The 67,943-nt window shown below is 39.0% G+C and overlaps 4 protein-coding genes and 1 pseudogene across 4 annotated transcripts; 3 read left to right on the forward strand and 2 right to left on the reverse strand.

Annotated features, from left to right (window-relative positions):
* Positions 1-1,912: 1,912 nt before the first annotated feature.
* LOC139714583 (argininosuccinate lyase-like) lies at positions 1,913-16,222 on the forward strand (the record flags this gene model as incomplete). Its single annotated transcript, XM_071626274.1, has 8 exons — positions 1,913-1,990; positions 2,588-2,640; positions 2,819-2,996; positions 9,671-9,755; positions 10,159-10,261; positions 10,956-11,077; positions 11,689-11,795; positions 13,106-16,222. Coding segments are annotated over 8 exons (865 nt in total), but the record flags the coding sequence as incomplete, so codon positions are not given.
* A 2,147-nt stretch (positions 16,223-18,369) lies between these two features.
* On the reverse strand, positions 18,370-23,200 carry LOC139714586 (small nuclear ribonucleoprotein Sm D3-like). Its single transcript, XM_071626276.1, has 2 exons — positions 22,818-23,200; positions 18,370-19,044 (listed from the first exon to the last, which is right to left on the reverse strand). The coding sequence occupies exons 1-2, from the start codon at positions 23,125-23,127 to the stop codon at positions 18,956-18,958; spliced, it is 399 nt and encodes a 132-aa protein (XP_071482377.1). The 5' UTR covers positions 23,128-23,200; the 3' UTR covers positions 18,370-18,955.
* Positions 23,201-27,733: 4,533 nt separating this feature from the next.
* On the forward strand, positions 27,734-42,575 carry LOC139714582 (probable D-lactate dehydrogenase, mitochondrial). The gene is made up of 13 exons (XM_071626273.1): positions 27,734-27,790; positions 31,997-32,107; positions 33,364-33,473; positions 33,843-33,984; positions 34,949-35,090; positions 35,841-36,000; positions 36,813-36,918; positions 37,942-38,035; positions 39,161-39,289; positions 40,171-40,298; positions 41,037-41,127; positions 41,560-41,671; positions 42,357-42,575. Exons 2-13 carry the CDS (start codon positions 32,006-32,008, stop codon positions 42,520-42,522), a joined length of 1,482 nt encoding a protein of 493 aa, XP_071482374.1. The 5' UTR covers positions 27,734-27,790; positions 31,997-32,005; the 3' UTR covers positions 42,523-42,575.
* A 6,149-nt stretch (positions 42,576-48,724) lies between these two features.
* LOC139714584 (N-acetylglucosaminyl-phosphatidylinositol de-N-acetylase-like) lies at positions 48,725-54,872 on the forward strand. The gene is made up of 7 exons (XM_071626275.1): positions 48,725-49,061; positions 50,732-50,831; positions 51,225-51,315; positions 52,060-52,127; positions 53,165-53,196; positions 53,628-53,770; positions 54,750-54,872. Exons 1-7 carry the CDS (start codon positions 48,725-48,727, stop codon positions 54,870-54,872), a joined length of 894 nt encoding a protein of 297 aa, XP_071482376.1.
* Positions 54,873-62,305: 7,433 nt separating this feature from the next.
* Positions 62,306-64,759, reverse strand: LOC139714585 (uncharacterized; annotated as a pseudogene).
* Between the last annotated feature and the right edge of the window lie 3,184 nt (positions 64,760-67,943).

Consider the following 67,943-nt stretch of genomic DNA (forward strand, 5'->3'; position numbering starts at 1 on the left):
CCATTGAAATTCAATGGTAACTACCGTCAAAATTAGGTGTCACAGCCAATCAGCATCAAGGATGATAAAATTTACCGCTAATTTGAAGACTTACCGCTAGAAAGGAGCGGTAAGTCCAGCGGTAAGGGTTTTCCGCAACAGGGCCCTGCCCTATTCCATGTGTATTCAGGCCACTTAATTTGTAATTGGACCAGATAGCCAGGAAGAGCAAACATGCCGTTGCAATAAAATTGTGAGAGGTCCATGTCTCAGTAAGTCCGACAACATATTTTTTTTGTTTATGTTATTTAAGAGTAAATTCAACTGATCAAAATTTTTTAATATTTAAGTGAAAAATCATCATTCGCATTTTAATGGTCAATTTCCACTTCCAAATGTGCACGTATGCCTAAGAAATGTGTGGAATGATGCTGTAAAAACAAGATATGCGAAATGATAACCAAAAGGGTTCGCCAGCATCACAGTCTCAGAACTTATCCGTTCGGGGTCAGGCTAAACTCGAACTCGGGGACAACTCGGCCTCGCTTTGACGGCGGGACGAGTTGTCCCTCTAGATTGTACTGTGTTGTACTATGGGAGCAGCCTGTTGCGCTTTGCGTTCTGCTTGGTCACAGTATGGTCCGAGTTGAAAACAGGAAAATGCGCGCTAACCCAGTACAAAACAAATGGACAGCGCGCTGTCCTCAAGCGTATATACGCACATCACCTGAGACGCGCTGTCTTTGAAATTGTTTTGTTTATCAAGCGTCTTTGACTGTCTCTTCAGTATGGCGATCACGAACAGCGTGTATAATATAGGGCCAAGTTTTCCCAAGACCGAGTTAGTCTGGATCCTTCTGGAATAATAGTCGGTACCGGTATACCAACTTTTATTTTTGATCTCGAAATACTCCAAAACAATTCCTCATCCCGCCAAATCGCGTCAGTTAAATTTTTTGGTAGACTCTTTCCCTATATCGCAAGCAAATATGAAATGGTGCCAGACGGGTTCCCAAACCCTTCAAAACAATAGCTGTAATGACACTACAATATCGCAGAATTTCAATAAGTGAAGGCGGCCATCTTGCAAAATGGCTGCCATTTTCGTCACAGGTCGAATCTGGAATGTTATGTGGACAGTAAAATTACTGCGGTGTGATTTATAATACAAAGGGAAACAATCCCTCCCCTAGAATTGATTAAACCAACAATATCATGGAATTTCAAAGTAGCAATGGCGGCCATTTTGGAAAATGGCCGCCATTTTTGTCCAAGGTCGAATCTGCGATGGCCCTATATCTAGAAATCACCACTGAGTCATAATCTACCAGCAGACCAAATTTCATGCTTGTTTCACGAAACCTACAATTCGACGAAATTGTGCACCTATCTGCTCTACTATTACCAGGTGCTCATTTATTATATGCCTGGGACATTGTGGGCTAAATGTTTTGTTGAAAGGTGAATATGCTGGCCATAATTTGAACCCCAGACAGTCTGTTTTACACATTGTATACAGATTGTCATACGACTTCAAATAGAGGACAGTAAGAAGAGGGTTTGAGAGGGTAGTTAATACTGAGATCATCTAACAAGTGACTACTTTAAGCATCCTGTTGGTTTGCGAAGCAAGTTCATAAGGATGGTTGATTAATATAGATGTAGAGTTCTCTAGACATATCCAAAAGTTGTATTTACCTGTGACAGCCTGTCGTCGAAATTGTCACATTTAAGTACAACTTTTGGATGTGTCTAGAGAACTCTTCATCTATATCCTGTTGGGCTTCTTTCACCTACTGCATAAGCAAATTCAGTGTGCGGGGAAGGCCTGAAATACGATTAAATTGTTAGAAATGAGATGCTTATTTCCTAATCTTGCTTGATTTTACTGAGTTCCTAACAATTTTATGTTTGTCTGTGTGTTATATGGCAGCCATGCATGGGCCCTTCAGAGGGATGTACAGCGACTAAGAGAGCTTAAAGCCAGAGTCAACATCATGCCGCTGGGAGGGTGAGTTCTTGTCATCTGCACTATTTTCATTTTTAGGATTTTATTTTGATGGTAATATCTCTGTTTATGAGACTTCCATTTTCCAACAAAATTCCATGTCCAGCAGATGATGTGCATGCAAAGTTTAGTATATGAAATCATGTGAAATAATCTCAGTGCCCTAAATATTGTGTGCCATGTGCAATGGTTTGTTCGTGTTGATGGAAACAAATACTTTAAGCTGATGATGCAAATGGTCTTGAATTGACTCTTGTAATGTTTGTTGTTGATATTTGTGTACAAGTATTAACAAACGAGCTGATTTATTTCAAGTGAAAGTTCAAATGCTATCTTAATCTTTGACCAATTTTGAAATTAATGCAAAAACAAGCCCCATTGCTGATTTAGTTGTTTTTTTTTTTCTTCATCGTACTCCACCATGGATTTACAACTTGCATCTTGTTTGTACTCAGCAAAGCTTAGGAATCCTAGAATTTGAATGTAACAGATATTGCCAAATCACAGCATTACCCAGATGCATGTAGCCAGAAAAGGTAACATAATGTCGCTATTATTCAAATTTGTATTTTTTCTTTCTTTTTTTCCTCTCTCTTCCAGAGGAGCCCTGGCCGGGAACCCTTTCAATATAGACAGAGAATCTTTGGCAAAAGGTAATATGGAATGAAATGTTGGCATCGTTGAACAATGAACTAATTCATGTAAGCCAGATTTCATTCACACATTCATTTGAATGCATATGATCGCTCCTGTTGAAAGTCACATACATCTTAATATCTTGGCATGGTGTTTAAAGATCTCTCCTGTTTCATGACCTGTGGTATCTCTCAGAGCTGGAATTCTCGCGCCCCGCCCCCAACAGCCTGGACGGAACGGCTGGCCGTGACTTTGTGGCCGAGTTCCTCTTCTGGGCGTCCATGACCATGGTCCATCTGAGCAAGGTGGCCGAAGACCTCATCCTCTACTGCTCCAAGGAGTTTGGCTTTGTCCAGCTGGCTGATGCATATAGGTTAGTTCATCTTGTTGGCAAATGGGCAGATCTTCATGTCACATTCACTTTGTTTCCTTAGAAATGAGATAATGATGGTTGATATTTATCTAGCTCCTTTTCTACCGGATACAAAGAACATAAGATGAGCTTACGACGTCAACGTTGTATTCCCGATGATGCCATGTTCCTATTTCTTTGTAGCAACAACAAAGAAAAAAGAATATATATATATATATATATATATATATATATATATATATATACTTTGATATGTTCGATAACTTGGTTGACTCTCGCTTTCATATTGTTGCCTCTTCTTGGTACACCACTTTAGGGCTCGCTGCTTGCTCCGCCCCCCCCCCCCCCCATGTTGTTGCTATTTCACTCTTTTCCTTAATTAGGTGATCCGAGTATCCTCTCGGATCACCTTCTGTTTTTGTACGGATTCTTTCTTCTTCTTCTTCTTTTTCTTCTTATTTCTCCCCAAAAGTTGTGCATCGATTAGCTCAGAAAGTCCTGGTCCTATCATTTTCAAACTTATACCATATATGTATCGTTTCCCAAAGACGGCAATCGAACTAAAATCAAAGTGATCAGTCGACCGTGACGTCACTATGACGTCATTATATGAAAACACATTCTCAATCATATCTCATTAATGGAATGGAATTTTTCTATGAAATTTACGTCACATATATTTCAAGTCAAGCGCATTCTACTCATATTCTCAAAATTCATATTTATCCTTAAAGCGTGCGCGTACGCGCGCGTTGAAATATTTGTATGCTCAAATCGAGCTCAAATTTTTTTTGCACACGTTTCAGACCATTTAGAGCATTTTTTGAAAAATTGAAAAAAAATTTACGGACGCGTACGCGCGCGCGCATATACGCACGCACAGCTCATATGCAATAAAAATTTCCCGTTTTTTCACACTTATCGCCTGCCTGAAATGTCAGGGAATATGTCTACCAAGTTTCAAGTCAATCCGACACAATATGACGTCATACGGGCCCGTCAAAGTTGAAATTCCGCGCGCACGTCAATGGCGATATACAGTGCAACAATGCCAAAAAACCGCCAATTTTAAATCCGATTTTACTCGTTAGGATGGACGGTGACACCCCATTTTCTTTACATATTCTGAAAGCTGATGAGTTGTACATGTCATTTCATGGGTTGGCGATGCTGGAAAAGTGATTAAAAGATATCACATTTCTTAATAAAATAAAAAGAGTAAATTTTCAAAATGACGTCATCAAATTACAAGTTCACTCGAGCGTATCTCACTTATCCTTTGCCCATTTTCACCCAGATTTCAGTATGTTGTAGCTTATTGAATGATCTTTCATTAATAATATTACAACATTTTAATTGGATGACGGCATTACCTCGTAAAAATGAATTGAAAGTAATATTGTCAAATTTGACCAGTTTACGTGTTATCTCTATGGGAGAGCAGTTTTTCTGGCAGTGAAAATTGACATGACTCTCTTTTTCGAGCACTAGCTCACTTATGCTTCGGTGAATTTCTCCCAGATTTTAGTATGTTGTAGCTGAGACTTTGGGCTATCGTAAGTGTGCCCTCTATTTTTTCATACGACGTCGGCATCACGTCGAAAAACTTGGTTGAAAATGGCACGAGGCTTCGATGCAGCGTCATTTTGCTTAATACACAGGGCCTATGGAGAATGAAATAGGTCATTGCGTAGCGCATCCGACTCGTAATCCTAAGGTCCCTGGTTCGAGGCTCACCCCTGCCAATATTTAGGTGATCCGAGTATCCTCTCGGATCACCTTCTGTTTTTGTACGGATTCTTTCTTCTTCTTTAGGTGATCCGAGTATCCTCTCGGATCACCTTCTGTATCTGTACGGATTCTTTGTTCTTCTTTTTCTTCTTCTTCTTTATTTCTCCTCAAAAGTTGTGCAGAGGTTAGCTCAGAAAGTGCATTGCCTCTCAATGTCAGACTTATACCATATATGTATCATGTCGCAAAGACGACAGCGCAAGTAAAATCATAGTGATCAGTCGACCGTGACGTCACTATGACGTCATTATATGAAAACACATTTTCATGCATATCTCATTAATGGAATGGAATATTTCAATGAAATTTACGTCACATATATTTCAAGTCAAGTGGATTCTACTCATATTCTCAAAATTCATTTTTATCTCAAAACGCGCGCGTACGCGCGCGTTGAAATATTTGTATGCTCAAATCCAGCTCAAACTTTTTTTGCACACGTTTCAGACCATTTGGAGCATTTTTTGAAAAATTGAAAAAATTGGACGGACGCGTACGCGCGCGCACATATACGCACGCACAGCTAATATGAAATAGAAATTTTCAATTTTTTCACACGGATCGGATGTCCGAAATTTCAAGGAATATTTCTACCAAGTTTCAAGTCGATCCGACTCAATATGACGTCATACGGGCCCGTCAAATTCAAAATTCCGTGCGTGCGTCAATGGGGATACACAGTGCAACTATGCCAAAAAACCGCCAATTTTAAATCGGATTTTACTCGTCAGGATGGACGGTGACCCCCCAGTTTCTTTACATATTCTGAAAGGTGATGAGTTGTACATGTCATTTCATGGGGTGGCTATGCTGATAAAATGATTAAAAAATATCAAATTTCTTAATAAAGTAAAAAAAGTAAATTTTCAAAATGACGTCATCAAATTTCAAGTTTACTCGAGCGTATCTCACTAATCCTTTGCCAATTTTCACCCAAATTTCAATATGTTGTAGCTTATGAAATGCTCTTTCATAAATGTAATAAAACAATTTTGATTTGATGACGACATCACCTCGAAAAAATGGATTGAAGGTAACCTTGTCAAATTTGACCAGTTTACGTGTAATCTCTATGGGAGTGCAATTTTTATGGAAATGAAAATTGACATGACTATCTTTATCGAGCACTAGCTCACTTATGCTTCGGTGAATTTGTCTAAGATTTTAATATGTTGTAGCTGAGATGTAGGGCTATCGTAAGTGTGCCCTTCGTTCTTTCATACGTTGTCGGGATCACGTGGAAAAACTTGGTTGAAATTAAAGTTTATCTTCGATGTATTGAAATATTTCTTTCTTTTTGCAACTTTCTTTGCAATAACTCAAGAAAAAAAGCCCCTATCACCTTCATATTTTGCACATGTTTAGTTCATGTCACGAAAATTATTTCATAAAATTACAACTACTTGATCAGACGCCATCTTGGGTATGTAAATTAGGGTCAAAGGTCATAGATGTTTCATCCTGTGTCTTGGTGAATACATGTCCTATCTTTCCCATATTTTGCACACGTAAAGACCATGTTACAGGAATCATTTCATAAAATAACCACTTTTTGCTCAGATGCCATCTTGTCTGTGCAAAGTGGGGTCAAAGGTCATATGTACTTCTTTTTCTATCTTTGCTATGACGTGTTATCTCTATGGGAGGGAATTTTTTAGATGTGAAAATTGACATGACTCTCTTTATCGAGATCTATCTTACTTATGCTTCGGTGAATTTCTCTCAGATTTTAATATGTTGTAGCTGAGACTTTGCAGTATCAGGACTCGAATCATTGATTAAAAAAAAGATCGGATCACCTTAATTTGTCAGTGATGACAAATTACAATCTCTAGTCTTCTTTTTCTTCTTATTTCTCCCCAAAAGTTGTGCATCGATTAGCTCAGAAAGTCCTCTTCCTATCAATTTCAAACTTATACCATATATGTATCGTCTCCCAAAGACGGCAATCGAACTAAAATCAAAGTGATCAGTCGACCGTGACGTCACTATGACGTCATTATATGAAAACACATTCTCAATCATATCTCATTAATGGAATGGAATTTTTCAATGAAATTTACGTCACATATATTTCAAGTCAAGCGCATTCTACTCATATTCTCAAAATTCATCTATATCTTAAAACGTGCGCGTACGCGCGCGTTGAAATATTTGTATGCTCAAATCGAGCTCAAATTTTTTTTGCACACGTTTCAGACCATTTAGAGCATTTTTTGAAAAATTGAAAAAATTTTACGGACGCGTACGCGCGCGCGCATATACGCACGCACAGCTCATATGCAATAGAAATTTCCCGTTTTTTCACACTTATCGCCTGCCTGAAATGTCAGGGAATATGTCTACCAAGTTTCAAGTCAATCCGACTCAATATGACGTCATACGGGCCCGTCAAAGTTGAAATTCCGCGCGCGCGTCAATGGCGATATACAGTGCAACAATGGCAAAAAACTGCCAATTTTAAATCCGATTTTACTCGTCAAGATGGACGATGACCCCCCATTTTCTTTACATATTCTGAAAGCTGATGAGTCTTACATATTATTTCATGGGTTGGCGATGCTGAAAAAATGATTAAAAGATATCAAATTTCTTGATAAAATAAAAAGAGTAAATTTTCAAAATGACGTCATCAAATTACAAGTTCACTCGAGCGTATCTCACTTATCCTTTGCCAATTTTTACCCAGATTTCAGTATGTTGTAGCTTACTAAATGTTCTTTCATTAATATAATTACAACATTTTGATTAGATGACGGCATCACCTCATAATATTGGATTAAATGTAATCTTGTCAAATATGACCAGTTTACGTGTTATCTTAATGGGAGTGCAGTTTTTCTGGATGTGGAAATTGACATGACTATCTTTTTCGAGCACTAGCTCACCTATGCTTCGGTGAATTTCTCTAAGATTTTAATATGTTGTAGCTGAGACTTTGGGCTATCGTACGTGTGCCCTTCATTTTTTCATACGTTGTCGGTATCACGTCCAAAAACTTGGTTGAAATCAAAGCCTATCTTCGATGTATTTTCATATTTCTTTCTTTGCAATAACTCAAGAAAAACATACTCTATCACTACCATATTTTGCACATGTTTAGTTCATGTCACGTACATTATTTTATCAAATAACAACTACTTCATCAGATGCCATCTTCGGTATGTAAATTAGGGTCAAAGGTCATAAATGTTTCATCCTGTATCTTGGTGAATACATGTTCTATCTTCCCCATATTTTGCACACGTAAAGATTGTGTTACAAGGATCATTTCACAAAATAACCACTTTTTGCTCAGATGCCATCTTGTCTGTGCAGATCGGGGTCAAAGGTCATATGCACTTCTTTCTCTATCTTCGTTATGACGTGTTATCTCTATGGGAGGGAATTTTTCTAGATGTGAAAATTGACATGATTGTCTTTATCGAGCACTAGCTCACCTACCCTTCGGTGAATTTCTCCCAGATTTTAATATGTTGTAGCTGAGACTTTGCGCTATCGTACGTGTTCCCTTTGTTTTTCATATGGTGTCGGGATCACGTCCAAAAACGTGGTTGAAATTAAAGATTATCTTCGATGTATTTTCATATTTCTTTCTTTGTCCAATTTTCTTTGTAATAACTCAAGAAAAATAGCCCCTATCAACCCCATATTTTGCACATGTTTAGTTGATGTTACGTACATTATTTCATAAAATAACAACTACTTGATCAGACACCATCTTGGGTATGTAAACTAGGGTCAAAGGTCATAAATGTTTCATCCTGTATCTTGGTGAATACATGTCTTATCTTTCCCATATTTTGCACACGCAAAGACCATGTTACAAGAATCATTTCACAAAATAACCACTTTTTTGCTCAGATGCCATCTTGGGGGTGCAAAGTGGGGTCAAAGGTCAAATATACTTCATTCTGCATCTTTGATAGTGTATACGAAATTCGGTACCCAAGATGGCAGGTCTGACTCCCTTTTCAAAATGAGAATCCAAACATCACACGACCAATGTCCCTAATCTCAGGTGAAAACTCGAATCATTGATTTAAAAAAAATCGGATCACCTAATTTGTCAGTCTTGACAAATTCCGAGTCTAGTTCATCCCTGTGTTGTTCCTTATCTTGTTTGATGTTGCCTCCCTATTCATCCTTATCCTTCACAGGTTGCCCTCATGGTCCTCAGGATCATCACTGACCCTCCTCTGCCTTTTGTCTGTCCACCCTCCTTTAATCCCCCTCCCTTAACCTGTTGGGCTCCTTGCCCGTGACCTCCAATCCTCCCCTTTTGTTTTCTTTGTTCTGTGTCCCAATAGCCCTCCCCTGACTGTTCATGCTGTGTGTAGTCCTTATGTGATTGCTTTCCCTGCCTGTTTGTCATTTTGCCTCTGACGAAGATTCTGCTAGGATCAAAAGCTCAGGCCCCTTTTGACTCCATTCCAATCTGTTTGGAAAGTTTATGGCTTTACTGTGTGACTCTAGCTCCATTGAAATTCTGAAATATTCTGAAATCATCACTTCAAGAATTATTTTCGAAGCTTTTCAAGCTAGATTCGTATTGTAACTGTATATCATAAGAGCTAATTTTATTAAGCTGAAAGACGGTGATGTGTTATGATTTGCTCATCCATGTACAAAGGAGTGTGTATTGGGAGGAAAGAATAGAGAATGGTCTTTGGGCTTCTGTGAATGGCAAACGTATTTTAGTGATCAGAAATTTCTCAACATATCTCTGGAAGCCATCAGAAAACATGTGCATTCATAGGAATGAGAAACATGACATGCAGCCCCTTATTGGCCAAGAGTCAACTCGTCAAGAGGAACAAGCGTAACAATAGCCCTACCCAAGTTCATTGTACTTTTTGTGTCATCTATGCAAATGAGGGCAGCACTGGTAGCAGTCTGATGCCACAAAAGAAGAATGCAGACAGTCTGGAGCTGATTAGAGGGAAGACTGGAACCATCTTTGGACGGGTGAGTACAGCCTTGTTGGCTTTCATGTCATTTATTTCAAAGATATTGCACAATAGTGTGAAAAAGAATTACTAAAGACTGCAAAGACATAATGAGTGCCATATTTTTTTCAGTACTAACAGTCATGTGCAATATGCCAATTGTTTGGACAGTACATTTAAATGTACTCACAATTTTCTGTGATGCTATCAATGGTTTTCAGGAGTGCCTTATGTTGACATGAATAAAGTGGTATGGTCATTGAGAGTGACATCGGTGTACATTGAGGAATGCATATTCACTTCATCTTCTTCTTCTTTTTTAAAGAAAAGCATCTTTGACAGTTTAAGCATATTGAAGATGTCTCTGGAGCTTTTGGCAAGAGTCATAGTGAATCACCTATGTAATCTTATTTCTTTATCAGTGCTGTGGATTTCTGATGACGATGAAGGGTCTACCAAGTACTTACAACAAAGACCTCCAGGAGGATAAAGAGGGGATGTTTCAAACCTATGATACCATCACAGGTGAGGATCAGTGGTACCATCACAGGTTGGTTTAAGTATCTATGGATAGAATCAGAGGTGGGTTTGAGTGCCTATGCCACCATTACTCGTGGGTTGAGTGCCTATGATACCATCACAGGTAAGTTAATGAGGACCAGTGATACAATCACAGGTTGGCTTGAGTACCTATGGATAGCATCAGAGGTGAGTTTAAGAACGTATGATACCGTTACTCGTGGGTTTGAGTGCTTATGACACCATCACTGGTGGGTTTGAGTGTTTATAATGCAATCACAGGTTGGTTTGAATACCACATGCCATTCTATCATTGGTATCACTGATATCACAGTCAGGTTTATACCTAACTATCATGCAGTGCACAATCAGAGGGCATGTTTCAGTATTATACATAATATTACAGGTGACTGTGATTACCTTTGATAGCATCATATGTAGGTAATGATAAATACAATGAAATCACAGTTGGGTTATAGCATCCCTGATGCTATAATGTTGCTTTTTCTACTAATGACACCATCTGAGGTGCAGAATATATATGATTGTGTCACAAGTTGGTTAGAAAACCATTGATAGCATCACAGAAAATTGTGAGTACTTTAAATGTACTGTTATGACTGGGCCTAAATGCTAGACATATTACAACAGATTGCTTGAAGTATCCATAATACCATGGCATCCATGTCACCCCATCCAGGTGTACTACAGGTAGCCACTGGTGTGATCTCCACCTTGACCGTGAACCCAGAGGTGATGACCGCTGCACTCAGTCCAGACATGCTGGCCACTGACTTGGCATACTATCTTGTCAGGAAAGGGGTAAGGCCACTGAAATGTTTAACTGTTGAGGTATGATTGAAGTGTGGAAATAGATTGTCTTAGCATTGTTGAAAATCCTGTAGACCAAATTTGCATAGTGCAGTGACACAACAAATTATAATTTGTTACTTTTTTCATCGTGAGCAAATAATATTCAAATAAGCTGGGATGTTGTGGAAAAATAATCTGACTTTATTTATTCATGAGAGACAGCACAGTAGGACATTATTTTCTTTTGTCTTTTTTTTTTCATTCCAACTGGAAAATATATGCATTTCTCTCCTTCAGTATTCTCCAGAATTTTAGTATGTCCTCATTTGATGATTAGAGGGGTCTACGTCCATAACCTCCGGGACTATTATCCCAGACCCTTATCCTGACCCTAACCCTAATCCTAATCCTGAACCTAATCCTAACCTCAAACAAAACTCTAACCCTAAACCTAAACCTAACCTTAGTCCTAAACTGTGCTGCAACTTTATCACTAGTCAGTATTTAGGGGGATTGTCCTCTGAGGGTAATTGCCCTGATACGGATTAGATGAAGTATAGGCGTTTGAAAGCAAGAAATGGAGTAGTGACAACATGCAGTTGTGCTTCTAAATCTTTCAGGTTCCTTTCCGGCAAGCCCATGGTCTATCTGGTGAGTGCGTTGCCCTGGCTGAGAAGAAGCAGTGTCCACTGACTGACCTCACCCTGGATGATCTCAAGACAGTCAGGTGGGTAACCCTTGCCATGTGACTAGCCACCCACCAGTCTCTACCCAATATTCCTTCATACGGGAAGGAAGGGGGAACGGAAATGAAAAAAAAAATGAGAAGAGAGGAATGAGAACATAGATAGAGTGGAGAAAAGTGAACATTTAACTTGACAGTGGTCATTCTTTTACCAGCTCTCATAAGCAGACACACTTTGATTGAAAAATTGGGAAGGACACGAGTTGTGATCATCACCATAATCATTCAATTCATGAAATTCTTCCGTTGAGGTGTTTTCATTGCAACTGATTTACAATATGTAGGGCAATTTGTCAATCAGTTGCAATCATAATCGTTGTTGTCATTTTTAAATCCGTTTTCCACACTGTGTTGCTGTGATATATGCTACGACCCTAGTAAAAACAGATATATCAAAACCCTCTGCAGATTTCTCATCCTAGATAATTAATTTCTCAGTGCACTCTGTTGTCTCTAATTTTTTTTTTAAACCCTTCTTGGACTTTCAACTTAGTTCATCAGTTTTCAAGTTGCAGAAATTTGTGTTAGCTGTTCCTTCTTCATGAGGAGACGAGCAGTTATAATAACATGGGAATTTTCAGTGTAGTATGTAGAGTGAAAGGGCTTTGTTAACCTGTTAAGGACAAATCTCCAGAACTGTGGAGTATACTTGGGCAAGTGTCTATGGGAAATGTGTGTTGTAGCAAAATCAGCCTGTCCTCAATAGGTTAGTGTCATATTGTTACTGCTGAAGATTTTTACTGAAATCACGTGCTCAGCTTTCTTTTAGCAAAAGGTTAACATTCTTGTAACTTGCACATCACTTTTCCAGAGCTTAGCTTTTTCACTTTGAAATCACAATTTTCATTCATTTTTTAATGACTGATTTTTTAGGTTGAGAAAGATCTGTGCTACAGTATCTCTGGATAGTATGTAAAGTGATAAAGATGTTTTAGGTATTGTAATACTAAATACATTTTGGTGACCCCTCGCATTTTATCCCCAAGTTGAAATATCCTTCGGGTTTATGTCGGGTTTCGGTGTGTGTGTATGTGTGCTCACATTGACTGAGAGACTGTGCACATGCCTTTATGATTAGTATAAAAATAAGTTTACATTTGTCAAATAGACAAGTACCAGTATACAGCATGTAGTACATGCTGTAGACTGGTACTTGTCTATGTGATAAATGCTGTAAGTTTCGGGGAAGAGCATGAGTGCCAAATGTCAAACTTTACCTGTTATTTTGTTTTGTTTTATTTTGGATTGTAATCATCTAAATGTTTTCATTTGTTCCTCTCTGTTTTCCAAAGCCCCTCATTTGAGTCAGACGTTGCTAGTGTGTGGAACTATGAGAGCAGTGTGGAGCAGTACCAGAGCTCTGGGGGGACTAGCCGACAGAGTGTGCTGAACCAAGTCTCACAGCTGCGCCAGTGGATTGAATCTGTGTAAAACACACGCGATGATACAGTTCCAAGGACATAGAAATTACTCTGGTTTCATTTTATGAACGTTTGTTGGCATCTCATTTCCTGCTGTCAAGATGGATGAAATCACGAGGAATCTAGACATGTGTTTTTCTGTGTACATGGATAAATTTAACCCAAATATGTTAAACTCTTTCATTCAGCTGGCATCATGTCTGAAATAAACAAAACCTGTGATGAAATGATTCTGTCTTAGCCGAGAGATGGAGGGAATACTATACATTTCAAAGAATGTTTCAATCCATAAATACCTTAATAGAGATTATTGCAAGGGATAGAAGATGAAATCTACAGGGTGCATGGTGTAGATGAAATCTACAGGTTGCATGGTGTAGATGCAATATGTCTCATTATACATGTAGCATATGTTTGTATGTTAATATGGGTTTCAGCCCAGATTACAAACTTTAGTGCCCAGGTGCACTAGGAAACTTCAGTACATGGAAGTGATCATTTGCATTTTAGCCACATTTGCCCAGCTTCAGAATTGAATGCCAGAGATGGTATAAAATTGTATCTTGGAAATATGTTTCACATGCAATCAAAGTGTGCATGTAATGCAATTTGGTTTTGTTGTGCATGTGTATGGCCCTAGTATAATATTCTGCAGTTGCATCCCTGGAAGACAGAGAACCAACAGTGTTGACATCTACATTTTGATGGGAGTGTTAATTTGTCAGCATGGAAATTATTAACAGTGCAACTAAGTGTGGTGCAATATTTGAAATAGTTGTATGTGTGTGTATGTGTTCTTTTACCCATTCCACACCAGGTGATAGACACTTATACAGATAATTACTATCCAGTATGAGGTACTGACTGTTGTCAAGTCAGAATTGGTAAGCATCCTGTCTGGTTGATATGTTTTGCTGTTGTTTGGTCATCAGTATATTTCTCTGACAATCAAGGCTTAGCATCAGATGAGTGCCAGTTTCAATAAGCTGGAAATAGTATAATCGTGTCAGGTGTGTTCCACACTTAATGACTTGGGAGATATCAAGTGTGCTCCGCTGGTCTTGTGAAGGAGCACCTATATATTAGCCTTGAACACCAGGAGCTTTGTACAGTAACAAGCAGCCCTGTAGGATTGCCATGATTGATTGGTGTAAAATTTTGGTGTTTTTATTAACATTCAGTTATTACAGGCAGTGATCAGATCAGAGTGGAATGAAGCATGGTGCAGTTTGTGAGATTTCATTGTGACTTTAGAAGATAGGTGTAAGTTGAAGTACAGTCAGAACACAGAGGCATTGTGTTTTACTTGTTACCTCCACCAAGGGAGGAGGTTATGTTTTCATTACCGTTGGTTTGTGTGTTCGTTCGTTAGTTAGTTTGTCCGTGTGCAAAATAACTCAAAAAGTAGTGAACAGATTTGGATGAAACTTGCAGGAAAGGTTTAGAATGATACAAGTAACAAATAATTAAATTTTGGTAGTGATCCTTGAATTTTGGGGGAATTTATGAAAGATTTTTGACATTTTGGCAGGTAGGGTCAATGAACTTTGGAGTTCAGGCTGCGCGTATTTGAGGTTTGCATGCGTGCACTAAAGTGCGTGCTCTAGTTTCTGCAAGGGCGAGGCGCGCCTTGCAGCTGAGGGTTTATGACGTAACAAAGGCTTCTATATTGGGAAATCAGGCGACTTTCAGCACACAATGCTAGAAGTATGTATGGGTGGAAATCACTGATATCTCTATGAAGAACAAAATCAGTGGTGGAAATGAGCTGCATGCTTGGCGGAGGTCTGCGCTCTCAGTGCTTTTCTAGTTATATTATGTCTACTTTGATGAGTTTACCCATTGTATACCTTAAAACAGATTGGGAAGGAGAAAAAAAAAGAGCACATGATTAATATTGACTATTAGCATTTCGTTATTATCATGATGTACAATGTACCTCTCGCATGATACCAGACCGTGTGAAATAATCAATATTTTGAAGATCACGCAATATTCCAAGTGAAATTTCAATGTACCTAACAAAAATTTAGTTTCATTTTCAAAGACTGCATGATAATAATTGTGATTTGCATGTTTGACATTTTACTGACCTACTTCAAGAATAGCCCTTCAATGTTATTCACATTATTGCAACATATGTTGTTTTCTTCTAAGAATTACCTTAAGGGCACTTTAGAATGAATTAATAATCTACAAAATACCCATAGATTGATTTATCAGCATGTGTTAATCCATCATGGATTAAGTGCCAATACATCAACCTACAGGTATTTTGTAACCCCACATCTCACATAGCAGCTTCAATTCATATGATTGTTGCCTGGTTGAGAATGTTTTGCTTTAATACTGGCTCTGGGTTTTGGCAGTGTGATCTTGACCTTAACTTCAAACATGCTTTGATTCATATATGTTTGCTTGGGTAACATCATGAAACCTGTGATTGACTATCAGATTTAATCTCAATTTCTTTTGGAAATACAATGTACAATGTATTTTCAAGCAAATGCATGTATGATGTACTAAAGGCTCCTGGTCAAATTGAGATTTAGTTACAGATGTACTACATCTGCCATAAAACTCTGTCTCCATGTGATGCTTTATTAACAGCAGCTGGAGCATGTACATTACAAGCAAGTACACTGAAATAATTACAGTTGAACCCTGTTATATGAGGTACAATAATATGTACCTGATATAACTACGTGTAGGTATTTTTGCAGGTCCCATTCCTTTAATATTCTTTTATATTTATTCCTCATAAACAAGACACCTGATACAAAGTACGTGTATAACAAGGTGACCCCAAGCAGCTTCGTATAAGTTCCCCTTTTGCATAATGACTGAAATAGAAGCATGTTTCGTCAAGAGGGTCAAAGGACTCGAAATCTGTATAGACAGATGTGGAGACTGAGCACATTTGATGTACTTGTATTTGCTGTGAATGCTGCTAATCTAGTAAATGTTACTGTATTCGGTGCATAAATACACTACCATTCATGAAAGAAACGATATTCATAGAACATGTTATTTGTGCCTCGTAATCTGCTGGTTTCTTCCACAGAAACTGAAACCTTCCATCATTTTTTTTTTTTTTTTCAGTACATAATCCTTAATGTTTGTACATATCTGCAGTCCTTTATATCCAAATGACACACATCAATGTAGCTACATGTAGAAAAGCATGGTCCACACACACACACACACACACACATTTTAAACCCAATTATGCAGACATTCTCTTCTCCCATCAAAGTAAAATGTTCAAGACACCTGTCAAACCTCCACAGTGAATCACTTTGCCAAAACTCTAACAGAAAGAACAAAGGTGAAAATTTGATAGATGTACAGTGTACAGTATTTCAAAATCTGAAGACGAATAATAAAAAAAAAAAAAGCATATGATAAAATGTGTGTGTGTGTGTGTGTATTTCAGTGCAGGCACTGATGACCATTCTTTTGTACTAACACATGTATATACACTGTCTTCACTGATCATGAGATGTTTGCATAACATGCAAAATACATTCACACATACACTGTTACATGTATGTGTGAATTATACACAAACATTTTCATATTGTTTATTTTGTTTGTGTGTTTTTTTTTTTCAAAATGCTTATAATTTCTTTGGTACACCATAATTAAAAAAAAAAAATCAATCTTAGAATAGTTAAACTACAAAAAAAAATAAAATAAAATATAGACAATGCAAATGTACATATTTAACTGGACAACCTTTGTGAAAAATGTCTTCTTTTTTTATTATCTTACATGCATCATAACATTTACATAAAAAGTACAAATGTGTTGAAAATGACCTCAAAGTAATAAGAACAAGATGAAATAAGTGCATCTCTTAACCAGCATTCTTGTGTTTCCCACAAGCACATGTAATATTTAAAGTCTTGAGAAAAAGCCATTCACATTAAACACATTTCAAAGGACCACCATTTTTAATTTGATTGGCACCATTATTCTTGGTTTGCTGCATTTTACAGTGAGTCAGATTTGTTGCTTGTGTTATAATCTGGTTACACATTTGTAGATAATTAAAAAAAAAGCGAGAAAATATGATACACCCCCTGTTCAAAATAAAGGATGAAAACGAGGGCAAATGAGTTCTCTACTTCTTTTCACCATATTAACTGTAAATGCAAACCTTAAATGTTAAGAAAAATTACATACATTTTCAGAATCCATAAAGGAAGGTGTAATGAAGATGGGGGAAAAAATGCAAGTACAAAGCAGAAGTCCTTGAACTAAAGAGGGAAATTGTTGACAAGGGTTATTATTCACGCTGGGGACGGTCAGTATGTGATGCATACAATACACAAGACTTGGAATGATACAAAATTTAGTTGAAAAAATAACACATGAGCAGTAAGAAACAACATTTTCTTTCATGGTGGCAATTCTTTCAGACCCGTGATTTCACTCTTGAAATTAAAACTGTACACTCTTACTTGACTAAGAAGTACTAAAAAATAACTAAAGAAAAAGATTCATCACAGCCTAAAGTGACAGTGCACATACATTGAATGGCACATGTAATTTTTTCTTCATGCCTCGTGTAATGGGTACCAGTACACACAGTGGAGCAATTCAATACTGTTCTTTACTGATCATGAGTTATCCAATCCTATGTACAATTAAATACATGGCACACCTCTCCACCACTAAACTTGGGAAAGCTTATCTCTTACAGTTTGTAAATTATGCTAACGTGCATTCTGAACCAAGGGCTAATAATCCTCATATTTCTGCAGAACACTGAAAACAGCCAAGTCATGATTGCATGTGGAACAAAACAGAAGAATAATGCATGAACACTGATTTACTAGGCACTGCAGGGTAAAACCAGCAAACATCCCCAACACATATGACAAAAGACAAACATTTTCATTGTGTAACAAAATCACAACTATTCTGATTACATTATAACCTAATGTAGTTACAAGTGAACAAGTTTTCTAGGCAAGTTTGATATATCCAAACAACTGCCTTTCTGTTTATGTGAACATATTTTGGGAAAAAATATTGTAATGGGATGGAGGTTAAGGAGGATATCACATCTTAAAAATGGGAACATACTTTTTCATCACTTTCCCATAGCTTTCAACTTCAAGCACATCAACAACAAAATGTAAATTTATGAAATTCTGGTCTGAATATGACCATGATATCTGAAATACAGTTTACTTTCTTGGAATCTGTTTAGAAAATAAGAGGGGATAATGGAGCAAAAGCCGTTTTAACGCAGGACATTGCAATGTAAATACTTAATTCACAGTGGTAATAGTGCTAAATGGGATTTTCAGAGTATGAGAATACTGCAGTTACTGCCTTGAATCAACTACAGGATTTTCCCTTTTAATTGACCAATGTTCAACAAAAATTCAAGTTTAGAAAAAGAAAAGAAAGAATAAAGAAAACAGAATATACTTTTCTTTCCATTCCTTCAAGCATCACTTCTCTACAATACACTGGAAAAGCCAAGTGTAATCCCACTGAATGCAAGGTGTCACAATATGCCTGAGTGAGCCAAAAAGTTCTGTAGTATCTACATGAAATCACACAGGACAGATAAACTTGTGCCGTTCCCAGTATATGGGGAATTATGAGATGCAGTCACCACTTGGCGGCAGCTGAGAGGACCCATCCTGAACTTGGGGATGTAAGCCCATGAAGTAAACCACAAAGACTTCAAGCTGTACCAGATCATCTTCTCCTCTGGAAGACATTGCCCCTTCCTCGTCCTTCTCCTCGGCCACCACCACGCCCCCGTCCGCCCCTGCCTCCTGCTGCCACTGTAAACACAACGGGGAACACAATGGTTAGCAATGACGAATCAGAGGAAAGAGAACTGGGCACTGTGTGATTTATCATTCCTGAAACTCACAGCAACATTTACAAACTTATTGTAGACGTCGACACTCGTAAACTAGTTCATATTACTCTCTAAAAAAAAAAAAAACCATATATATAGAATCTAATATAAAAGAGATATAAAATCATAAAATGAAGAATGAGAATGAGGGAATGAACTTGAAAAATAAAGACGACCTCGCCTCGTAAAGCAAGCCAACCATAAATTCAACCCCAATGCCGTCCAAAATACAACTGCAGGCTACTACAGTACATGTACAAACCTTTATTTTTGTGCATGTTTGAATTTTGGCAAAGGAGGTGGTTGAACCTTGGTGCGGGTTTTTTACTTCAATGTCTGAGCAGCTCTCGGTCTCATTATAATTCACACGCACTTATAGTACATGTAAAGTTTACGTACACTTTACGGTTACAGTCGTACGCCATCAAAAGCACCCTTGCTTTGAATACCAAGCACTGCAACTGCAATCACAAACTTCAAAGTTCAACCAACAACCAATTTTGCATATCATGACATTGTAAATATATTTAAATAAAAAATATATATAAATATATATTTGTATCCTGTCGTCGTCACTGACCACACTGATCTGATCATTCAACCCAAATTGCATGCACACGCAACTTGTACTTATGAGCTGTCTGACAGTCTGTGTTTCTTCTGCTGCTTGCACTTACATGTATCAACTTATTCACTGCTGTGCCTGAGCCTAGCTACCTAGTCTAGGCTAGACGTTCTACAGTTGTACTGTAGACTCTATGGTTTAGTGCCACTTAATGTTATATTAGCAGTACTTGTTAGTTTCTAAGCACTTTTCTGCAACTGCTGAGGAGTGCAGGTGCCTTCCCGCGATCCCACAAAAGTCAAAAGCAAAGACAAAGCCAAAGTCAAACTCAAAGATAGACCTATTTTTCTTGGCAGTGTATACAACCACACGCGTGTGTCTTTACCATCCAGCCACACTATCGTGGTTGTAGCCATGGCCAGAGTCGCTGGATACAGCCACACTCGTGTGTAATGTACAGTGTACATATCCACACACACAGAGAAGCTGATCGCTGATCGTTGTGCCTGTCAAGCACATGAATTGAACACCACACAACCAGCTTGCTCGCAAAGCGATGAAAGTAACCTCATTTTCGTTCATACCGTCTAATACTGTTTTCTTACAAATATATTTTTTTTGCTCCGTTCTTATTGTGTTTGCTTGATACGGTGGGTTTAGAATTAATAGCAAGTTACAACTGCCGCTAAATTGGGGGACTTCGGATTGACATCGCTCGACTGCTGGTGGTACTAGGCCCTACATCGTGACTTCGGGTGCTAGCGGTTGCTCAGCGCAGCTGCAGCAGCAGCCTAGCCAGCGCAGTCGTGCCGCCGCCCGCCCCACCTGCCCCAGCAGGGACCCGGGGCGCCGGCTGCCTGTGTACGCTAGGTGCATGATTTGCAAGTTACTGTACCCGAACGAACGAAGGCGAAGTCTCAATAACGACGCGACGCAATGCATGATCAATCGTAAATCAAAGACAGAGCAAAATCAATTGTAACTTTGCTATTACAGCATTGATTTTAAATTCATCTTATCAAATGAAGAAAATGAGAATAAAGTTTAAAATGAAAAAGTAAATTTGTCTAACTTAACTAATAACTCATTAACTGTTAGTTAACTGTTAGATGGTGACATAATATGAAATGAAATTAAGGAGGTACGTAAGATAGTAGGTTCATCGCTTTGCGGTGGTACAAGTGCAGTGTACATCGCGTGTTGATGTGGCCAACACACAGCGTGTTCCCCGCTATGCAACAAAGCTTCTCTGTGTGAGTGGATACCAGTATGTACATTACACACGAGTGTGGCTGTATCCAGCGACTCGGGCCGTGTATTTTTTTTAGACGGCACAGATTGGGGAAACTAAAAATCTATCGGGGACCCTATCCCTAAACCTAACCCTAATCCTAATCCTAACCCTAACCATCAAACCCTAACCCTAATGCACTTGTCAATGTAATGACTCACCCCACTACCCCCGGACATGGGTGCGTCATTTCCTCGTTTGGTCCGTCAAATTTGTGACCCAGGTGTGCGTCATTTTACCAGCTATGTCCGTCAAATTTTTGACCGAGAGGTGCGTCAAAATCCCATTATTGTCGTCAAATTTTTGACCGAGGGGTGCGTCATGGTACGTCACTTGGCTATGGAAAATAACACGCGTTATTCTGAACCGAGGGGTGCGTCATGGTATGCACTTGGCTATGGAAAACTGCACGCATTTTTGCACGCTACCAGTACCGGATACACGTACGTACCGCGAGTGAATTTACAGTGAGCGCGATCCCGCGGCAAGTGAAAATCAAAGTCGGGAAGCGTTTTGGAGTAGGCCTAAGAGGGAAAAATGCTTGCCCGAATCTGGCAAGCAAATGACTTAAAAGCCACCCTTTCTCCTCACATTTTCTTTCCAACAAACTCATGAAATCACGCATACTCAATCTCAAGCCAGACGGACTGTTTAGCGATATAACGATTTCAACCTCACAGTACTAAATAGTAAGGCAGGCAAATCAAAGATCGTATACGGAATTCCGTATACGATCTCTCTGGTATACCGTTGCGTGGTGCGTACTGCACGTACCTGCAGTATAGCAGGCAAGTCGAGTGTTCGTGGTGCGCGACTCGCTCGCTAACGCTGTGCAATTCGCAAGTGAGCAGCGTGCTCGTTATTCCTCATCGAACGTACATCGTCCATGTGTTGCATTCAACCGGACTAGAAATGGCCGCGCACATACAGCGCATCTGCAGACAAGTCATATGTATGGCCAGGTGACTATGGATTGCATGCACACGTTGATTATACATTCGGAATATCGTAGCAGCAGAGTGATGTACGGTGAATGACGGTACGGTGCTTACAGGGCCAGGGTAAGGGAAACTTGCCGAAACTTTGACAAATTGTGTTTACGAACCGAAAGAAAATGAAATTGCTTGAATAAAGCGTATGCAAAAATCCTTTCAGTATTTACGGGGGTGCGTCACATGTACCGAGGATGTCCGTCAAAAAAGTGACCTAGGTGTTCGTCAAAAACCCCGTGTTGTCCGTCAAAAAAGTGACTGTGGTGTTCGTCAAAAACCCCGTGTGGTCCGTCAAAAAGTGACTGTGGGGGTGCGTCAAAAACCCCGTGTGGTCAGTCAAAAAATGACCATGACGCACCCATGTCCGGGGGTAGTGGGGTGCGTCATTACATTGACAAGTGCATAACCCTAACCCTAACCCTAACCCCAACCCTAACCCTAACCCTAACCATAACCATAACCAAAAACCCTAACCCAACGTTTTTCCCATAGGTTTAACACGCGCCATGCCCCAATCTGTGCCGTCTTAAAAAAAAACGCACTCGGGCCATGGCTACATCCACACTCGTGTGGCTGGATGGTGAAGACACACGCGTGTGGTTGTATACACTGCCATTTTTCTTTTGTCAGGTCACAGGGAACCCCAAAAGCAAGCCAAAAAGATTGAAAAAGATTGAGTAATGATGTATAAGCAATACATAAGGTCGATTTATGATATATTCTTTAGGGAGAACGAAAATACATTCGTACCAACACCAAAATAGATTCTGCTTGCTAGTGACCGAGTTCAACTTCCCTGAAAACAGTCATAGGTTTTACACACTAACACTACAACAAACTCTTACCCTGTGCTCGCAGTATAGCAGATTTTCCACGGCCTGCAGAGCCTTTTGAACCAGCTTTTTTGAACATGGGAGCATTCTTCAGCATATCTGGAAGAATGAAGAATCTTATTTTGCTTCCCCTGATATAAACATGCTCCAATTGGGCAACACGACCGTCTCTGTATGTCACCGTTATGTGCATCATTTGGCAGTTCATATTGTCCTCAGCCTCTATCAGCTTTCCACGGTACACCTCTCCGGTGTTTGTCTCACAAGTGATAATATGGCCTTCTGCTTCATGCAAAACCTTGATAGGAACCCCGATAGACATACTGAATATCTATTCTGAAGTATTAACAAGAAAAATGCGTTTGATTACGTAGATATTTAGAGATTTGGACGAAAGCTCGTACTTATATATCGCTAGCGAAGAATCCTTTGCGATAAACAAACGAACCCGCGACAGTGTTGCCAATTCGGATGTGAGACATTTGCGGGGTCTAGAGAATAAAAAAAAAAAGAATTACCTTAGTAGACTGAAATAACAACCAGAAAAAAGAACGAAAAGAAATAAAAGGCTATTATACTCATGCATGAGTGTGGTCAGAATATTTGTACCCCTGTATCTGACTCTTTGTGATCTTTCTTATGAAGTTAAATTGGCAATACACCTGCTGTAGTAGTCTACGTCTCAGCTCCAGCTACAATCATACGATATGGTGGGCCGGTGGTGTCAAGCAAAGAAGATGCAGCGCCGCCGCAGGCGCAGGCGCCGCTGTGCGGCCGCGGCGCTCTATCATTTGTGTCAAGATATAGATAGATGAACACACTACACTGGACAAAAAGCAAATAAAAATTGAGTATTTAAAAAAAAACGTATAATTGTGAATGTCAGTGGCGGATCGCGGGAGCTCGGGAGGGGGGGGGGGCGCCCCCTTTAATTTTTCTTAAAACAAAAGAAAAGAAAAGAAAATGAAAGGAGCGCATACCTTTAATTTTCGGATTGTGGTGCCACGTATACAAGAAAATTGCTCTGAAGGCTTTTTTTCTTCTTTTTGCTTAAAACTCGGAAGTGGCATAAGAAATTGCATGTTAGATCTCACTGTGTTCAAAAGTTATGAATTGTTAATGTTGTGGTTTAATAAATCAGGTGACAAGAAATTCGTTTATCACAGTGGATAGGACAATGATATGAAGAGAGTTCCATTCCAAAGTAGAGATAATGGTACAAAATTCAATTTCATTTAGACCTAAGTGTAATAAGACATTCTTTCGACTTTATTGTTACTTGTGAGTACTGAACAATCCATCCTGCTTTCTGAGAGAGGAGAGTCACATATGCTTTAATAGAGAAAAAGATATGCCGAATTATGTTTTCCATATGTTGTCATTCTTGCATCAATGAATTGCTGAGTTTCAGTAGAGTTTTACCAATTTATAGAGTATTTTGGGCTTCAATCATTTCACTACTATCGCAATTTTATTTGAAACACTTACAATTATCATAATAGTATTCTATAACTATAATATAGGGCCTAGTACAACGTAGTAGGCCTACTGTTAATATCTATACCATTCTTACGATTATTATTATCATTTATTGATTTGATTTGATTTGATTTATTTATTCTCTGTATGCCATTTTCTTTTCAAATACATCAACTTTCTGCAATTTCATTAACAAAGTACAAAATACCGGTAGTATACTTTATACAATTTTCATCATTTTCATCAATTATGTTAATACATCTGTAGTATAATTACATGAGTAACATGTTAATAATTTGCATACAGATGAACGAAGTAGTAAATAAAGTTGCATACCACCTATCGTAACCCCCCCCCCCCATTTGTGATTTGGGAAAACAAAAGTCTAAGAACTAAGTAGCTGAAAGGCTAATGACAGACATGGGTATCAATGCTCAATAAAAGCCGAATAACATTATCCATAAAACACCAAATAGGGCCTACAGTTACAGCACATGGATAGATGATTGCAACTCATCTGTAGGGCCTACTCATGAATGATAGGCCTATACAAGGTCACGCATAAATCCCCCACTACATGATCCGTTACTTTGAACTTTGAATTTTATTGAGAATAACACCTTTTGGCCCCGTGGGGGCATATAAAGGCTTAAACGTACATGACATAAACATACTATAACGATATAGAACATATTTACAAATAGTATACACAATATATACATGTATAACTGTCAGCCGTCACTCAATCTGTGAATCAAGGTTTACTTGGCAGTAGGCAAAATTAATTACTTAATTACTTAAAGGGAAGGTTCAGCAGTGGGGTAGAGGGAGGTCTAAAATTAAAAGAAAAAATGATTTATTATATCAAACAAAGACAATTATCAATTTTTAATACTTTGTATTAAATTTTGGTTGTTTTTAACAATTATTTGAATAGAATTAATTCTGATACAACATAAATAACCAAAATGTGAAGCTTAAAATTTTGTATGTGGCCTCTGCATTTTGTTCAAATTCAAAAAAATAACTGTTAGATACATATTATAAAGGCAGTATCTTTTCCAGGATGCCTGACATAAAATTATGGTGTCTCAGACATGTAAGAGGCCACATGAAAACACTGCTGCATTTTCAAATGTCTGGGTGTTTTATGAATATATTTGAGGTAAATGGATCGATTATAAATTAATCGATTAACAAATTTTTCATCACTTTTGAATTGTATAAGTTCTGTAAAGACTAAGACAAAAATGCAAATGGTGGATAGGTTCTAAAGTAACAAATTTACATTTTAATCGGAGTATACAATAACAAAGGGTTTTTAAAGACAGTTGAAAGCTTCGATTATGTTCCACTATTGAACCATCCCTTTAAGTCGGAACCGGATAAATAGTAATGGTGCATAAGACATTATAGCTTCTATGTAAAACAGTAATATTAAAGGACAAGTTCACCTTCATATACATGTGGATTGAGTGAAGGCAACAATGTTAGTAGAACATATCAGTGAAAGTTTGGGGAAAATCCAACAATCCGTTCAAAAGTTATGAATTTTTAAAATATCTGTACAATCACTGCTGGAGGAGAAGACTACTACAGTGCATGATGTCACATGCGTACAACGATATAAGGAAAATAAAAAGAGAATTTCACAAAAGTTGACTTTTTGAATAAAGTGTACATTTCTTCGACTTGTTACTGACTTATGTTAGGGGTAATATTATTCCCGCTGACTTCTGAAAGAGAGAAGTCGAGTGTTAGTTTATTATGTGAGAAAAGTGAGAATATCTTGAATTTTCTTTATACTTTCTTTGTATAGTTGTACTCATATGACATCACAAGCTATAGAAGTCTTCTCATCCAGCCGTGACTGAACAGAAACTTTAAAAATTCATAACTTTTGAACGGATTGTCCGATTTTCCTCCAACTCTCATTGACGTGTTCTACTAATATTGCTGCATTCACTCAACCCTCATGTCTATGAAGGTGAACTTGTCCTTTAAGAGTCATGGAATTAGGAGGGGAAAAATTATTCTACGGGGAGGGGAAGGGGAGAGATGGGGGTGGGGAGGAGCTAAAATGATGGCTTAGAGGACTTGAATTCCACCATAATAGCATGGGCAAACTTGGCAAGTATGATCAAAATCTTTCTATCTGCAACATTAAACAGCTTTTCCATTTTATATGTATTTGGCTTAGTATGATAATAACTTGGTAATAATTCTGACCTGGTATTTTCTAATGAACTGCATTCAAAAAGGACATGAAATTCATCACCAATCTTTTCACTTTTACACAGAGTATACAGTGCCTTTCATCATAACTAGTATCTCCAAATCTTCCTAGTACTATATACAGGGAGATGGGTAAAACCCAATCTGAATTTAGTCAAGTTAATGGCATATTTTCGTGAGAGTATTAACAAGTATTTCTCAAGGCAAAATTTTTTCTTAAAAATTCTATAGTTTATACAGGCACTTGATGATTCAATAGAAGAATACCAACTTTGGATGTATTGGTCATCCAATCTTCGTTTAATGTTGGCTTTCAACCATGAAAGGTTACATGTTTGTGATGACCAAACCCCACTAAAACCACAATCTGAAAGAGTTCTTCTAACACATTTTAACCATTCTGACTGATAACCTTGGGTGTTATGCATCTGAAAAATAAGACTATAGATGGTAAAAGCAATATTACTCTCGCTTTTGTGTATGAGTTTTGCCCAGAAATTAACCATTCTGTACCTTATGTGGTTTGCTATTGCTATTGCTGCAGCTGTGAGTATCAGTATCTGTAACCGACTACAAGCTTCTGTTGCTGTTACTCTTGTTATTGTTGTTGTTGTGTGTTTGTGTTTAGAGGATTTTCCACTGAACTATTAAACTTCTAACCTCAGGAGCTAGCTGTTTTATATAGCCTTTTGACAGGCCCTCTCCCTGTACCCCCTTTTTTTGCTCACCACCATATAGCGAGGGGGCCTTGGCAAAAGGCTAGCTGTCCTCTAGCGATCTTTGTACACACAAAGAACAACAACAAGATCACGATCCAAGACAACAACTCTGAGCTCCGCCCCTCGATCACAAAGTTGATAGTGATACTGAATTGTGATCTTTGCCCTTTGACCGTAGCTTGGCGGCCGGGATAGCGATCAATTTCCTGACCACGGAGATAGATAACTTTCCATTCCGTTGGCCTTGTCCTTGGATCACCAGTTCAACCTTTTGCACGACAAACGAGGCGGGTGGTCGCGATAACATCTCCTTTCCATTGGGAACGTCCACATTTTCTCCCCCGCCGCGCCGGGCGCGGCCACCAGCCCAAGCTGCTAGCAGGTCGTCTAGTCTCGGGCTACGCGCTGCTCTGCACAGCCACAGGCTGACCGGTCCACGTTCTAGAGCCTCGGTAAATAGAGGAGGGGTCGGGCAGTTACGCAGGCTAGAGATCTCATCTGTTCACGTATTGGTACGCTGTCTATACTCTGTGTTGACACTTGGATAATGAGGTAAGACTAAGACTCAATTAAAGAGCGTTCTATATTCATACATTTCCCTTGGTTTTGATAATCTTTATCCAGATCTACAAAGTTGTTTCTGATTATTATTATTATCATAATCTTCGGCTCCCTCACTCAGCTCAATTCTTATAACTATTAACTGATCACTGCTTATCTGTTTTTTTTTTCTTCTTTTTTTTTCTTGCTTTGTGAGGGTGAGAGGGGATGAGGTTGCCGTAGACATAATAGTAGATCTATAATCTTATCGTGCTAAAATAAAAATGATGCAATAAGAGATCAAGTTGAAAATAGATCAACAGCACAGTGAAAATTCATTTATCTCAGTTCGGGAAACCCACTCACAAGGGGGGCCCCTCCTTATAAGTAACCCGTCCCCCTTATAAGTAACCCCGTCCCCCTTATAAGTAACCCCCGAGGCACCCCTTATAAGGAGTCTCCACGCTTTTTTGCAATGCAACGCGAAAATGAAAGGACTGCGGCAATTCGCTTGGTTATGTCCATAAAGCTTCACAAGTTTCCTAGTTACTCACGAAATTTGAGCAAAATCGGTTTGAGGCATCATATCTAAAATCATGGATTTAAATGCGATGTCAAACGACCCATGCGAATGCTGAAATGCGAGCGATTACTGGCGTGAGTGTCGCCAGGCGCGGCGGCGCGGCAATGCTTGAGTGCAGACGTGGCGACTGAGTCTCCGTACTCGTACTCAGTCGCCACGTCTGCACTCAAGCATTGCCGCGCCGCCGCGCCTGGCGACACTCGCGCCAGTAATCGCTCGCATTTCAGCATTCGCATGGGTCGTTTGACATCGCATTTAAATCCATGATTTTAGATGTGATGCCTCAAACCGATTTTGCTCAAATTTCGTGAGTAACTAGGAAACTTGTGAAGCTTTATGGACATAATCAAGCGAATTGCCGCAGTCCTTTCATTTTCGCGTTGCATTGCAAAAAAGCGTGGAGACTCCTTATAAGGGGTGCCCCGGGGGTAACTGCGACCAGCCCCAACACGCAGTGTTGGGGCTGCGCATTGTAGCAGACATGATCATGACAGGCGAAGTATAGCGCCTAAAAATCAATATGAAATCGCAAAAATTCTGCAATATGAAGACTTACAAGTGAAGATGTAATGTTGAAGACTGACTGCGTTCAACTTTTGGTTCTGGCAATAGTCCCTTTCTGCTCGGTTTGATGAGTTAAATGCGACTCGGTCGAGAGGAACTCGGGAGAACTACACCTTATACAGTCAATGGATTTGAGATTTGTGCGCATGCGCTGGCCGTCAAGTCGTGTAGCTTTGTGGCAAGGCCTTATCATACTGTTGGCAAACCCTCTCGCTGTATATTGCGTTGCTTTCTGGGTGGGTGCGCGCGCGCACGCCTTGTCAAAAGGCTAAACGCATTGCGACTCCGCCAGCACATGAATATTTACGTGCGCAGTGTACTGCATACTGATTTCGAAAATGGTGAATGGGATGGGGAGCTAGGACTACGGACCCGTATATGGCCGTGAAAAAAACGTTTTTTCAAGATCATTGGACCAGTGTGAACAAGAACAAGGTGAACGAAGGGTATTAATTAGATAAGAATCTTATGTATACTATAAAAGTACGTTTTTTCCTCGTGATATTCGAAACCTACGGAGGTGCGAAAATCTGTGACAGACTGTGTATGTTTTTCAAGCTTACCGATATAGCACTCTATTGACTCAGGACGCTCCCACAGTGTGTAACTGTGTATACGGAGCGTCCCGGGGTTACCCCGGGGGTTACTTATAAGGGGGACGGGGTTACTTATAAGGGGGACGGGTTACTTATAAGGAGGGGCCCCCCTTGTGAGTGGGTTTCCCGAACTGATCTGCACAGAGCTACCAGGTATCACGCATTCTGCATGAGACTCAAGCATTTAGGGGCCATCTCATGATCTCACGCATGGCACCCGTTTTTCTCACGCATCGGGCGAAGTCTGCAACTTGGGCCTATAATAATGAGCATAGCTCAAAAGATTAAAGTGATAGTTGTAATTGAAGGTATAGTATTTCCCTTTTGTCTTTCAAAATAAGTAAAAATAGTCACTTAAGTATGCACCTGATCGCACCAGTAAGAGCTAAAAATTGAAAAAGCTCCCTACCGTGGGAGGCCACAGGGGGGAAAAACCCCTCCCACACCATAGATGCCAAGTTCAAAAAATTTTTATGAGTGAGATTTTCATGACTCAGCATCATGGCGTGCACGCATGTGGATGTGCTTTAGCGAAGGAGCGAAGCGACTCAGTGAGGGGAAGGTGTGGGAGGGGGTGTCCGCCCTCCCACGGTAGGGAGCTTTTTCAATTTTTAGCTCTTAATGGTGCCAGCTGGTGCATACTTAAGTGACTATTTTTTACTTATTTTGCAGGGAAATATGCCTTCAATTGCAACTCTTACTTTAACCCTTTAAGCTATGCTCCCAATGCGTGAGAAAAATGGGTGTCATGCGTGACATCGTGAGACAGACCCTAAATGCTTGAGTCTCACTCACAATGCGTGAGACTTGGTAGCACTGCCACACCCTTGCTCGCACGCACATTCACATGCCGAGATGCCGAGTCATGAAAACCTCACTCATAAATTTGTTTTGAACTTGGCATCCCTGTCTGCATGATAACAGTTAGGTTAGGCAGTCACCTACTACTATACTAGAGTAAATTCTCCAGTTTGCGTCGGGGTGCCTACCGGTATTTGTGGCAGGGGCAGTTCCATTCATCAATATTAACAGCTAATGAATGTCATTTGTGCTAACAGACTTTAATAGTTCCACTTTAGAATACAAGCAGGAGTTACTCGCAAATGTTATGTCTTGATATTAAGTTATGGGAAGTGACACCTGATTAGGTCCTTTCATCAATGAATGAATTAAAGGGCCCCTGCCGCAAATTGTATAGGCACCCTGTACAAAGCCTGCCACAAACAGGGTTGTCAAGTTTACTCTATAGCCGGGCTCTAGGGTCTATAGCTAGTAGATATCTACAGTCATTGAGAAAATAACTGACAATTTAGTAATATATTAAATTATTTAATGTTTATACATGTATATTTTATTAGTGTCAAGGTTACTGGTTGAACTAAAAATGAAGTTGAAACTGTTACCTCACTAACTATACACAGCCCAGTTGCTGTAAAATGTCGCTTTTTACAGCAACTGGGCTGTGTATAGTTATTACCACACTAGAGCTCTATATTATTATTAGCAGTGTGTGAGGTGCTGTCTCTCATTTCCTTTGAGCACATTACATTAGATTGTCACCAGCTCTGCCACAGCATTGTAGACTTTGTTTGTTTGGAATGTCAAAAGAAGTGCAATGAGACTGCATGTGCATGAATTGAAATAAAACCATATCATATGAATGATGTCACACACAATAAATGTGTTAAAGGACAAGTTCACCTTCATATACATGTGGATTGAGAGACTGTAGCAATATTTCAATAGTAGAACACACCAGTGAAAGTTTGAGGAGAATCACACAGTGCATTCAAAAGTTGTGAATTTTTAAAGTTTCTGCACTGTACACCCTGCTGGATGAGAAGACTACTGCAGTGTAGATTGTCACATGCGTAGAACCATATAAAGAAATTGTAAAGAGAATTCCACAAAATTTCATATTTAGAAAAAAGTGCACATTCCCTCAACTTGCTAATGACATAATGTTAACTTAAGAGTTTTAAATATCATCCCCCACCTTCTGAAAGAGGCAAGTGCTCTTATTTTATGTGAGAAAAGTGAAAATATGTTGAATTTTCTTTATGTTTTCTTTACCATTCTATGCATTTAACATCACAAGTTGTAGTAGTCTTCTCATCCAGTGATGGTGGCATCAATTGACACTTCAAAAATTCATAACTTTCGAACAGATCGTCCGGTTTTCCTCAAACTTTCACTGATGTGTTCTACTATTATATTGCTGCATTCTCTCAGTCCTTATGTACATATGAAGGTGCACTTGTCCTTTAAAGATCAAGGGAGAGGTTTGTATGGGCCTGAAAAGAGTATTCCACAATGTGAAGAGATCACATCTATAGGCACATAACTATGGACTAAACTTTATTTATTGTTTAAAGATCAACTGAATTATTCAAGGAAATATCTAGCCATTTGAAGCATCTCTTCTGTCTCAACTGGAGTTTTGTTCCCCTGTCTCTGTCTCTTATCAATATGCAGCTGACCACCATGGCCTTTGCCAGACTAGCTGGAGTTTTTAGTCAGCGTCTCTGTCAACATGGGCGCTTTCATCCAACCAAGAATATCTGGACATCATCCTCTGTGCACAGAGTAAGCTTCAATTCAAAATAAAGTACGGTACATGTGTACATGTGTACATAATGTGGAAAGAAGTGGTAACAATATACTACACAATCAATCCCTGACACAATGCCAGACCTGGAGGCTTGAATGAGAGGGGAACACCAGGTCATTCAAGCATAACTTTGATGTACATGCAGGGCTGCCAACTCTCACGCATTGAGCATGAGACTCACGCATTTTGGTCCTTTCTCACTCTAAAACTTTATTTCATTTGCATGCATTTCTATTGATCTCACTCATTTTGACTCCTAAATTATAGCATTGGCCTATGGGAGTCTCTCTCTCGACTAGTTTCCAGTGTTGGCAGCCCTGTACATGGATAGTCTGGAATAGCGTCATCAGTCTAATATCATACTTTGTTCAAAAGTTATGGGCACTGATGTCCCCTCCCAAGTCTCGATATCCATTTCTTTGTTCCTGAAAATGTTCTAAAATAATTTTTGTTTGAAATTCAGCAAGTGTTATGGCTATACCTGTAGTAGTCTTCTCCTCCAGCAGTTCCAACACCAAAACTTTACAACTTCATAACTTGTGCATCGATTGTCCGATTTTCCTCGAACTTTTACTGATGTGTTCTACTAATGTTGCTGCTTTCACTCAATTCACAATTCTCTTTGGGTTTTGGTTTCCTTTAAATATACACATTGGTCACATGCTTACATGCATTCAAAAAGTGAATGAGATGAGTCAATGATGCTATCTCCTCACACCAGTAGCACTGATTTTAGTTTACAAAGTTATATAAAAAATCATGTTATTCATAATTCAGAAACTATAAGGGGTATTCAACAACTACAACCCCTCCCCTGCAAGAGATCTTGCACTGGGGTCACTCTACAGTAGATTGTTAAGAGTATTACCGTGGGTTACCCGTACATTCTTGTTATTTTCCCCTTAGTTTCTCTTCATTAAATGAAATTTAGTAAATGTTTGTGCCTTGAACCATTAATGACTTTTGATATGATGACATCATCATCTTATCTAATGTACATACAATGCATATGCTATGTGATTGTTACCATTATCTTATGTATGAAAACATGTCAAACTTTGAAATTCCACGACTTCCTTTACTCTGTGTCCAGGTATCGTATTAATGAGACTTCTTCTAGTCTGTTGATTCTTACTTTATCAATGCAAACCTCTACAGCTGTACTTAGAGTGATGATTCATTTTGACTTATAGATATGTCAGCTAAAATTCCTCTTCAACTCATCTCACAGCCCCTTGCTGCTGGTGTTCAGGAGGGGATAGCTGCAGTCGTGGGCCACCAGAATGTGTCTGCCGCTGAAGCTGTTCGGGAGCAGCACAGTCATGATGAGTCCTATCACAGGTATCTGCAGACCACACCAAGGAACTAAGCTGTGCAGTCTAGTGACATTATGTAAAGTGTGGGAACATTCCTTTGCCAGGGATTGATAGCCTTAAACTGGGTTAAAGTTAATCATACACTCAACACATATGGCAAAGTGCTGATCAGCTGGATTAGATCAATTTGTTGTATTTATTGAGCAATTTATCAATTACGGTAAGACCAGGGTAAGCCACTTAGCGAGGAAGCTGTATTTAAAGTTAACATCAAGCTTTGTTCATGTTAAAGTTGAATCTAATTAAATCATATCAAACTAAATTGAATCGCACTGATTTTAATGCCAAGGAATGCAGTCATTGTAGATAAGATCCTCTACATTTCATATGACAGTCCAGTGTCACCTGACCTGGTAGTGTGGCCTCAGAGCACAGAACAGGTCAGCAAGGTGGTCCAGATCTGCAGCAAGCACAGAGCACCAGTGATTCCGTTTGGCACTGGGACCGGCCTGGAAGGAGGCGTTACAGGCGTGCAGGTGAGTACTTTAGTGGGATGCATGTTAGCTGGGGGTGTTTTACAAAGAAAAGGCTATCTTAAAAGACAAGATCAACTTAATATTATGTTATGACACTGGTTACCCTGTTAAACATTATTTAATGTTTTCAGAACCCACTTAAATTGTTATGAAAATTTAGAGACCAATTCCTTGGTCACTTATGCTGCTTTGTATGTGAATAGCTACATCAGAAAGTCTCTAAAATTGTCATATTCATGAGGAAGCTAGAATATCATTAAAGACACACTCAGCGTATCATGATTTTAGGTTGCTATTAGCTTTTAAGATTGACTTTCAAATTCTTCTTGAAACTCCCCCATGGTATCTCTGGTCTTCTTCCTTTCTTCTTCTTCTTCTTCTTCTTCTTCTTCTTCATTTGTACATTTGTAGTAAAACATACCTCTACCATCCTGTAGGCTTTAACTGGCATGATGCAAATACACACAAGTGTCTGTTTGAAATATGCAATGTTACCACAACATGAAGGAAAAGAAGCAGATTTCTTGTCATAAAACTCTTTTTTTATGATATATAAATGAACAACTACAAACCTGTCCTCCTTAGAATTCTTCATTATGTTGATTCGACACTGCCATGATTTGATGTGAAGGACACAAATTGTTCTGTTTTATGTGATTTTTGAAGAGGAAATTTGATTAAAACTTGTGAGCAGGTGAGCTAGAGACTTTTGAGGTCATGACAGCATCACCTCACTGTATTTGCACATAAATTATGGTTGCCACAAATATCTCTGTTTTGAGAAAACATGTGAATCTTTCAAATTATATAACATTCAGAGTGACTGTCCAGTTTGAATGAAACTTCTCCCTTCCTTGTCTGAGTGACTTTATTAGCATCAACTTGAGAAAAGATTGAGTAAAATCATGCCTTATAGATTTATGTATTATTTCAAACTAATGGGAGCTTGTTAATTGACTTCCAGGGTGCAGTGTGTGTGGATCTCTCCAAGATGGATGAAATCACAGACCTCCATGCTGAAGACTTTGATGTGACAGTGCAGCCAGGAGTCACTCGCCTTTCTCTCAACCATTACTTGAAAGATTATGGCCTCTGGTTTCCAGTTGGTGAGGACGAATGATGACATTTCAAAATGACTACATTTTGTGCCTAAGTGGTGCAATGCTTACCCAATAATCAGGAATTGCTTTAGCAGGAACACTGCTTAAGTGCAACAGAATTCAATTTAGTTTACTTTGTTTATGCTATTTTTACTGCTTAAATGAAACCACAACCACTTTAAAAAGGTCAAAGCACTTCTGTTGTTTCTCGTTAATGTCTAAAAGTGATAACAGAATCAATCTAGAAATATACATAATTACAGTTATTTCATACTAGAATTGCTGTTTTTAACACATCCAGATAGATACACTGCCAAATCCACAGTCTACATATTTGTTGCTAGGCAGTAGGACTAATGTATGTGAGCATATGCAGTAGAGTAGGTGGTTATATCAAGTACTCAACTGCTGTCATGCACTTCAGTACGAGTGTGGAGAGTTGCCTTCCCCATGTGTGGTTTAATTGTCCCTCTGCATTCTTCTCTATGTGTAGTATGTATGTTTGTGGAAGTGTGTGTGTTACAGACAAATACAGACAAAGAAAAAAAAAAGGGAAGATGACTGGTAAAAGAACTGGGTTTCCATTTTGACATGAGTGCAGAGTGGTATTGTGAGTTACCGGTATACAAAATGTATGTCTGCATGTGAGGCTTGAAGCTGCAGTCTTGTGCACTAACATTTTCACAAGATTATGACAAGACTATGACTTATACCGAAGCGTAATCTTGTTTTGCCCCCATCCTATCTTATTTCTAGACCCTGGTGCGGATGCCTCACTGTGTGGTATGGCTTCGACCAGTGCCTCGGGAACCAATGCTGTCAGGTATGGAACCATGCGAGAAAATGTCATCAACCTGGAGGTAGTGATGCCCGATGGATCAATCATGCACACAGCTGGCCAAGGAAAGAGACCCAGGTAAGCCTACAAGTAATGTTATGTTCACTCTCTCAGCCGTAGAAATTTCTAGTGAAATTTTGCAAACTGTTAATAATCTTCCTTTCTGTAAATTCCCAGCATTTGCCATAATGTAATGTTTATCTCTGTGCAGTGGAGTTCAGTTCTTGTTAGTGTTTCACACTTTTTGTATGTGTCTGCCAAAGAACTTTTGGGCTTTTCAATTTGATTCACCATTATCGGGCAGATTTTGATGTACAGCCCACTCTGCAGCAGCAGAGGTCACGTACACAGCTCTAAATTGATATGAATTTTCAGACCAGATCAGACCATCGCATCATTTATTAAGTCATTCATTGCTTGAAGTAGGTGTTCCCAGTCCACATAGGTCTCCCTTATGTAGAGTTGATGGGAAACTAGAAAAGTCCCTGGAAGGAGTTACGTCATGATTTTTTATTTTAATTTGAAAAGATGTAGAGTCAATGTAAGGACTATGTTATGTTGTCAATCATGGTATGCCAGAATGTGAATAAGTCTAACAGTTAATCTTCAGTTTTTCTATTCAACTGCCATTTAACTCCCTTCTCATAGAATGTTGGGAACTGACATCCATTACATTGAAAGAAGAAAAGGGAAAACACTGGCGTAAAAATAAGTAACTACTAAGAGAATGCTCCTGAACTTACTAAAGATATTTGTAGTTCTTCTCAGAACTTTGACATTGCAAGTAAGTGTAATTTCTTTGTACTTAACAGCTTACAATACTTGCTGTTGCATGGTTTTATGTAAATGTTTGTTCCTCACATGTCATTCCATTAATGATCTCATAATAGGAAAACATCAGCAGGCTACAATCTGACAAACCTCATAGTTGGATCAGAGGGAACTCTGGGTATTATTACCAAGGCAACGCTTAGAGTGTATGGCTTGCCAGAGGTGGTAAGTGTTGGGTTGATGCAACCTGTAAATGTAGAATGATTACGGGTAAGCTGAGTTTATCCTCAAAATTATGTGTGTGGTGAGTCATTGAGATTCACACAGCTGGCTTTTATTTTGTCATTAATCTGTGGACTTAAGTGCAACTCCTGCTCAAGTGACTGGAAAAATTCAAAAGGACACTGGTAAACCTACCCTGGGGGACCAAGATGAATGGTCAAATAATTATCAAAATAGAGGCCAGTTGCCTGTAATGATGCATTGTAATCTACCACCTAACTTGAGTTTGATTTGGCTTTCACACAATCAGAATTCAGCAGTGTGTCGGTACATTTGATCTGTACAGCATGGTTGATAATCTGCACTTTTAAGCAGCAAACCCATTAGATTTAACAGTGGGATATCACACAAATTGTTCAGCTGAAACTGCTCTGTACCAAATATTAAGAGAGAAGTCAATATTTATACAACAAATTCTGTTGGAGCAATTATGTGTGTGGCCATCTGATAAAAATCATCATCCTATATTCATACAGACGTTTGAAGTGATATTGAAATTCATATGTGATGTATCTTACCTATACAATATTTATATTACTTACTTTTGTCAGTGCTATTCACAAAGCTGTAATTTCTTCTCTTGCCAAGTAGTACAACAGGCTGCTTTACCAATGTATATTGAAATATTAAATGTTTATTTTGAACTCTCTGAAGATCAGGTAACAAGATATTTAATTACTTCTTCCTACTGTATACATCTCTCAATACCTGAAATCCATTTAGCATTTATCATTTTCATCTATAACATACAAAACTTGAAGAAGCTTCCTGGATGTCGGGAGCATCCTTTGTCTTATAGTAAGGTTTGCATGAAATTCGAGTATGTTCATGGCTGGCTATTGTCAGACAAACTGTGAATAAAAAGTGGGTGCCTTTCTAGCCCTCTGTTAGGGGTGCATGCATATTGCCTAATATATTAGAATACATTGCTACACTGATCTTTTGGCTGTTTTTGTTCCTACACAGATGATGTCTGCTGTGTGTTCATTTGATACAGTCGAAGCTGCAGTGGACTCTGTGTTACAAGTCTTACAGTGTGGTGTGCCCATAGCCAGAATAGGTAGGAAACCTCTCAGTACTGTATACGCCAAATATTGCGCAAGTTTTTATTTTTTTATGAATTTCGCGAGTCAAGTGCTATTTGTAAAATTAAAGACACGCAAAAATAATGACTCTGATCCCGATATGAATGTGACGCACATGTATACATTTCTCTGTACAGTACTTTACTCCATGATCGCGAATTTAACCACTCACGAAATCATCGGGAAGTCTCGATTCGCAAAAATTTAGACTCACTAAATATATGGTGTATACAGTACTTGATCCTCTGTGCTTCATGTCCTTGAATATTTAAATCGCTGTTGTTAGGTCTTAGGTCTTGCAAGGAGGAGAGTTTAAGCAGACCTCCCAACCTTAAAAAAAAAAAAAGATGATTTGGCACAAAATTAGAACAGAAAGAGCAGTTCTCATAGGAGTGTTAGTAGAATTATCAAGAAAATAGGAAACTCTTTTGAAACACGGACTGGGAATGGTCAAATTCAGATGATCATACAGAACTGATGAATGAATATATTGATTGATGCTCTTGTGAAATTGTGAGACAAGCATAGTTAGTCATACTATGGTCAAGAATTATAAATTATTTCAGATGAAATTGTATAGTGATGTATTCACTTACTGTGTTCTCCCTGAATGTATGCATTCAGTCATGAGGCTCTGTTCTGAAGTAAGATCATACATGTATAGTTTAATACATGCTTAACATGTGGATTGAAAACAGTTTTTGCCAAATTATTTGTGTTCCATTGTGTTTTGAGTGGTGTGTATATATGCAAAACTATCTTATTTACTGTGGCAAATGTGGCTTACCAATCCTCCCACATTTCTGGATGATGTTTGACCATGATGTTTGAATCATGAAGAGAAAGATATGTTCAACAAAATAAATAAAACAAAGGAGCAGCTCTTGTGAACTTTAAGCTCTGAGTTTTCATTTTCTCTTTGCATTTATAAATTCTCTATGACTGTCATGGAGATATTCATATTTAAAAACCTTGAAATCTGAAATTATCAAGAGCTAGCTAAATCTGGAATAATTATTCACATGCTGGAATTTCTTAACTGAAAATGAGGGCAAAGGCCTAAACTGACAAGATATACCCAATATACACCTCTGATACAGAATTCCTTGATGAAAACTCGGTAATTGCAACCAACAAATACAGTGACCTCAACAACAGAGTGGCACCGACCCTTTTTCTGGAGTTCCATGGTTCTGATGCTAGTGTCAAAGCACAGGTGGAGGCTGTTGGTAAGCCTGTCTGATTAAAGCAAACACATACTTTAGTAGTTAGATGCAGGCATGAAAGTATGTTCTCGTAAATGGTATTACTGGAATGTTTCGATGGAAGTGAATCCCAGGCATAAACATGACACTGAAGTTCATTTTAGCAGGGAAATACAAGATGAAGCTAATTGCATCACACTGAGATTTTGCTTGTTTGTTTGTTTGTGTTTGATTGTTTGACAGAAGATACCATGCAACATGTGTTAAAAAAACAACAACAAAGTTGGTAAAAACAACAAAGTTATCAGTCACAGAAGATTCTCTGGGGCATGTATATTCTGAAATGTTTTTGAAAGCTGTGTTCAAGGAAAATGCATCATATTACATGTGTGCAAATCAGTCAGAGTCGTACAAGAAAAGGCTTTATGATCGAAACTCAGTTTATTGTTTTCCCAACTTCAAATGATAATGCAAGACAGGCCTGCTTCTCCATCGATTGTCTTTAACATGTTAGTATGACATTGTTTCTACTTTACTGTTCCACATTATCAAGTGAATATGGGAATTTTTGCCCATGCATAACTTCAGTAAAAAACCTTTGTAAAGCATGATACTACATCTGTTTTTGCATAGATATTAATTGTTTTTATCTTTGTTCTATAACTAGGTGTATTTGATTTATACAGAATAGAAAAAATACCAGGAGAAATTTTAGGAATAAATTTGTTGTTATACATGTGGAAATGATCTTATATTAGAGAAGGCATTATTCTACCAATTATGCAAGTTCGGGTTGGAGGCCAGCTATGACCAATACTATTTTTTGTTTTGTTTGATAAAACACCTTGACGAGATGTAGTATTTCTGATCCTAATGGGAGTTGTATGGTTGTGACATTGTTGCAGAGGAAATAATGAGCTACAATGGCAGCTCAGAGTTTGCTTGGGCCGAGAAGATGGAGGACAGAAACAAGTTATGGAAAGCCAGACATGACATTTGGTATGCTAGCCTCGCCCTCAGGCCAGGTTGCAAGGTGAGAAGGGCTTGTGTGGTCGTTTTCCATTATTGCATGTGTGATGTGGTTTCCCTGCTGGGATATCGGAATGCCTTGTAACAAGACTAAACCATCTCAAGCTCTGATGCAGTCCAGACTTCATTTTGAATGGAAGTCTACAAAGAAGAGAAATTTGGCTTAAATTCAACCCATGAATTATAAAGAAATAACTCCAGAGGGAACAGGCTAGTGATATTCTGAATGATTTGACACTGCAATGATACCCTGTTACCTTTTCAGAGGAGCTACACTTGGTCGCATGATTTTGATGTTGCTGTTATTATACCGGTAGTTTCTTATGTATGACTCACCACAACAATGGTCTTATAAAGTGGCTGCACATAGAAAAAAAAAATGGTTTTGTATTCCCACTTTAACCCGTTGAGGACAGGCTGATTTTGCTACAACACGCATTTCCCATAGACACTTGCCACCGAGTGTACGTAAGTCTCGTCCTCAACGGGTTAAGCTTTCCAGTGATTGAGATATTTCATGCCACATTTCCAAAATGTGCAGAAAGTGTGTTTGTTTCCTACTTTGTCAATCATCTGTGCTTCCCAAGCATATTTTGTAAAAAAAGACCAAAAAGTGTAGTTTTGTCCTCTTTAATAAAGTAAAAGAGTATTTCCTCTGTCTGGAGAATATGTGTGAATGTCATGTCATGAGTTGAGCAGTGGATTGCTGCTAAAAATAATCTTGTGTGTACTCTGTGTCTAGGGCTTGTCCACTGATGTCTGTGTACCCATCTCAGCCATGCCCCAGGTGATCCACGACACAGTCGCAGACCTCAAGAGATTTGGATTCTGTTGTAAGTTTGTTTTTTCTTTTGTTTCTTGTTTTCTTTTTGCACCCTCAGTTTTGTAATCATCTAAAGACACAGGTGGCTGTGCAAGTAAGACTACTGAGTTCCGTCACTAATTAGGAATTGTACCACAGAATTCAGAGCAATGTGTGGTAAAGAATACTAGATCCTTATGATACCAGAAAATTGTTGAGAAGTGAATTCAGTATGCCATTAGGCATCTACTGTTTCTGTAAAAGCATGAACTTCATGTTCATCACCATTTCTTTTGTCAGATGTTTGAAATTGCAGCCAGTGTCCTCATATGGTATGGAAGACACATTCATGGTCTTTGATAATTATATCCTTTAGTATGGATGAAATGTGAAAAGCATCTTTCAAAATTCAATACATGTCATGTGATTGTCATGCTTTCCATACATATTTTGATCTTTACAGATGCCATAGTTGGTCATGTGGGTGATGGCAACTTCCACTCTATTTTACTGCTGGATCCCAACAATCAGACTGAGATTCAAAAGGCAAAGGAATTTACTGTCATCCTCGGCAGGTGAGCTGGGACTCGCTGTTTGGCTTTTAGGGCACCATTTACTGAGTTCTTTAAGTTATCCATTATTGACGATCTTTCTGTCTAATTATTGTTGTGCAGGAGTGATATTTTCATTCATGATCACAAAATGATATGTCACGGTTTTCTGGATTGTATTTCAGTCTTATAATTCTATGATAATGCCGATAACAACATATGAGCAGAGTTAAAGAAATTAGAAAAAATAATGTGCTTTTATACAAATATATGAGTAGATCATGCAAAATGGGGGGGGGGGGGGGGAATGTCCATGTTCTGAATGTACTGCATGAGGTATAAATGCATGGGGCCTGTGGTCTACTGTAAAATGGCAGCCTGTTGAATTCATCATGACATGGTATAGTGGACTTTCATTACAATGAAGTTCTCAGGACCGGCAATTTCTTTTGTTATATTGAAATCTCATTATTGAACAAATGAACAATAAAAACCATAGAGCAGATAATGTTGTGGCCTGAATTTTTGCTTCGTTGTAACCAGAATTTTGTTATAAGCGTGTTCATTATAAAAGAATGCACTGTTTAAGAGGTATTCTGATTGGAAAGTGTAAGTGTATGTGTGTCTTTGCTTCATTGTGTTTGCACTGCCTCTATTTTGTGAGTGTGGTTAAAAAAAAAAATTATGATACATTTGTTGACTATTCTAGGAGAGCTATTTCAGTGGGCGGCACGTGCACCGGTGAGCATGGCATTGGTCTTGGTAAGAAGCAGCTCTTGGTGGAAGAGATTGGTGAAGTCGGTATCGACGTCATGAAGAACATCAAGCGTACCTTAGATCCTCTAAACATCATGAATCCTGGGAAAGTGCTGTGAAGTGAATGGAAATCTGTGGATGAATCAACTCATTTTATGTCTCCCTCTCATATCTTTCTATTTTGATTTGTGTTTATTGGCTGGGAATGATGGCCCATTTGTCTTTCTGTCAGTGTGCTCAAAATCTTGGTACATAAAATTTTCATTACAATTGGTCCAGATTTTTACACTCTTCATGAGATGCAAGTAGAATTGAATATATTTTTTAATCTGCCCCCTCCCCCCCCCCAAAAAAAACAAACAAAATCGAAGTCAAAGGTCATTGCACTCATTCCTTGAAATGTTCTGATATCCTTAAACAAGGCCTGCCAGGTTTACTTCAGTGATCATAAATTAAGGCAGCAGATGAAACATAATGGCTCAGATTCACAAAGTGGTATAAATTTAGCCTATTTACTAAAATAAGTGTGAAATAGGCATACCTTTGACTTTTGCATATCAATGCATGTTTTTTTTACATCTGTCAGTGTATGCAGTCTGTCGCACACGTTTGTGCTGAAGAAATTTGCATAAACCATGTTTTAGATTCAAACCACCTTTGTGAATACAGGCCAATAGGTCAATGCAATTTTTGAGGAACTGACCGTTCGAGATATCAGATTGTAGATTGAATAAAGGATCCATTTGAGGGATTGCTGTAAAGGATAGCATAACAGTGTATAAAATCAAATTACACAAACCAGCAAATATATGGGTTGAAATGGTCAGATGTAACCATTAAGTTTGTATAATTGTTTTTGTTTTCACCCCTTCAACTTACTGTTGGAGGAGAAAACTCTCCGTCTCACCTGTAGAGTGATAAATGACCCAGGCTTCCATGTATGAAAGACCCACCTTGGCAGTTACTTGCATTACTAGAGGGCTTTTTACACTTGAAAATTTTTGCTTAGTCCTGTACCAACGGTGGGGCTAAGGGGGGGCCTTAGCCCCACCATTGGTACCAGACTTTCCTTAGCCCACTTTCTGTTTACACTCGTTTTTGCCAAAGTGGGCTAGCCCCACCGATAGTCCCGTACTATCTGGCCCTGCAAAATAGCAGGGTTAGCTCCGCAATTGCGGTGCTAACCCCGCAATTGCGGTGCCAAGCAAACGAATGTAAACAGAACAAAAAAATAATCCGGGGCTGAGCGACGGAGACGAAGTGCGACCCCCACTGACCAATCAGAAACGAGATAATCAAGTGCTGCCGGTGTGTGCGTGTACGTGTACAGTGCACAGCGTAATCATGAATATGCATGTGTCGATAGTCCCGAGTCAGAGAAAGTACGGGGTGAAGAAACACAAGTGTAAAAAGGGCTTATCAATGACTACAACCAATTCTTATTCAGAATTTCTGGTCATTGCTTTGATAGTTACTGTGAACAAATTTTTGCAGGTAAACATCTATGTAGAATGGCCTCGTTATATCTCACAAATTATGTGTGAATTAGTCTGTTTGCCAAATATTTACAACTTGTGCTCATTTTTATCTTCTGAAAATGATGAACTATGCCTCAGTACTAAACATAAGTGATACAATGTGTTTTTACAAGAATCTTGCCTTTAACTTTGTCTGTAAGAAAATATTAGTAATTGAAAGTAATGCTTCCAATAGCTGACAAGTGAGACTGTCATTGATACTGTAACAGCAAATATCCAAAAGTCCTAGAATAGACCCTCTCTTAAGATACTTATGGTCACCTATAAAGAAAGTTTACCATAAAATCATATATATATATGTTTAGTCAAGTTTAATAATGAGGAAGATTTATGTACATATTATATATTCAAGACAGGTGATGTAGGGTATTGTGTAAAGTAGCTATAAAATCAGCAGCATCAAGATTTCTTGTGTACGCAATCAAAGTGAAAGATTTGTTCATGCACTGAACAGTGTGTTAGGGTATTTTTTGTGTGTTTGTGTGCGTGTGTTTTTGCCTTCCTCATTACAAGGGTATTAATATTGTCGTGTGATGATATCAGGTGAACTTATGATGCATTGGACTTGAATCAAAATGGGTTTGGAAAATTTAATACACAGGACAAAGCAGTAATTCAATTAATTCCAGGCTAGTTCTTTCAGGACTATTTAGTCATAGACCATCTACCAAATGTAAAAAGAAAAAAAAATATTTTGTTTACTTGTGTGTGTGAGTGTGTTTTGCTCTAACAAATGCATTACTGTAAAAGTGAATATTTTCGCGTGAGTAATTTTCTTGTGCTCGGCCAGGGTAATATGAATTTTTATAGTTTTTTATATTCTACAGAACGAGGACATTAATTACTGGAGTGTGGCTTGCAAAAATATTTGCATGCTTTTATTTTCATGCTAGCTTCTGGTTGCGCGAAATGCATGGAAATTTCTGCTTTTACAGTGTTTGTCCAAAGCTTAGAATCACTGCTTGAATCATTCTCAAATTTGAAGAATAAAAACAATCAAGGTATATTGGTATTCCATTTTCTTTTCCTCAATACCACTCCCCAGAAATAAGTCACTAATTTTACATCACGTTCATGTGTGATCCCAATATTCTTTCTCGAAATTCATTCAATTCCATTGCTTCTATGTGTCATTCCAATACAGTGTAAACAAAATTTTATGGAATTCCAACATCTTCCTTCCTTTGTGCCACAGATCATGAAGAGTAAAACAAAAATGATGAAGATCCATAAATTTTGAAGACTTTAATTCTTTTTCTGTAACACTTATAAACGTGAGAAAAAATTGGCGACTGCAAACACAAATGGATACCTCCCATATTGATGTGAATAAACATCATTACCCTGGATCCCCAGGGGCCATGCGCCCTTGTCTTCAGGAAGATCCAGTACAATTGGGAAAGGTCATCTGTTGACTTTTGCGATGTCAGTGAGTGGATTGAATGCACCAGCAATATCAAAGTTTTGATCAAACTCTTCCTGTCAATCGACAGGAGCATTCACCTTCATGAATAATCAGACTTTTCCATGTTTTTTCTTTGTTTCCACCTTGCTATAATGGTGGCATCCATTCTGCCAACTAGCTTGACTGGGTGGGGGTCAAATCGTGTGCTCGCTTTTGACCTCTTGGGCTGTCCTACTAGGACAGTGTCTGCTTCTTTCGGGCTACTTTTCTTGCTTTTCAGCTCCCTGTCTCGATGTCCATTCATTTTCCTTGCCTGCTTATCATCTATGTTTAGCTTGGTGTCTTTGATCAGCATGTTTAAATGATCTTGTGTGCAGCTCGTACAGCTCGTACTGTAATATTCAGCCACAAGTCTGCAAGGCTACTTGCATGTTGAGTGACTGTATCACCACAGGCAAATATGGCATCTAGTGCTGAGAGGGTGGTCTTTGATGATAAAGAGGCAGATTATCACCATCGTAAAATCTCTATCACAAGCAATATCTGAACAATTTCCACACGTCAGAGTGGTTCATGAAAGTTAAGGTTAAACAAATGTTTGTTTGAAAGTACTCTGTACATGCCACAAATTTTGATATGGTCACTTTAAAGGACAAGTTCACCTTCATAAACATAAGGATTGAGAGAATGCAGCAATATTAGTAGACCACATCATTGAAAGTTTGAGGAAAATCAGACAATCCGTTAAAAAGTTATGAATTTTCGAAGTTTTTGTGCAGTAACCGCTGGATGAGAAGACTACTGCAGTGTATGAATAACTTGGATGTCACATGCGTACAACAATATAAGGAAAATATAAAGAGAATTTCACAAAATTCCATCTTTTGAAAAAAGTACACATTCCCGTGACTCGTTACCGACAAATGTTATGGGTAATATCATTCCCCCTGCCTTCAGAAAGAGTCAAGTCAAGTGCTCTTTTATTATGCGAAAAAAGTGAAAATATGTTGAATTTTCTTTTACATTTTCTTTATACTGTTGTACGCATATGACTCACAAGCTGTAGTAGTCTCCTCATCCAGCGGTTCCAACACAAAAACTTTAAAAATTCATAACTTTTGCATCGATTGTCCAATTTTCCTCAAACTTTCACTTATGTGTTCTACTAATATTGCTACATTCTCTCGATCCTTATGTTTATGAAGGTGAACTTGTCCTTTAAGTGAGTTACCATCTTAGAGTATGTGTATTAGCTTTGGAGTATGGTTGAATCAATACATGTATGTAACATGATTGACACCTTTGTTCAGTAGTCTTATGACTGGGAGTAGTAAGTAGACCTTACTGATACCATACTCATTGTGATGACATGCACCTATAAAGTACATTGTATTTCCACAATATGAAATGAATTATTATTATGGCATGACTGCAATACCATGAGCTTTTACACATGTGGTGAATAGTGACAGCACACAGATCTAAAGCCATGCATGTCAAAAATAGTATGTGTATAGACAAGAAAATAGTATTTTCAAAGAGAAAAGGATTACTGCTGCCTATATATTACATGTATTCTTTTATTGAATAATGCTTTGGTGGTGGGAAAAGTAAAGCAATTTTTATGTCACGATAAGTACTGCCATTATACCGTATGTCCCCCGAAAAGAATTACAACGGGAGCTCCGCAATGATATCTTTAAAAATAGCGAATCAATCTAAATACAAATTCAGGGTATGAAACTATAACTCATTGCCCACATCTTACAGAAAACCCCATTCGATTTGCTTCAGTGGTCAAAGAGAAATGAGGAAATTTGTAGAGGATGTCAGGAATCTCTTCCCTCCAAGTTTTGTCTATTGCATTCACACACAAGAGCATCGAAGTGCTAAACTTGGAAGAATGAGACTCATGACATGCTGTACAACAATCCATATTTCTCTGTGACCGCTTAACCAAATTGAATGGGGTTTTCTGCAAAATAGAGCTAAGATGTTATATTTTAAGACCTTGAAGTAGCATTTAGACAGTTTATAATAATCATATTGGGTGTTACCAATGCGAAAATCTAAGTGTAATTTTGGGGGACATACTGTCGTATGTGTTGAATGCTGCAATATGATATCAAAATATGTATTAAATTTCAGATGCTACTGCCTGCTATCAGAATTCCCTTTGTGCTGAGAATGTGAGTTTTTATTTGTCGTACTTTGGTGTCTCTATGTGTGTTTATGTATGTGTGTGTCAATTTATGATAGTCAATATGATATGTTTATATATGTATATATAGATAAAGTAATTATGATCTTAGTTTCTTTGAGTTTATATATATGTATATATATATATATATATATATATATATATATTAATGTAATATAAACACATAATTAAATGATATATAAAACTATGGATCCAGCTTTAGGGATCGACATTGTGTAGATGAGCAATGTCAGCAGTGAAGCATGCGATTGAATAGGATATGATACTAGTTAAGAGACGTCATCAAAGGAGACAAAAATTGTCTCCCTAATGTTGTGTCTCTCCTTGATAAAGTTATTATGGTCATAGTATCTGTAAATCTGGATCAATAGTTGTATACAATATAGGCCTGCTCACATTCATATTTTGATTTATAATTGCAGAAGCATGAATTTTTAAGGGTGCACATCATGTGTGTATTTACTGTTAATTTCAGCAGGTATCATACCAGAGGTGTATCAGTTTTCGACAGAAAACAATAAACTAACGAAGTATGACAAGCTCGAGAAACCTTACTGTATTGACTTTTCCAAGGGAATCTCCTTTGAAACTCTACGAGAGCAAAGGGGATGGGGCGTTTCCCCTTGACACCCTTCACACTCTTCACAAAGGCTACTAAACTCAGAAGAAAAAAAGAAAATAAAATTAATTATTGCCCCTGATCACAACAATTTGTTGCAGAGAATTTCATTTCAAGTGAAACCAGAACGTACTTCGTTGTTTGTTTGTTGTTTGTTTGTTTGTTTGTTTGTCATACTTTCCATTTTTTTTTTTTAATGACATGCTGATGTTTATAGCGCCCTTTTGGCTTTCCATAGAATCTTCACCAAAACACACACAGGAATACAGTACACACACACAGCCGCCTAGCTAGCCGAGCAAAGCAACAGCCCGAGACGCAGCACCGACGATCCCTGATCCCATCCCCGAGTATGCCCGTGGCCGTCCGTACCGCGGCTGCCGCGGCGGGCCCCTGCTTGCGCCCGCGCGCCTCTGCCTCAACTAAACTCGAGTCAAAGTCAAAGCCGGGAGTCGAGTCGGGCGTGTCTGTGATTTTAGCTTGGACCAGTCCTTTGTAGTGGGTTGCAAAATAAACCCTTGCAAATTAGTAGATCGGCATGGGGAATGCGTCTGGAAGTACCGTTGATTCCTCTGAGTCAAGTCTACAAAGCGACTCTGGAGCATTCGACGAAATAAATGCGTATTCTCTCCTGGCTTTGTATGTTTTCCTGGCGCTTGTTGTGTATCTGATTGCCGTCTATCGACGCGAGTCCCACCGGCGAGATGAGGTCGAGCGGGCGATTCGACGCGCTAGAGCAGGGAGAGACCGAAAGTGCAGGACAATCCTGTTCGTCATTGCCCATCCCGACGATGAGTGTATGTTTTTCGCTCCATCCATCCTGACGCTGAACTCGAACCCGGACACGGTTGTTCACATCTTGTGTCTTTCAAATGGTATTTCCAACTGTAACAGCCTGTCTTTTTCAACCATTCAGATAACATGGAAGATAGGAAGAACATATAAATTAGATTGTGAATTGTGGGATAAACTAACCAGTAAATTCATCTATCTATGCTTGCTTACTCTTAGTTATGGCTTGACCGACAAGTATATCTAATTCCGCAAAAAACTTCTCATTTGTAGTAATGACATTTGCTGGGTCAGTTTTTCGCGAAAAACTGACCCAGCAAGTGTCATTACTATAAATGAGAAGTTTTTCGCGGAATTAGACATACTTGTCGGTCAAAGTTATGGCGTGTTTAACATATAGGCCTAGTCTTTATAGAGTCTACATGGCCTTTGCATACATGAAGAATGTATACAGCTATGCTCGTATGCTGAAATCACTGCTGACGAATCGTTTGCGGCTATTTTATGTTGCAAAGTAACTAAAACAGCCCTGCGATTATCATCAGGCATGAATTAAGCTAAATATAGACCGAACTTCAAAAGATCGGTCTATATTTCTCGTTGGGAATGTGTTCCTCGGAGACTGCTTTACAGAACCGGAGGAGAACCATAAACAAGTTAAAAAGTGTTGTGATATAACTCCTCAGGACAGATGGATTTTTCTTTCTAACATATAGCCTGCATATAGTGGAAGAAGAAGAAGTTCATATAACAATAGATAATTGTTCTCTTCTTTATATTCCTCTTTGTGTGTGTGTGTGTGTGTGTGTGTGTGTGTGTGTGTGGTCCTCCAAACAAGCTACTGGTAGTCTACTACTTGTTTGACATGAATTTCCCATCTCTTTTCTGCCTGCCTTTGTTTTGTTTTGTTTTGTTTTCTGTTTGGTGAAAAGTGTTTTCCCAAGCTCTATTGGTCTGGTTCTTGTCTTGTCAGCAGACAGGGCTGCCAACCTTGATTGTAAAGTTTTGATTTAGACATGGCAAGGGAGCAGAGAGACCAAGCCATATATTAGGATCAAAGAAAGGGGGTGGGCGGGGATGATTCCTTGTGTGGAAAGGGGGGGGGGGTCCCCCTTTTGTGTGAACTCCAACAGGTGGGAACTCCGTCAGTACTACATGGTATCATAAATGGTGTAATCTGGTGCATGATTTCAACACAAACATAGGAGCTGTATGTTGCACCTTCAAGAAACTCTTGAAACTTCGACAGCAATTCTGCAGGACCTCTGGCTTTCAAAACTCCTTCTTCCCAAGTGTCATACGCTTCTGGAACCAGCTCCCCACCAGTGTGACAGCTGCTTCTTCCCTCGAACAGTTTAGGAGGCAGCTGGTCGGGGTGACACTGCGTCAAATCTAGTTGGAAGAGGAGCTAATTTTACTTGCACAAAGAGCACTTTTTACTTTTTATAGTGTATATTACATTAATTGCAACAAAACAGCATCAAACAATGCAGTGTGGCACACTAGTTTCAGCACTGCACAAAGTACGAAAATACTCTTCCCAGAGGTCAGTACTTCACCCGGAAGAAGAAGAAGAAGAAGAACTTTCGGCTTTGGCAGATCAAATGATTAGAATATCAGGGACTTCGGAGGCGGTTTGTCAAGCATAGAGAAGTAATTTTTTTATGTGTGTGTGAATGAAGCATGTAGCAAAATATAAATGTTACAGTCAAAACAATATGTCGAATATTGTGACTGTTTCTTTTCTTCTCAGGAGACTATGATGGGAAAGGCTGTGAGAGGGAGAAAGAACTGGAGGGGAGCTGTGCAATATTGGGTATTTCAGCATGCAATGTCACTATTCTCAACAAAAGGTGAGGAAAAATTTAATGTCTCTGATGTATTTGTATAATGTCAGCATGTCACCCACACAAAATGACTTTTTTTTCGTTAATTTTTTTAACAAAAGACATTGTGGGTTTGTGCTCTGTATGTACAAGTACAGTATAAATCACTTGTAAGAGGTAGATGACAGAACTATATTCATTAATTCATTCGATAATCAACTCTTGCCCTTCTTACAGCTAGAAAGAAGCCCTCAGTGACCATAACACTTTTCTTCACTGTTTAATAGGAGAGGTTATTAACCCGTTGAAAACAAGTCCCGAGTATACTCGGAAAAGCGTCTATGGGAAATGCATGTTGTAGCAGAATCAAACCGTCCTCAATGGGTTAAGATTGTTTCCTTCATACTTCATTTTCTGTAGTGAACTTCAAGATGATCCCAATGTCCTGTGGGATGAAGACATTGTGGGAAAACATGTACTGCACCAGGTAGTCAAATGTGATGCCCAGATGGTAAGTCACCAAATATTCTTAGAATTTACAAGTGATGAATGAAGGGAACAGCTAACCTGCACAAGGTTCGACCTCTCAACTGTGCCAAAATTCGACTGCGTGCAAAAGCAATCGTTTCTACACGTAGCTGGCAGTCAAATTTTGGACGGCTTTATGGTCGAATTATGGGCAGCTTGCTTTATTGTACTATTTTAGGGTGAAGGCATTTATTTACCACATCAAAATACCAAATTTTGAAGTTTCTTATAATTTCTGTATGATAAAATAATCTTATTAGCCCCATAATGACATGTAATGACATAATGACAATGTTTAGGGAATTGTGATTTTCATTGTTATGTTGGCTCTATTATCTCATATCAGAGGCAGAAAGCTGGACACAGAGCAGAGTACAGGAGGTCTTTCAGCACACTAAAGTGCACTCCTGGTATAACGAACATGGTTATAACGAAATTCCGGTTACAACGAGGTAAAAATTCAGGCCGCAACATTATCCACTACATGTATTTCTATTGTTTATTTGTTCGGTTGATACAAAATTTCGATATAACGAAAGGAAATTGCCAGTCCCGAGGACTTTGTTATAATAGGAGTCCACTGTACTCATACTGCTACAAATGAGCATGATTTTGTGCTCTTTCTACAGTGTATATTTTCCATGTTCACGGTCTAGTATGTGGCTAATTAGGATTTGCTGCACTACTGTTTTCATGTATTGTAATTTTCTGAATTATTCCTTCACAGATCATTACATTTGATGAAGACGGCATATCAAGCCATCCAAATCACATAGCTGCATATAGAGGTGTCAGGTAAGAACCTTTTGCCATGTAATCAACTGATGCAGGTTGAGTTACCCCCCTCCCCCCTGTATATATTTTTTTGCAGATATGATCCATGATTGTGTACTGTTCAGGGTGCTACATAACTTTATTTTACCACTTGCCCAGTCGGGCAAGCAGATTTTTAAATTTGCTGCAAAACACTTGCCCAAGTATTAATTTCACATGCCCGAAAAAAAAGTCCGAAATATAAGGAAATGATATAGAAAATTGTGTGTAAGTCAAGGGCTTCATAAAACACAATCACATGAATAAATAGCACACACTGATTTGCACGCTTAAACACAATGTAGTGACAAACTCAGTCCAATCAAGCGTTGCTGTTGCATTGCATTGAGGCTTCTTTTTGTAAGTGTTGGAACTTTTCTGAAATGAGATAAAGTACGTTGCATCACTAAACAGCCATTATCTTTGGGCTTCTGTATGGTTGACTTTGTGGGTTTGTTGGAGGGAATAAGTGGAAAAAAGGTGGCTTCAAAACTTTTTGCTTGCCCAATTTGGGCAAGCATTTGTTCTCATTGTTCAAAAAACACTTGCCCAAATTTGATTTTCACTTGCCCCGGGCAATAGGGCAAGTGCTTATGTAGCACCCTGCTGTTCTCCCAGAATGACTACAGCAATAACTGCATTATGCTGATTATGGTGCCATATTTGTGTTTCTGTATTATGTGATGCTTTTTATTTGGCAGCAAGATGAGATGACATCTAACAACAGGGTAATGCAAATGGTGGGATAGTGTACTTGAAGCAAACTAGACACATTCCTATTGCCACAAGATTTGATTAAAAACATCTTTCCTTTTTTGAGTAAGTTCATGGGATACACATCACATGTAATTAAGCACAAAAGTTCACATACCTATTTATTGTAAGAAATATGTTGTGGTTAGTTTTTGTTTTAATTGTTGGTAAGTTTGATGCAGATGATGTTCATGCAATGATGTGTGAATGCCATGTGGTAACTTCTACGCTTTGCATGACTTGATGTATTCATTTTTCCCTTTCAGGAAACTAGTTGTGGAGCGGAAGCTTCCTTCAGGTAAGACAATTTCAGTTGGTGTATGATGAAAACATTGAGGTACATGTGAGTTATGTTGAGAATTCTTCATTTGAGATAAGTCAAAAGGTTTAAGAATTTACAGAAAGGTAAAACTGGATGATGATTAGTATTCATGCAGTGACATTTTGTTTCCTTTGCTTTACTCGATTTTGCTTGAATGTGCTTGAGTGGTTTCTGATTTTAACAAACCCTGTTCAAGAAACACATCGTAGTAGTGGCTGTGATGAAGGCAAGGCCAATGGCAGAGTTTCATACAGTTTTCAGTGAAGTAGAGGATGAAATTTTGTCCAACTTAGTGGTCCATGATAGGGTAATGTTAGTGACTGTGATTTAATTGTCTATGACTTGTGCATGGCAGTGAATGTGTTTTGTGTGAACCAGTGTTTGTGCTATGCTTTGATTCCATCCAGGTGTACGTGCCTTTAGTCTTGAGAGTATTCACATCCTAAGGCGTTTTGTATCCTTCCTGGAAATCCCGGTCAGCTTTGTCCTGAGCGCCATCAGGGGGAGCAAGGTCCTCGTCTTATCACCCAATGGAGTTCTGAGGGCTCAGGTATTGATTATCACACCAACAAAGGTTTTCCCTTACACTCATTACTCTCTTCCCTGTCCCCACAAGCTAGATAAATGGATAAAGCCAGGATCTTGTCTAATTTGCAAGAATTTTTCTTCCGACTGATCCCCCCCCCCCCCCCCCCCCCATCCCAATGTAAGGAGCACAGTTTATTTAGTTAAAATTGAACAAAGACCATATTGGTATCTGTCAAACTATCAAATTTTTTTTTTTTTTTTTTAAGTTTCTGGTGCTTCTGTAGTGCCACTATGACATATGCTAACTACTTACTGTAGATCAGAAATGTTTGCATGCATTTTAATTTTGTGAATTTTGTGAAAGCCAAGATTAGCAAATTTGAAATGCACATGAAAGTTCTTGTCTACACTATATGCATTGAATGCCAGTGGCAATTCACAAAAATGTCATGCCGTGAAAATATTTTGCTTTACAGTACTACTTTTGGGAGTATGATTTTTGTCAATTTTTTATTTTTTTCCCCACTTAGGAGCTTTGTAGACATTTTCCATGTAGAATTTAGCATACATTTGAAGGCGTTTCTGCTGGCCCTTTATTGTTGGTTGAGTAGGACTAGGTTTAGTCAGTGTGAAGAGAGAGAGAATAATCAACTGTGTGGGGAGAAACATCTAGAGATGAAGGAAGGTGTAATTCATTGTGTGAACAAAGCAAGATTTAAACCACTGAGTCATTGCTGATGAGAATGACCAACACCAACATGGTTTCTGTGTGTGATTGCTCTCTTATATCATTCATTCTATGTCATATTTAAGATAAGATTTGTAAGGTATATGCTGTAATTTGGTCTTAATCCAGTTGACACATATTAAAGGAATAGCTTTTGACTTCCAGTGGAAGTATGACAATATTTTCATGTCATCTGCATTCAAATGATTGTAGTTGGTTTGTAAAGTTCCCACTTCTATCACATTTGAGATTTTCTGTTTGTTCTTCTCTGTAGAGAGCCATGAAGGCCCACACCAGCCAGTTTGTTTGGTTCCGCAGACTCAATATCATCTTTTCCCGGTACCTGGTCATCAACAGCATCAGTAGCATCACGGTCAATAGCCCAGAGGTTAGGTGAACCTGGGACAACTCAATGAAAAGTATTCCCCCCTACTGTGCAGATTGTAAGTCAGAAGTATTTGCAGAAATAGTGGTGACATTACTGTGATGATTTTAGTGGGTTTTTCTTCCATTACCCAGGGCTCCACACTAACTTTTATTTTTGGTGGCCCAAAGGGAAACATCAGACCTTTTTTGGTGGCCCGCTCAGGCCACCAAATTCTTCATTTCTGAAATTTTGGTGGCCCGACTTGCGTTTTTGGTGACCCGGGCCACCGGGCCACCGTTAGTGTCGAGCCAGGGATTACCTATGAGGTGCATATATCCTGCTTTTTAACTTACCTGTGCTATTTGCCAATTGGCACATCCATTAGAATGCATTCATTGCTTGTTACCACAAATATCTGGAAAGAGATGATCATTGAAAGTAGATTACCTAATCACTCCCCCTAGTCATCATGACCTTCCCCTGAGACTACAGCAGTGTTACACCTCAATGGGTTGTCTGACTCACTGTACACTTAGTTTAAGTGTAAAAGAGTGCTATTGAAAAAACTTGCCAAGTTACAGCTATTAAGTACCTTCACACATTAAAAACAAAAGTAATGGCAGGGTTTTTAAAGGTGCAGATATTGTAATGCCTTATTGGCATGTTCTTATTACCCATGTTGACATGGTTTGGTGACACCACAGTTGGTTGGGAATATGGAAGTGATGGTCTTTAATTTCCTGGATCTTTTTTAAAATGATTTCTTCCTTTTTTGATTGTTGATTATGTGTATGCTGTATGTAATTCAGAAAACTGGCCACAGTATCATAACTAGGGCAAAGTGTGGTACTCTGATTCTTTTGTGGTTCAGTATGATGAACCAACCAATTCAGAAATACTGGTAAATGACATATTGTGTAAGTTAACTTCTCCATCTAGCACAATAAGAAAATCAACATTCATGTAGCTAGGCCAGTATATGTAAGGCACTTCACAAAATAATTTTTTTTTTTTTTTTTCGAGGGGGGGGGGTGTAATAACTTCAAAAGTTTAAATGCATGCTATTTACAGTACAAATGTGTCCTGCACAAATTCCTTCATTTCATTCATCTAATCATTTCAGATTGATATAACCAAGGGTTGTAGGATTTAAGAACATTTGTAGTCATTCACTTCAAGAGAACTCTGCTTATGATATAATGCACAAATTTTTACTACATGCAATAATGTTGGGTAACTAAATAAAAGGTTATACAAGGTAAAACCTGTGAATGTAGGTCATACTTTGTCAATACTCATACATTAAACTTTGCCAGTACTTTGCAGTTTGTTGCCCTATTCAGCTCCTTATTACTGCCAGACGCATCATCTTATTATGCATCAATCATAGGTGTAGGCATCACGTAGAAGACTATTTGTTGTGTATATTGTAGTATATATTGTAGCATACATACTGGTTTAGGGATGGGAATGGGTTAGTAATTTGACCCCCTATCATGGGCTTTTAGAAAGGAAAATTATCAAAGTTGCCCTTTATCACAGGCATTTACAAGAGAAACCAGCAAAATGACCCCCCCCCCAAAAAAAAAAAAAAAATCAATGGCTTTTGGAAGGGAAGCTAGCAAAATGGAAGAGTGCAGAGTTGAAAAGTGTCCACTATTCCAGCTCTTGCATGGACAGGAATATCTTTGGGGGACTTTCTTACGCTGAATATACCAGAGATGATGTGCTTCCCCTAGCACTGAGCACTTTCCTTCACTCAGGGTCCAACTTGGAATTTCTACAGATGGACAAGTCTGATAAAGAAGAAAAGAGAGACTGAAATAAGTCATGTGTATAATGATATGTATTTTGGAGACTCAGTATATTTCAGATGTACGTGGAGCTTACAATGGGCAGTGCATTAACTACTTTGCTGAGGAGACATCCCAGCTTCGTAAGTCTGTCCTGAACATCCGAGGACTTATCGGCCATCGTTTAGCCCTGCCTAGTACGGTAGATTGTGGCGCTTTACCCGCCATGTTAGTATATGTATCAGATTTTGCAGATTTCTTTCTTGGCTTGTCTTTTTTGTCTGTCATTACTGCCGTTACGGGAGAGGAACGTTGTGGTTCTTCGCCAATGTTGATGATTTCCGCTGCGCTGGGCTTATCCGGATGATGCAGCTGTTGTGCCTCCATCACGATTTAGCCACCGCGTGACTTTCGTGGAATGAGACAGAAAATAAGCTGTGCTTGCCACCTTGCTAAGCACTGCGAAGATCGTAGCACGATCCAGGAAGATTGTGGAAATGATTACTCTGTGGAGTATGTGAACTTGTTGTACTTCTTAAACTGGAATGCATCTACTTCTAACTTGAATTTGTTAACTGTAGTTGCTTCCACAGCTGACTTTGGAAGTAGGTTCCAGTGAGATACTACACTGTGAGTGAAGTTGTTTTTCCTGATGTTCAGACATGCATGTTGTTTCTGGATCTTTAAGTTGTGGCCCCAAAGATAGACTTTCTCATCTTTTGTTTTGAAAAGCTTGGAACAGTTGGTGTCAGTGAAGCCATTCATGATTTTGAAGACTTGGATCATGTCAACTCTGAGTCTTCTGTAGGCAAGAGTAGGCAGATTCAATTTCTCTATTTTCTTAGCATATGGCAGATTATGTAGATGAGGTATTATTTTTGTTGCTCTTCTTTGAACTTTTTCTGTGGTGCTTTTGTCACGCTTGATTTGTGGAATCCAAACACAGTTGCCCTATTCAAGGTGTGGTCTCACTAGTGATTTAAAGAAGAGGGAAAACATATCTTCATGAATGTGGCCAAAAGTCCTTCTGATAAGGCCCACAATCCTTTTTAGCTTTATTTGCTACTCTTCCTACAAGTGGGATCAAATGTTACTCCCAGATCCTTCTCTTCCTCTCTTGTCTCGATTTTAGTTCGTTTTACTCCATCTCTCGTGTCGTATGTGTTAGGGGAGTGTTTTTTCTCACAGTGCAGGATACTGCATTTCCCAACATTGAATTTCAGCTGCCATTTCTCTGCCCAGTCACTCAAGCTATTCAAATCATCTTGTAGTGTATTGGTATCCTGCGTGTCCTTGATGTGAGTAAATATTTTAGTGTCATCCGCAAACATCTCCGCATGACCCCTCAAATTGTCAGGAAGGTCATTTATGTCCGTCATGAACAGACATGGCCCTAATATGTTTCTTTGCGGGATTCTGCTAGTGACCTTGCCCACGATGACTCTTTCCCATTCACCACCATACGCTGTGTACGATCAGTCAGGAAATTTCTGATCCAACTCAATATGCTCCCAAGGAAACCCGTGGCTTCCACTTTCTTTAGTAGTCGCTGATTTGGGATCGAGTCAAAAGCCTTGCTAAAGTCTAGGTAGGCTGTCTACTCCTCCGCCTTAATCAAGCATCCTTGTGATGGAGTGCAAACCTGTGATTTCCTTAGGAGAGATGCAACTTTAAAAATTCAAAACTTTTGAAAGGTTTGTCTGATTTTCTTCAAACTTTCACTGATGTGTTCTGTTGGCATTTCTGCAATCACTCAATCCACATGTTTATTGAGGTGAACTTCTCCTGTAAAGCTGTACAGTTTTGTCCTGCCAGCTAACAGAAGGTTCAAATGCATCGGGTAGTTTTATAGAATATAGGTCTATGTTCTCTTCCATGACATCTCTTCCCATCCTCTGAGGGTACATTAGGTGGCTCGATCAATATCAGACATCCTTGAACAGAAGTGCTAGCAGATTGAGCAACTGTTTCTTGAGGAGTCTACTACTGCTGACTCCCTTATTTTTTTCTTTTTGGTTTGACCGCTCTGATTTGCAATGAATGTCTGAAGGACATTTCATTTTTGTCTCCATTTTCCACTGGAAGTAGAGTGACACGCTGAATTACATTGCCAAAAAGATGCTCCCGCTGCCAAGATTACCTGACACATTTCTCAGAAACTTCAGGATCTTAAGACTTGCCAGAAAGATGGCCTTTGTGCGAAGCCCTTTTCAAACCATGGCAAATAGCAGCAACATCACCTCTCTGAACATTGACTTTCAAACTATCTCTCAACTTTTGCTTTACAACTTTTGATTGAGACAAACACAGGATGGTTAATCTTTGCCGGTTTAGAACTTTTCTCATCTCCTTCCATTTGTCAAATTTCTTTTTACCAATTACCATTAGTTAACACTTCCAGAAGAAATTTTCTGGCTGCACTCTGTAGATTTCCCAGTTCTTTGTAGTGCTACAGTAAGGCAAGGTCTACATATAACACTGGAGAGAGAGAGAGACTTCAAGCTTGACTGTATGTGATGATGACTTTATTGTGAGTGAGACCACTTTTGGAAATGGCCAATGTGGCATGTGAGCAGTGGTCCTTGAAGGGACAATGTACTTCACAGAAATGGAAATGGCTTATTGATACTAGACATCTGGACATAATATGGAGTGACAGTTTTATAACTAGCCTCATTACATTTTCCCCTCTGAGCATATTCCTCTTTCTAAAACAAGTTAAACTTCAAAGTAAAACAAAATGCTTTGCTAAATTCTTCAATTTACTACAATTCTACAATACAAGGTGTAATTAGACCAAAAATGCATTGATTAACTTTTGCACATAATTTCACTCTAAACTTTCGCATATTCATGTTGCTCTTTCCCATGACATCCACTTTGCAAGCAGCACAATGTGAATGAAATCACATGAACCTTATTTATCAGCATCATATGAGTCTAGAACTGACAGGAAACGTACATCAAAATCATGAAGAATGATTATACAGTTAAACTCGCATAAGTCGATCTTCTCGGGACTGAGCAAAACACATCGACTTAGGCGATTTTCGACTTGTGCGTAAGTCGAAAAAAAATCGACTTAACAACAGTTACACCACACGTACATTATGTATAAATGTACATGTATGTTGTCTACTCTGGAGCAGAGAGCTGGAGAGGTGTGCCGCAGCACGGGTTGCCCGGCAGGGCCGCGGCTAACTTTGCATGGACAGTGCATTAGTATTGGCACAGGTCTGATTACTTTACACCCTTGTTAAACCTTTGGGAAGTGAATATGAACGATATTTGAGCAGTGATTGATTCCAGCGTACCATACCGTGGCTTGAAATGCGTGTAGAGGTGTAATTCTGATTTACTCGTGCCCGTAACTTTCCCCCTACTTTCCGCTTTGAAAACTCAGCAGCTTCATCCATCCACTGCACAGCGCAGACTGCAAACATACACAGACTATACACAGCCCAGTCGCTGTACGTACGTAGCGCTAGCGCGACAGGGCTGTACCAGCGGACCTCCAAACACGAAGAGAATTCAACAATCGCATGCGATCACTTTGAATTTTGATACTTTAGATCATTTTTTTGTCACCTGTCTGGTCGGGCTAGTTCTTATGTAAACAAAAACAGGCGTCTCGTGATTTTGACAGTGATTTATTGCACAATAAAATCTTACTCGACTTAGGCACAGTGAATTTAATGGTTTTTCCGTGAAAGTGTTCTTGGGATTTCATCGACTTAGGCGAGTATTCGACTTACAAAATTCGACTTGTGAGTGAATTAATACACGTAAGTCAATGGGGAAAAATCTGGACTTTTTAAAATCATCGACTTGTGCGATTATTCGACATATATGCGATGTCGACTTAGGCGAGTTTAACTGTATGAGTCCAAAACTGAGTTCATTGTTGCTTTTCTTTTCACAGAGTTCATTGTGTTCTCGAACAAAGTCCATTCATTGATCAGTCCAATCACAAATCCAAAATCATTGTCCTTCCAGTCCAAATCATTCGACAGGTTAACATTTTCATATTTTATCTCTAATAGGCATGCCTTCATCAGCCCGAAGTTCAAAATAGCGCGCTATTTTGCGGTGTGGGAAAATAGCTTGATATTGCGAATGTGCGTCTCCATCAGCTTGAAACATCGGGTCAAGCCGCTCGGGGAAATTAGCCAGAAATTTGACGCATGTGTACTTTGCATCATTACTCTGCTTAGCGCGTGGTCGGAAAGTGGATTCCCCCGCCCAGAATCTCTCATATTAGTGTGCTGTACACATACACAGCAGCGGAGCAGACCCGTCTGCCGGTAGGTGTATCTGGGTGGATGTAGTGTGTACGAGCTTAATCGACTCACGAAATTCGTCGCATTGATCTTTATGGTGCTCGCTTTCAGGTCTATTTTCTACAAGTCCGTTGGTACCGTACATAAATGCTGGAAGAAGGCTTCGCCGTACTCGAAATAGCCGTCATGTGTTCACGAACATGGCCTGTGGGGGAAATGGCTGGCCTGTTTCCCAGAATTTCGTCCATCACTTCATAGTACTTCCCTGTAGGCTTTCTGTCACGTCCACTACAGTTCAAGTAGTCCTTTTCTTTTTTGTACTCTGATTGAAGGTTTTTTATTTTGCTCTTAACTTGTTGAGCTTTCTTTGTCATGCCACAAGCTGCAAGCTCTTTGCTCAGATTTTCATAAATCTTCTTTCCTCGAGTTGTAGTGCTGGTGATCTGTTCGAACACGGCGTCTTGCCGTCTTCTCTCCACAGTGAAATCAGTACACATGACGGCAACTTGCTCCTCTGTCCAGTGAGACATCCTTAAGAGAAGAAACGCGCTAGTGCACTTACTGTATGCACCTCCTCGTCAACTGATCTCAAAACATGCACGTACGCACTCTAAATATTCAACAAACCCAAGAAGTTTAATAACAAGAAACATCAAACACGGACGAATTCTCTCTGACGGTTCTGCATAGTACAAGAAGAAGAAAAAGAGACAGCCAGCGTGAAAGGTACGGAGTAAACGAGTTCGAAGATGTATAATGCAATGCAGTAGTATGCACATGTGATCCTTACGGTTTATACGCTACATGTATATACTAGCGATGTTTACAAACACCGTGCGTGCATTTATTCCCCCAGCCCAGCAGCTGGCTCACCGGAAGCGTGCACAGTATGATGGGAGCGAGAAAATTTCGGGCTGATGGAGACGCACCCAAAATAGCAGGCTATTTCACGAACTAGACCAAGATTTTGGGGGAAATTTTCTCGATCAAATAGCACGCTATCTGCGTCTTCACTACACAGATAGCGCACTATTTTGACATCGGCTAGTTTGGTAACCGCAAGATAGCGCGCTATTTCGAAACTTCGGGCTGATGAAGACGGGCCTAATCACAGTATCGCTACAAATTATTCTGGTGGTTTGCTAATGCGACCTGATCTTGTTTTAATGACCACTGGATGTTTTACACTTTGCTTTGGAATGTCCTCGCTCCTCTGCTCAGTGTTGTCATTTGCAATTTCTTCATTTGCGATAGTGTCTTCTAGTTTCATGCGAGATTTTGCGAGATCTCTCCTATTCCTTCGATAATGCACTCCGGTAGTGGTTCGTACAATGTAAGATCGGGGTTTGCCACTACAGCTTCCTCAAACTGTTTTTGGTTCCTGCTATGCTTAAAGGTCCTGTTTACCTTTGGGAACAGTGATTAAAAAAAATTTCAAGGTATGACATTTAATGCATATGTGTAGGTCTGTTGTACCACAAAACATCCTATCATATAAAATTTTAGCGATAAAGCCCAAAATATAAGAAGATATCTGTATTTTTCTCAATAAACCATAACTGTAGATGGTTTAGTCTGGAAAATCTTTTTATTATAACTCTTGTTCGCATTTTGCATATCTAACAATACTTAACATCAATTATACAGATTCAAATTTTTACAGTGTTTGTTTCTATCCCTAACCCACATTTTAGAATCATTTTAAGGCATTAATGCTGGGTTTTTGTTTCATCTGCAAATAGTAAATTATGCCTTTAAGTTCATCAACATGGCTGTCATGTGTACATATCCTACCGCAGACATCCAAGACATGGGTGGTGTTATCCGTAGCTTGTGTGTAAGCAGACATTGTTTTGCAGCTGTCTTTTCTCTGTTCTGCATCATCCTGTTTGATGGTTGTGCTCTTCTTCCGATATAGCTCAAGATTTGTTGATCTTTGACGGCGGGCATTCTTTAGAAACTCAGTTAGTGTGTGCTCATCCATGCCATCAAGGTATTCTCTAGTTTTATTCATATTCCAGAGCAAGATACCTTCGAAGGCAGCAGTGTTTACGTTTGGCATGATCCTTCGCATTCGGTCTAGGCCTGAGAAAACTCGTTCAGCTGACAAGTTATCTTTAGGACATGTCACAGTATCTTGTCTGTTTTTTTTCATCTGCATTGTAGAAACGCCCTCCTGGAAGATGGTTTGCTAGTTGACGGGACACACACACTAGCATGTTGTGCATTGTGCATGATTGGAGAGTGCTTACTTGGTCAGCTGTTCAATACTGGCTGTTGTCTCAGCATACAGTGATCTGTGTACTTCATTCTTTACGGGCGGAAAATCTTCAAACAAGAGAGCAGTGTCACTGACCAATGGGGAAGGATCCAACATCCAATCATTGATTTTCTCGTGAAGCCTTGCATAATACTTGTCTGTATTAAGTACATGAATATCACTCTCTACCATCTTCATCAAGGGGGATGATATATGTTGGTCGATGATGCCCATCGCTCTCATACCTGCAATGATAAGTTCATCCTCAATGTCTGCTTTCAAACATTTGATGTACATGTTTTCTTTACGAGAAGCATCCAGTGAGGAGCACAATGCATAGAAATCATCTCTGTGGTAGAACACTGCCCCAGTGTTATGAAATGGCACATTGAATCTATTTCCCCTGTAGGCCATGAGGTGAGAAACATCCACAATGGACTTAAATTCTTCTGTTAATCTAGACTGTGCATCGCACTCCGGACCCAACAGGTCACAAAATGTTCTTACTGTCAGCATTAAAGCTGAGGCATTTTTGCTTCTGTTCCACAGCAGTTTCTTCTCCCTTTTTCCAGAGTCACTTTCAATTTTTTCGCATTCATTCAGGGCTGCAGAAGCATACTCTTGAAGATTTAGAATTAGGTGCTTTCCACAGTAGAGATCGTTTACTGTGTTTAACTCTTGGATTGTTTGGTCATCCAGCTCTTCCAATTTTTCACCAACTTGAGGTAAGGCTTCTGCTTGCCATTTCTCCAGTTTTGTGATACATGCTTTATTGGTGACGTAGCGGTCTGTCAAAGTGATCTTGACTTTTACCAGTAAATGCAAAACATGTTCCTTATCCTCACTTATACTCGAGGTCATCAGTTCATTGAGTGTTTCTTCAGCATCCTTCAAAAGGGAATCTGCACTCTGTTGAGATATCATGCAGTGACATCCCAACTGTGCCGTCATCTGTCGATGCAAGGAAAGTAGTGTAACCTTTCTTTTTTTTCTTTTTCTTTGGTAGTTCCATCAACATGCAGAGTGATGGGGTTTTCCGATGTTGCCATCTTTGTCCTGGCAGCTTCCTTGCTGAGCATAGCTTTCTCCACACACAAGTATCTTAATAATGTGGGCTTTGGGAGGCGGCCGACTTTCATCTTTGCGACATCTTGCAAGACTACTCGAATCATCTCAGATGCATTCCTGCTTGAAACACCTCTAGAGAGCTCAAAGCATGTCTGTCTGATGCCACTGGTGTATTGTCCTTTTTCAAAAGTACTTATTGAAGCATCCATATACTTCACTTTTTCTGCACTGTAGATTTTCAGTTTCTGATTCTAGTTGTTTGACATTTTTCTTTAGATCCTTTGTTGCAGCCTTGTCTCTTTCATAACTTTGTTTGAAATGTTTCCTAGAGTCATTCTTTTTCTTCTCCTGTTGCAGAAGAGAAACTTTCTTCTCTAGCTGTTGAATTTTCTCATTAAGGTCCTGAATTTCTTTAGCATCATCTTGGATGTCCTTATCTCTTCTCTCTAACTTTTGAACCAGATTCTTTTTCTGTAAGCTGCCGATGTGCCTTTTCAAATCTTTATGTGATATCATGCATTTGTATCAAGCAGCCTCTAACTTCTCAATTTCTTTACTTGCTTTCAAGCATTCACTCTTTGTTTGATTATCCTCCGCTATTTCATCCTCGATATGGTATGTCAGCTACTCTATCATCAGGATAGAGGTCAAAAACATCATCTGCATCATCACCCCTGATCCTTTTGTTGTCACTATCCACCTCCTCTCTCACTGGTTTGGGCTGAGGAATTGCGTAGGGTGCACTGAGGAATTCATGGAACTTCTCTTTTCGTAGAATATCCCGCTTCTTCTATGGGTTACACCAGCTGCTCTGTATAGTGCCAAGAGGTGGGTGTTCACTACCAGAGTCTCGCCCACCATTCACTTGCAACAGTCTTCCAACTGTTTAGTTCCACAGGTGGCAGTCACACACAGGGCTAGCCGAGAACCCCGATTGGTGTAGATGTTTGCCTGTCCTTGCATGGAGGGCTCGGATGTGGTTTAGGGTGAGCCACCGTACTGTTTCCAAGCTAGGTTGAAGCCTCCGGCTTTGCTGTCGGGTCACTTATGGTGCTGCACGTAACTTAATTGAGTTGTGTTGGAGACTGCATCCGACCAGCATCTGCGCCATTCACTTTTGCAGTCAAAGTGTTCCAATGATGGATGGGACATCCAGACTGGCTTGCAAGATTTCAGGTGCATTGGTGGCAGGTTGTTCAGGTCATTGTGGATGCGGATGTCAGGGTCTGAAACCAAACATACACCCGACAAGCAGCCTAGCCAGCCTGGGCGTGCAGCAGAAGAGCAAAGAGCTTGCATCATTCTCTAAAACTTGCAAGAGAACAAAATTAATATAAATTGATAGGAATAACGTGAAAGCAGAGTAGACCGAAGGATGTGTCCCGGATGTGTGGTGCTCGGCCTAGAGCTACAATGTATGTACCTACACTGTACCCCTGCAGCCACAATAGCCGCATCTTAGGGACTCATGCTTGGTCCTTGTTACAACTTTGACAGCTTTGAAAGGCTCCCCTAAATACTCTTGTCTGGTTGAACACCATGAGTGTGTTGTGCATGGTAGGCTATTTGGTCACGTCACCCGCAGCTGGCGTACCCATCAACCGGCTGCGCTAGCCGGTCAGGTCAGAGGCGAATAGAAGGCCATTCCAGCATGATTTGCAAAACATGCACAGTATACAGCCGACCGTTTGGAGGGGGGGGGGGGGGGGGGGGGGGGGTACCAGTACTCGAATGTGAGATTGAATTGCGGCATAGCTGATTAATGCTTGTTGTGTTTTTTTTTTTCCATTTCGTCAAATATTGATTCAAGTGCATTAAAGAAATGCAAATATGTTTTGTGTACATGCAATTTTGTGTGGCTGAAATGTCTGATCGGCAATACACGTATTACTCTTATTATACCGATACCTGCATGGTGAATGGTGGACTTGTGCTCAAACAAGAGTCTTGCAGCATCCTTCATAAATCACACTGCACAAGGCTATTCTTTATTATCAAAATATTTGGCTTACCTTTTTGGATTATTAAAATTACAATTTTACCATGTATTCATATACAAATGTAATGCATCATACATTATTCTTTTGATGTACCAAAATATATTCAAGTGCAAATTTGCATAAACATACTTTGGAACTAACAACACTTAAGATCTATCTTTAGCCCCATAAGTCATATCCGAAACTGCTCGTCATGTCATAGTATTTATTTTGCGAGTCTGTGTAAATATTTATAGCATGACAAAAGTAGTGACTCCATGTTATCACAGCTGAAGAACTTTGCTCAAGTTTTATTGTAATTATAAATATCAACATTGGCCATTCTAGAAGAATTGATGTTGAAATAATTTCTCTTAAAGGGACCTAAGCTATTGGCCATTAGTTCTCTGTTGACAGTGGTATTGTACCAGGTAAGATGAATTCACACTGTGACAACTGTGCTTCTATGCCAAGCTGGTCATTTACAGAATTAGATGTCATTTCTTGTGCATAGATTATACCATTCTGATATTTGCATCATGTATGTACAACAGGCCTACACAACCTTGAGCTGAGCTTATGTGGTTTTTTTTTTTACTTGGGTATTTTGAAGTGTGTGATTTCAGTATCTACTTGTCTTGCCTTAATGTTTCTTCCTATTATTGCAGAAAAACATGCTTTTGCTTGCCACAGTGATATTATAGCATTGATTTTAAAAATGATTCCATGATTTTATAATTGAATGGTGTAATAAGTCAGAAATGATAATTTGGTAGTGCATATAACCACTGTGTGTAGCGAAGTGTAATGTATAATATGTAACTGGGAACCAATGTGTGACAAATGAAAATGTTGCTGCTTATATGATGGAAATTAGAATGAGTACTTTTACAGTCAATGAAGAACATAAAAGAATTGAATAGGATTGTAATTTCTTGGTCATACTTTGTGGTCATGTCATTAACCTTTATTTATTACCCCTATTCTTCCTTCTTTGCCAAATATTCATCCTCTAAAAATACTTGTTTGTCAGGAAGCATGGCTGATCAGCCATGAACCTCATACTGGCAGCATCTAAGAATAAAATGTACAATATTGGAAGGATACTAACTACTGCTCAACGAAACTTTGTCACAAATACAGCGTACTTCATAAATACTCATCTAGCCTTTACATCCAAAGTCCGAGTTTCAATCAAATTTGAATTAAACTCTAAGTAGATGTAAGGATTCAGGGTCCTCAGATAACAGGCAATGAGTTCATCAAGGTTCCAGTGTTTACTGTTGGTTAAAGCCTGAACCTTGGCTTCTCTAAGTAAAAATTGTTGGCAAACAGATGGTAATTTTTGTGCTGAAGCTTCCAACTGAATTGTAAGTTTGCCAACATCCTGAAATATTAATTATTGTGTACAGCCAGAACTGTTTTGCTATAAGTATTAGGTCATGTGTACAGGGTTTTTATATTACTCGGACTGTATTGTGTGGAACATTGTGTGTGTTTTTTTTTAATCATTGTCGACATTGAAATATGTATTCATGTACATGTCACACCCAGCAGGTACTTGTAAAACTAAGTGATTATGTAAATAATGCAGATTTACAAAGAACTGACATGTCAGTGTGATAGGCGAGAGAATGAAATTTACCCAGGCTGATGGTTAGAGAACGGGGGGGGGGGGGGGGGGGGGGGGGGGGGGGGGGGAGATGATAGAATACCTCCCC

The sequence above is a fragment of the Diadema antillarum genome, unplaced genomic scaffold (genome assembly GCF_040938485.1).
Source record: "Diadema antillarum isolate AM-2024a unplaced genomic scaffold, OU_Dant_1.0 seq00002330_RagTag, whole genome shotgun sequence".
Classification (NCBI taxonomy): Eukaryota; Metazoa; Echinodermata; class Echinoidea; order Diadematoida; family Diadematidae; genus Diadema; species Diadema antillarum.

What these genes read in the sequence shown, in the direction of transcription:
- LOC139714586 (XM_071626276.1), bottom strand. Translation starts at nt 23,127, where the DNA reads ATGTCTATCGGGGTTCCTATCAAGGTTTTGCATGAAGCAGAAGGCCAT. An exon ending in TGCTATACTGCGAGCACAGG is followed by an intron (nt 19,045 to 22,817) that starts GTAAGAGTTTGT and finishes TTGTGTTTACAG; the next exon opens with TGGCAGCAGGAGGCAGGGGC.
- LOC139714582 (XM_071626273.1), top strand. Translation starts at nt 32,006, where the DNA reads ATGGCCTTTGCCAGACTAGCTGGAGTTTTTAGTCAGCGTCTCTGTCAA. An exon ending in TGGCCTCTGGTTTCCAGTTG is followed by an intron (nt 35,091 to 35,840) that starts GTGAGGACGAAT and finishes TCTTATTTCTAG; the next exon opens with ACCCTGGTGCGGATGCCTCA. An exon ending in GGCCAAGGAAAGAGACCCAG is followed by an intron (nt 36,001 to 36,812) that starts GTAAGCCTACAA and finishes ATCTCATAATAG; the next exon opens with GAAAACATCAGCAGGCTACA.
- LOC139714584 (XM_071626275.1), top strand. Translation starts at nt 48,725, where the DNA reads ATGGGGAATGCGTCTGGAAGTACCGTTGATTCCTCTGAGTCAAGTCTA. An exon ending in TCAAATGTGATGCCCAGATG is followed by an intron (nt 51,316 to 52,059) that starts GTAAGTCACCAA and finishes ATTCCTTCACAG; the next exon opens with ATCATTACATTTGATGAAGA. An exon ending in GCTGCATATAGAGGTGTCAG is followed by an intron (nt 52,128 to 53,164) that starts GTAAGAACCTTT and finishes TTTCCCTTTCAG; the next exon opens with GAAACTAGTTGTGGAGCGGA.